General features: G+C 40.1%; 4 protein-coding genes, 1 long non-coding RNA gene and 1 other non-coding gene across 11 annotated transcripts in view; 4 read left to right on the top strand and 2 right to left on the bottom strand.

The window, feature by feature from the left end:
* Positions 1-434: 434 nt before the first annotated feature.
* ccnt1 (cyclin T1) lies at positions 435-7,844 on the bottom strand. Its single transcript, XM_058409489.1, has 9 exons — positions 7,675-7,844; positions 6,727-6,808; positions 6,510-6,638; positions 5,257-5,317; positions 4,459-4,521; positions 4,280-4,325; positions 3,908-4,071; positions 3,634-3,704; positions 435-3,477 (listed from the first exon to the last, which is right to left on the bottom strand). Exons 1-9 carry the CDS (start codon positions 7,842-7,844, stop codon positions 2,326-2,328), a joined length of 1,938 nt encoding a protein of 645 aa, XP_058265472.1. The 3' UTR covers positions 435-2,325.
* Positions 7,845-7,993: 149 nt separating this feature from the next.
* Positions 7,994-16,401, top strand: mlh3 (mutL homolog 3 (E. coli)). Of its 3 annotated transcripts, XM_058409487.1 has the most exons (13): positions 7,994-8,133; positions 8,757-11,104; positions 11,196-11,294; positions 11,378-11,442; positions 12,176-12,280; positions 12,386-12,470; positions 13,103-13,171; positions 13,307-13,415; positions 14,069-14,228; positions 14,320-14,343; positions 15,699-15,777; positions 15,868-16,016; positions 16,274-16,401. In XM_058409487.1, exons 2-13 carry the CDS (start codon positions 8,758-8,760, stop codon positions 16,343-16,345), a joined length of 3,363 nt encoding a protein of 1,120 aa, XP_058265470.1. In that variant the 5' UTR covers positions 7,994-8,133; position 8,757; the 3' UTR covers positions 16,346-16,401. The 3 variants fall into 3 exon arrangements, 2 of the variants coding, with proteins under 2 accessions (XP_058265470.1, XP_058265471.1); XM_058409488.1 differs by lacking the exon at positions 11,196-11,294; XR_009206736.1 differs by lacking the exons at positions 14,320-14,343; positions 15,699-15,777; positions 15,868-16,016; positions 16,274-16,401 and having other exon boundaries at positions 13,077-13,171; positions 14,069-14,097.
* Positions 16,402-17,123: 722 nt separating this feature from the next.
* On the top strand, positions 17,124-23,852 carry kansl2 (KAT8 regulatory NSL complex subunit 2). Of its 2 annotated transcripts, XM_058410293.1 has the most exons (10): positions 17,124-17,245; positions 17,712-17,974; positions 18,259-18,434; positions 18,977-19,091; positions 19,205-19,368; positions 20,607-20,773; positions 21,006-21,102; positions 21,384-21,637; positions 22,377-22,556; positions 23,501-23,852. In XM_058410293.1, exons 2-10 carry the CDS (start codon positions 17,724-17,726, stop codon positions 23,594-23,596), a joined length of 1,500 nt encoding a protein of 499 aa, XP_058266276.1. In that variant the 5' UTR covers positions 17,124-17,245; positions 17,712-17,723; the 3' UTR covers positions 23,597-23,852. The 2 variants fall into 2 exon arrangements, with proteins under 2 accessions (XP_058266276.1, XP_058266277.1); XM_058410294.1 differs by lacking the exon at positions 23,501-23,852 and having other exon boundaries at positions 21,384-21,701; positions 22,377-22,516.
* On the top strand, positions 21,174-21,307 carry LOC131366477 (small nucleolar RNA SNORA2/SNORA34 family). Its single transcript, XR_009206821.1, has one exon. It is a non-coding gene; the product is annotated as a small nucleolar RNA SNORA2/SNORA34 family (small nucleolar RNA).
* Positions 23,853-25,569: 1,717 nt separating the features above from the next.
* nckap5l (NCK-associated protein 5-like) lies at positions 25,570-49,284 on the top strand. 2 transcript variants are annotated; one of them, XM_058410292.1, is made up of 13 exons: positions 25,570-25,759; positions 37,990-38,138; positions 40,672-40,804; positions 40,913-40,981; positions 41,191-41,229; positions 41,342-41,461; positions 42,188-42,274; positions 42,518-45,600; positions 45,776-45,911; positions 46,020-46,098; positions 46,551-46,844; positions 47,397-47,545; positions 48,606-49,284. In XM_058410292.1, the coding sequence occupies exons 3-13, from the start codon at positions 40,679-40,681 to the stop codon at positions 48,855-48,857; spliced, it is 4,434 nt and encodes a 1,477-aa protein (XP_058266275.1). In that variant the 5' UTR covers positions 25,570-25,759; positions 37,990-38,138; positions 40,672-40,678; the 3' UTR covers positions 48,858-49,284. The 2 variants fall into 2 exon arrangements, with proteins under 2 accessions (XP_058266275.1, XP_058266274.1); XM_058410291.1 differs by lacking the exon at positions 37,990-38,138 and having other exon boundaries at positions 25,571-25,759.
* A 3,588-nt stretch (positions 49,285-52,872) lies between these two features.
* Positions 52,873-60,948, bottom strand: part of LOC131366111 (uncharacterized) — an 11,552-nt gene continuing 3,476 nt past the window's right edge. Inside the window, exons 3-5 of one of the 2 annotated variants that reach the window (XR_009206768.1) lie at positions 57,568-57,630; positions 54,950-55,034; positions 52,873-53,806 (exon numbers count right to left, since the gene is read on the bottom strand). This is a non-coding gene — a long non-coding RNA (uncharacterized LOC131366111). Of the gene's footprint in view, positions 53,807-54,949; positions 55,038-57,567; positions 57,631-60,948 lie in introns of both variants that reach the window. The other variant, XR_009206767.1, reaches the window with a different exon arrangement.

Genomic DNA, 60,948 nt, shown 5'->3' with positions numbered 1-60,948 from the left:
CCTTGCAGAACCCTGGGATGTGCGTTAACACCAACATAGGATTTGCCGTTATACAAAACAATTTGGTTCTGTCAAGAAGTTTGCTTTGGTAAAACAGCCAACAATGAAAATTTGAAAGGATTTAAGATAAAGTGCTAATTAGGAATCTGTAATACTGTAATCCTGATTTGAATAGCAGTCAGCATTAGTGTGCCAATTAAACAATAAGCCATATAGTAAGTGTTAGAGGAAAATGCCAGGAATTAAAAGTCAGGATCAGAATGGAGCACTCGTGACTCTTACTTGCCAAGATTTTGGGATTTACTACTTCCACAAAACTAACATGAAGAATGTAGACTTTTAATATTTGCGTTTCTATGTTCGAATTAAATACAAACACTGACGATCCAAACACCTGTTTAACCGAAAGCTACACAAGACCACCAGAAGGCATGTTCTCATAAAACATTTATTTACATGAGATATCAATCACATTTAGAAAAAGGAACAGAGTTCACAAAGTTTCTTCTGCCAAGAAATGTTCCAAGAATTCAAATCTGAAACCTGAGAGTTCATGTGGTACCACTGAACATAGTGTGGTGTATACATTTAATAAAACAAAAACGACAACAAACAAACAAACAAACAAAAGAAATCTTTTCTTTGCAGGCGTGAAAAGATGAAGTGGTGATTGCACGAGACTTGAGATTCGACCTTTCCACATCCTCATGATACCAGGAATCTGCTACGATGATAACAGAAAAACAAAAACAAAGAAAACATCTTGTGTGACCCCTTTATCTCCAGCACCATCTAAATATTCAGTAGGGAGAGTTAAGGAGTGTGTGCTTCATGCTTTTGGTAAGGAGTCATGGCAGAAAAGAGCCTCGGAGGAACAAGTGGTAATAATACTCTCAAACTAAACAGTTAGCATGCAGAGCTTTTTGTGAACGCTTGTGTAATGCAAGGACGGATACAATCGGCAATCTGTCCAATTCGATATTGTAATCGGAGTCAGGCACAACAGCAACGTTAATGCGATGGAATAAATCGTTTCATGTCTCAGAATTGAGCTGAGCATAAATTTTTAAAGTAAAAAAAAAAATATTTTTTTCCTACTGTAAAACAAAACGAAAGGGGGAAGGGAAAAAAACAACAACAAAAAAAACCCCACGCATGGTTAAGGATGGGTTTCTCTATATGTTCTACATCCTTTTTGCTGCATACAACTTTGGTAGACATATTCAAGCAGATTATTTGAATATGGGTTATGAGTTTATAAAAGTCTATAAATGCTTCACAATGGCTTGTGGTCTCTTCTGCCAATACACGGTATTTATATTCTGCAAAAGAAAAAATAAAAAATAAAAAAATAAGCATGCACAGACTGACGTTTTTATGTTGCCTCATTGTGTGATGCAAAAAACAAAACAAAATAAAAACCAAAACCAAAAAAAACACACAACTACATTAGATACTGCCTGGGGTGGTATCAAATTGAAAAACTAAATATATACTCAGTTGAATTTGAGCACAATTTACAAGCATTTAAAACAATGACTGCTTCCCCAAAGGGCCCATAAATTCTTAACAAATGCAAACTTTTTTTTTCTCTTCAACGGGAAAAATATTGCATGTCCACTTCATATCATGAACACTTGGCTGAACAAAAACACTAACTAACCAGATTTGCATGGATTAGGTTTTTTTTTTTGTCTTCAACTTCGACTAACACGATGCAAACAGGGCTAAACCAATATAAAAATAAATCCAAATGACTTCCATAGCAAAAAAAACAAACAAAACCAGACAAACCTCTAGTTACATTTTAAAAGACTATCAATAAATATTGTGTTTTGTTTTGTTTCTTAAAAAAAAGAGAGACACTAATTAGTTAAATTGTTAAAAACCCATTTGTAAAAACAAATCTTTCGTTTTTCATGTCAACATTTACTCAAAGAGGATGACCACCAAAACACAAACGGTCCCCCTTGCTCAGTTACACAATTCCTATTATTCACCATTTAGACATAATGCATATATAAAACTGAGTGACAAAAATAGTATGTACATTTTTTAAATAAATAACATTTTGCTTTTACATTTTTTTTGCTAGGTTTTAATAGTTTATATTTTATAGTTATAGCCATTATTGCCACACGTTTGGGTGCCATGGAACCACCCATGCACAAAGACACCGAGGATGATTGGGGGTGGATTGAACAGGCTGTAGGAGTATGTGCATATTGGTTCATTTTCCATATATCTAAATGCACGTGATGGAAATATAAATGAAGGAAGGATGAAATCTGGGAAGCCTGGGACGGTGTTTGGGGGTGAGGGGGTTCATTCGGGCAGTGGTGGAAGCCTTGGAGGGGGTTCCGCAGGAAGCGGCGGAGGTTGTGGGTTCCCGCCTCTTGAACTTGCACTGTATCTGTATTCGCCGAATTGGGAGTGATAGTTAAACATTTGGGGCTGTGCAGGCTGCACTCCCTGGGCGCTCAGCAAAGAATTCAGCATGTCAAATGTGTCCTGATACTCGTTCGACTGACCCCCTGAGCCGGCGCCATGCCCGTTGGTGTCAGCCTTGTCCAATTTGGGGTGCGAGTAACTTCCCTGATTGTGTGCAAGCGCAAGCGAGGGCAGGATGTCAGTAGGCAGTGGGGGCAGCTGGTACGAATTCCTGGACGACTTGCTGACTTTAGGAGGATGACCACTAGACGAGGGCTCGGATGAGTGAGTTCGCTTTCGAGAGGACGAGGAAGATGAGCTTGTTCTTGTCGGGTCTGATTTCTTGCTACTTGCGGAAGTGCTCGAAGAGCTGGAGTGTTTGTGCGCTGATGATGAGGAGGAGGAGCTACTCCCTGAAGAGTGGTGATGGTGATGATTGTGATGGTGGTGGTGGTGATGGTTAGACCGCTCTCTGTGCTTCTCTTTGTTCTTTCCGTCATCCCCTGGACCTGATCGTTTCTCTGGGATGCGGAGCTTTAACTTCAGGTCCTGCTCGGCTCCTCTGCTGCTGTTCGGCAGGCGCATTTTGATAGAGCCGCGATCCTGCTTCTCATCTAGCGGAATCTTTAAGACGATAGGCTCTGAGGAGCTCGAGCCAGCTTGCTGCTGGTGGTGGTTATGATGATGCTTCTCCTTTCTTTGCTGGTTCATGAGGGCCTGGGCAGCTGTGGCATACTCACGCTTTACAGAGGCCTCCATGTTTTCCAGCTTCTTTTTCTGTGCGGCGAGCTCGTCAGCGTGCTTGGCACGGTACTCACTCAGAGATACTCTCGTGGGAGCAGGTGGTTCTGGTGGGTTAGGCACTTTGAAGACAGGCTGCTTATCCTCCGCAGACAACGTGGGACTATCGGACTCTGAGGTTGAAGGAGGAACCGAGAGGCTCATCAGGCCGGCCAGTGTGCTTTCAGAGGATGCCATGGAGATCATGTTCATCATGGCCTCCGTCTTGTCGCCCTCCTTCGGCTTCTTCGTTGTTTGACCTGATGCCTAAAATTGAAAGAGAGAACAGTGAAAGGTATAAATATACAAGTATAATAAATGTATCGTTACAAGTATTTTTAACAAGTAAATTGTTTAACTGACTTTTTAGGGGTTCTTTAAACAAATAGGCCTAGAAAAACATATACCACAAAAAGGACTTACTTTCCAGTTTCGAATGCGTTTTAAACGGCTCGGTGTCTTCTCCAGGATTTGTAAAAACTCGTGTGTGAGCTCTGTAAAACAGTGTTAAATATAAATTGACTTCAAATCTACTGAGCTGAACCGAACAACAATGAAATCAGGGCAAACAGCACAGTTTTTTTTTGTTAAATTCATTGTTGCCTAGCACACAAGTAGGTTCAACCACCAAGAAAAGAAAATACATCCTAACCCATAGTGCACTTCAGAGATGTGCAACCATGTGCACTTTACATACCATCCAGCAGCTCAAGAGTGACTTTTCGGTCAACATACTCCCACCAGTGCTTGCTGTCATTAGAGACTGGTATTTCCCAGTTAGACCACTTGCAGGCCAAATGAATGCACACACACGCAACTACGGGCGGACTGTACTGTAGGCAGAACGTGGTCAGGTGCAGGCTGGATTGACGTTTTGGTTTGGCAAACATAAGTGATAGAAGGGGAAAAAAGGACAATGGGAGAATATGATAAAACACTGAGTGACCAAGTGTATTATAATATACCCAAACAAGATGTAATCAGCTACAGAAACCAAAGTAATAAGCTCATTAGAAGAAAAAAATACAAGCAGTTTAGTAGAGTTGTTTTTGGCAAAGAATTAACACACCTGTTGGTTGCCATAAAATATGAAGTCTGGGCCAGGTCCTTACTCGCTGGAATAAATAAAACAAAAAAACATGCAAGAACATCCCAAATGAAATACTGCCACTCAAGCCTGCCAACATTCCACATTCATCTGGGAGGATAAAATACCAAGTATGCAATAAATGTCCAAACAGTACTTACCTCGTACGAGCTGTGTACACTTGACAACGTGCGTGTGAGGATGGTCAATAGTGATGTCAAAGGCTAAAGCAACAAAGGCAGAGGAGAAACAAAGAGGGAACAGTGAGAGCCAAGTTCATATACATATGCACTTTCATCAAACCTGCTAAAAAGCTTGCAAACATATAAATACAGCAGGTAAATAAAGTTCACTGGGTCTGGGTTGGATGATAAACTCACTGAGCACCATGGTGCATGAAAAAAAACAGTAATTATAATAAAACAGCCCTGAGAGGACTGTGTCGAAGCCGTGCTTTCTACTGATTGTAATGCTGTGCTTTAACTCTTCAGATGACAGATCCTAGATTGGACAAATATGAATGAGTGAGTTAAGGACAGAGGATTTTCCCTGCAAATTCGCAGTGATATTTTTGAGCCGCTCTCTCGCTGACAATTCCACTCATAACCTTTAATAGCAAAGAATGCAATAAATAAATAAATAAAGTGTGAAAAAGCAATGCGAACTTCACAACGGTACAAAACTGAATGGCTCAAAAAAAAAAAAAAAATCCTCTGATGATACAAAACGGAAACGAACAGAAAAGGGTTGCATTGCAGAGTTGACATGAAAATAAAGAGAGGAAGAACTGAAAAAAGGTGAGAGTTACAACAATGGATGTTTATAAGGAGCTTGAGAAATGCTCCATCTGACTCCTGGGACTTGGCTGTGAATGGGAGCAAAGGGGATTATTCACTCTTCACTCTAACATGGTGGTGGTGGTGACTCATAGACCCACTTTTTGCCAGTTCCAAACTTACCGAGGGTCTGGAGTATAATGCTCTCAAGCATGACCAGGTCTTGGGATTGTTGCAGGTAAGTCTGAGATCGAGAGGACAGGCAGGTTACTCACAGGGTCTTATGCACTCATATCACTCTCTCTCACAAGTACCCTGTTAGCAGCCAATCAATACTTACACAATAACAACTACCAATTCTGTCAATACAGATAGATATATATTTACATATACATATATTCACTCTCGCACACACATACACGCAAACAGCGATATGTTTATAAAAAAAAAAAAATAAAAAAAAAAGCTTTGTTGCAGGACTTGCTAGCCAATTGCTGTAAAGAATGTGAAAAATTCCTGTTTAAAAAAAAAGAAAATATTAACAGTAAAACAGCAAGTGTGTTATGCTACTTTGCAATATTTTTTAAAAGAAGTTTACACTCAATAAGCCTCATTTAGCAAACGTTTAGTACAGCCGTCTGTAAATTGCTGCCAGATGTAAAATGTTTGTATGATGCTGATATTCTTCACACTTGTATGCACATGTAAATGAATGCAAATCACCCAAAGATTACCAAGCATGTCTGTGCTGCACAGCTGTTTTTTTTTTTGTTTTGTTTTTTAAAGTAATGCAGCTCAGCCACTGCAGTGCATCAGTCAGGCACATACCAATTCACCTTCCTTTTATTGGGTGCCATTTCTTTTCTCCCAAATGGACAGATAGTCTTAATAAATCATTAATGATTTGTTTTGGTTTCATTTCATTGAAAAGAAAAAAAAATGCATTCCGTTTGTGCTTGTGTGATTGAAATGATTTTTGTGTCAATGATCTTTATAGGTGAACTGGTTCATAGTCAGCTTGATAAATGAGGCCTATTATTAGTCATGTAGGGAAAAATAAGGTCAATGGCTTTAGATATCAAAAGCGTAGATGCATCAAGATTAAGGCTGTCTATGGACCTTTTTTCTGCGAGGGTATTGCATCCTTGCGCTACCCTGCAAGTGTCCTAATGGCAGGCTCTAAAACAATGCATACACATTATCTGTGTATATGACCTACACCACAACAAAAGATATCCGAGTGGACAGAACTGGAAAATGTGTCAAATCACTTAACACTGACCCTCGGTTTCAGATGTGTACATCCCTAATCAACATATAACTGTTGGTGGTGCCTGTAAAGGTAACCTCCTAAGACATTCCCACACCTACATCAATCACAGCCCAAACGTGCCACATGCCATCTCCTTTATCATATTCTCCAAGTCAATACTTACATCACTCCTGGAGTCTAGAGGAGGCTCCTGGGGATTGAGACAGGCATGGGCCACCTTAATCACATGCTCCAGCTTGCGTGGTTGCTCTTCAACCTTCGCTGCCAAGAAAAGCGCAGCAGGGGCGATCACCTGGATTCGGAAAGAAAACAACATTGCGCAACAAATGAAGCTTTCGCACAACATGACTCGAAGCCTAAGAGGATGGAGTGAGACTTACATTTCGGTGGAAGCGAGTGAAAGACTGGATCATGTAGAAGCGATGCATGTACACGATGGCAGTGTTGATCGTGAGCTGCGATCTGTTCATGTTGGAGTTAAAGGGTTATAAACTGTGGACATGACAAACAAGACATGGGCATGCAAGCACGTCAAGGCAATGCGTCATCGTTGTTGTTGTTCAGAAAGTGAAGGAATTTGAGCGAAAAGGAAATAGAAAGCAGCAGTAGATGTCAAGTGAAATAAACAGCACCAATATACAAGGGACAGGAGGGAAAACAAAGCACTGTTGCCCAATACCGAAAGTGAAATTGAGGCTCATGCTAATCATGTTAGCCAAACAGCTTTGCAAGGGCACGCGCAACACAAAAATTAGTTAAAATACGTTTAGGTCGATAAATAAATTTGCAAACCTTATGTGGTACATCTTATGAAAAATATATACGTTTAGTGATGAAACAGCTCAGCCTTCGAGGACAGTTTCTGGTATGTACGAAATGCTATCTAGCTAGGTTCACGAGCAAACCGCTTAAACAAAACGACACAACATGCTAAGCAGAAGGGCAGTTATGTAACCAAACAGCGTTTGCTAATAGGTAATCGTGGTAAAGTGGTGATTTATACAATACAAAAGCAATAAACACAATCACGTGCTGTTTTTGTTAAAGTAAAACCTGCACTGTTTGCCGCGGTGAGGCCTACACATCCCACAAGCCTCAGCCCGGCTAGCGTTAGCTAACAACACCGGGCTCCCAAGTAGCTTGCTGCAGTACACCTCGAGTTATTTCTGCTTTCATTTCCAGATAACATTCTTATAATTTCTGCACCATTCCCTCACTGTTTACACACACAGCTAAGTCCAAAAACAGCCGGACCGGCGTCCAGCGCTTTTTTGTACCTAGCATGCTAAGCTAGCAAGCTCGTTCTCGACGGGGGAAAAAAAGGATACACATTGAGCCGTTGTCCCATGTCCTGCAGAAGATTAGCAGCCTGTTGTCTGTACGATAATTCTTTATCAGGGTCAAGTCCCGCTCGACGAGAAGGACTGTTTTCGATCTGTTCGCGGGTAAAGTACCATTTATTCTTTATTCCCGAGCGAGAGATTTGCGGAGCCGCCATTACTAAGAAGGAGACTATTTTAAAAATCTTACTGCGTCACAGGAAACACGTTAGCGGCACTCCGTCAACGAGACGGCACGACTTCCGGTACAGTTCAAAACAAGTTGTTTCGATGAAAGAGAGCAGCACAGTGGGACAAGAAAAAAAAAGATGTCCTTGTTATTCTTTTTCCCCCCACAGTGTGTCTAGTTTGTTTTTAGAAGTGTCACACGAAAATGGCTGTTCATCAGAGCAAACCTTCTTAAACACGCCATGGCAATGAGAGCTGTTACTGTTACTGAGACCCGAGGTAAAGACAAAACGTGTCTTCAGTTGTTTTTGTTTGTTTATTTATTTATTCATTTCTGTTATTTGTTGTCTTTTTAGAGTAAACGTTTGGCTTTAAAAGTTGTCATATGTCCAGTGTAGTACACAACAGCACAGTTTTAGTGTTCAAAAGGCAAAGATTTCGCTATCATTTTTCTTCAGTATAATTAACTATATTAATATTAACCCCATAATTAACTTAAATATACGTGCCCATCCTGTGTGTAATAAAATCCTCCAGAATCCTTTCTGCTTCTTCTTGTGTCTTCTACAGCATTGTGGAAAATAATATACCTTAAGATAATCTTGGTGTTCACTGTAATGAACATTTCTGCATAAATGAGCTTTTATTTTAACTCTCAAACAATTAAACTGCCCTTAGACCTCACTACTTAATTCCTGACATTAGTATAAAATTTTGGGTTTTTTTTACATTGTAGCTTCGCCTTGTTCACGTCATAACTTTACCTTGAATTACGTCATAATTTTCCATGTAATATCCTCACCTTGTTTACATTGTTGCTACACCATTGTTCAACATCATATCGTTCCCTTGCTTGATGTCACCTCACCTAGTTGAAAGAGGTCTATTTTTATGTGTTTCAGAATGATCAAAAGTCTCTCAAAAGAAGTTCAATCACAGTTGCGCTCTGGAGTTGCCATTTACTCATTGCAGCAATGTGTAGAGGAGCTTCTACTGAACAGCATCGATGCTGGAGCCACATGTGTGGCTGTGCAGATCGACATAGAGGCCTGCAAAATTCAGGTCCTAGACAACGGCTCAGGCATAGACCGAGACAACATGGAGAAGGTCGGGATCAGATACTGCACGAGCAAATGCAGCTCCATTGAGGATTTGGGTAATCTTTGCTTTTATGGGTTCAGAGGAGAAGCGATCGCCAGCATGGCCACCATGGCAACCATGGTGGAAATCACCTCTCGGACCAAGACGTCGGTGAAAACGTTTGTTAAAAGGTTTCACAAAGGTAAAGCGTCTGATGTTTTCGAGTCTCAGACTACGCGCCCATCAGCCGGGACAACGGTGCTGATTTGTAACTTCTTTCACAACATGCCAGTCAGGAGAAAAAGGATGGACTCTGTGCTGGAGGTTGAGCGTGTTCGTCAGAGAGTGGAGGCCGTATCGCTGATGCATCCGTCGGTGTCATTTACTGTAAAAAGAGATTGTTCTGGTACACTTCTGGTACAGCTTCCAAAAGCTAGGAACACTTACTACAGATTTGTTCAGATCCATGGACTGAATAGAGCCCAGAAGCTTAGAGAGCTGAATTACACGTTTGGACAGTTTGAAATGATTGGGCATGTTGGCCGAGAGGGACACTACAACAACAGCCTGCAGTTCCTCTTCGTCAACGAACGACTTCTTCTGAAAACACGTCTTCACAAACTGCTCAACTGCCTTCTCAGGAGACTGAGTAATGTCCAAAGCAACAATCCAAATGTTCCCACTGTTGTCTCAAGCCCTAAACAAAAAAGCAATGCTGATTCACATGGAGTGTATATCATTAATATCAAGTGTCCCTATTCGGAGTATGATGTATGCCTGGAGCCTGCAAAGACTCTTATAGAATTCAGAGACTGGGATAGCGTGCTCATGGGCGTCGAGGAGGGCATAAAAGCGTTTCTTACAAAGGAGAACTTGGTATCAGAGTGTTCTATGAGTGACCTCCAAAACTTTAGGAACAAGGAAGGCAGTCCTGGATGGAGCATAAATACTGAAGATGCAGGAAGGTTACCAGTTGATGAAAAAACAGACGTTGGGCAGTATGAAGAGATGCCTGAACCTGAACCAGATTCTAAAACAGATTCAGATTCAGACCATGATGTGAACAATGATCCAAACACACAATGCACTGCTAGGAATGACAATATCTCACCACTCTGTGTAAGCAGCAAAAATTCCAAGATTGCTATCATTGACCAGAAAGTGGCACATGACAGTTTGAAGCATTTCTCTGAGCCAAGTCTGAGTCATGCACCGAAGAGAAAGCTGACATTACTCCATGCTCAGAGTCAAATTCTCAGCTGTGAGCCAAAGATCTCCAGGGTCACTCCACGTCGCAAATTAACACTGTCTTTTGAAACTGGATCTCTTGACAAATTCAAGAGGATGTTTGGAAAGGAGGTTGAACTGAAATCCCAAACAACGAACGCACAAATCCCTAAAGTTGTATATCCGACAGACTCTTTGGACTGTTGTGCTTTGATCGCAAGCAGCGATTTAGTCAGTTCTGGAAGTATACATGTAGAAGATGTTGGAGTAGATCGCTTTTTGTCCAAGGACAATTCTGCATTTAAGAAGTCGCAGTGTTCCTCATCAGTCAAGAGGAATAGAATATCGTTAGCGACCAAGCTCTTTCGAAAAGTAGAAGGTGAAGATAAAAAAAATACGCTGCAAATCGATGACCCTGGAACACAAGATCCTGACACTAGTCCCGATTCTCTGTCAGTTCTATCAAATAATGACGTTTTTTCAAATCCCAGCGTTATAGCTGAGAACTGCGTAATGACTGTTCCTGATGAGGATGACCGTTCGGATGAACCCACATTCACTGCTCCCAAAGGACAAGAAATGTCAACAAGCACCACCGCCTCCACCACCTCTGAAGACTCTGAGCTCACCAGAAATACGACTTCCCCTAAACCCGAGAACCCCCAAGGTCAAATAGTTGACCCTGCATCACAACATGACCTACTGCCCTCCAAAACAGGAAATGAGGAACAGGCTGCAAATGAAAGCCGGGGTCAGGAGAGTGAGGAGACGACGCCTGGATCAAGCGACTGGCTGACACATTACGATGATTCATTAGGAAAGTTGGTGTGCATCAATCAAGTGACAGGACTCAGTAAATATAGGGATCCATCAGTGAAGGAGACTCGAGTCCCTTGCTCTGCAAACCTCACCAACATGGCGGTCAGTGTTGTTTCAAAGACAGGTAGGAAGCACCACTACATGTGTATACTGCCATCTACCATCAAACCCTTTAGTCCAAGTCATGTTTTTCAGCCGTGTTTTTCTGTTTATAGGATTTGAATACAGATGCTACCCTTTTCAAACAGACCTTGTATTGCCCTTTCTCCCCAAACCTAGAGCAGAGAGAGTCTGTAGCACAATAGAAAATGGAGGTAATGCATGTCAGAGTAGGCGTAAAAACAAACACTGTGCTTTCCACTGATTCCTTTTTTTTTCCTCACAAATCATGTTGAAGGTCCCAGTTCCCTGTCCACTCTGTACTCTGAGTGGAATAACCCCGTGTTTGTTCGACCACCTCAGGTAAGAAAGTCCTGAACTATTCAACACTGGATATTTCCCCTTCAGTTCGTAGCTTTACGCAGCAATAAATTCTTGATTTAGTGAGCAAGTGAAAACACCTCGACTGATCTAGGATTTCCCATCATAAGGTTACAAGATGATCAAACCCATTTCTGCTCATTGCAAGTGTTATTATCTTATCTTATCTTATCTTGCTAGAATCTATGTAAAATAAATTAAGATATTTTCACTTGCTAAGAAGATTATTTTCCCCATTTCTTACTTATGATTATGATTAGTTTCCTGTTTGACATGCACACATAGTAAATGCTTTTATTTTATTTAATCACATATGAAATGTTTCTAGAGGCATTTGGAAGATGCAGAAGTGACCAAATCTGCCATTAGAAGCTAGTATAAAGCCTAGCAGGCAACATGTATATTTTCACACTGATTAATTGATTCATCTTGTGGTTTATTAGGTCACAGTGGCATAGTGATTAGCAGGTATATCTAGTTACTACTAAGCTATATATAGTTACTACTATTTTCGATTTGAGCTTAAAATAAATATGCAAACCAACACATCCTCCAAGCGCTACACATCAACAAGTGACCTGTCGCCTGCTGTAAAAAAACATTTCTGTCTATCCAGCTGAACAGATGGTTGTGTGACGCTGTACTCCAATTCCAACGACAATATTGTATTTTATTATATTCTCAGATGTTATGTCAGTGTTTTGTACTTTTAAAGGTTGCCGTGGACGTGACAAGCGGCCAAGCCGAAGGCTTTGCCGTTAAAATCCACAACATTCTCTTCCCCTATCGCTTCACTAAAGAAATGATCCACTCAATGAAGGCAAGCTTCTGTGACCCTATTAAAGCAACATGGAGGTGAAGCAGACTGCTTTGCAGGCAGAATTGACTCCTCATGTAAATAACTTGTTTGTTTTTTTTGCCTTAGGTTATTCATCAAGTAGACAAGAAATTTCTCGCCTGTGTTATTAATACTGAAGACCAAAATGCAACAGAGTCTAGTAAAGATGAAGGTATGTTATATACAGCTCTGGAAATAAATAAGAGACCACTGCAAAATAATCAGTTTCTTATGTTTTTTTTTCTTACAGGTTCATGTATTGGTAAGATGAACAGTTTTGTTTCATTTTTTGTGAACTGCTGACAATATTTCTCTTAAATTCATAATATAACTATTGTTATTTAGAGTGTATATTTAAAGGAAATGACATCAAAATAACCCAAGATCATGCAGTATTTGCAGAGCTTTATAACTCAAATAAAACAAAATGCAAATAATCTGTAAACAAATTGTGTTAATGCTTTGGCTAAATAACATTAAGAAACCAGTATTTGGTGGAATAACCCTGATCTGCATGCGTTTTGGCTCCATGCTCTCCACCAGTTTTTCACATTGCTGTTGGGGAACTTTATACCACTCTTTTTGCAAAAAAGCAAACAGCTCAGCTTTGCTTGATGGTTTGTGATCATCCGTCTTCCTCTTGATGACATTCCAGAGGTTTTCAGTAGGGTACAAATCTGGAGATTGGGCAGTGGTCTCTTATTTTTTTTTTCCAGAGCTATATATTTGTTTTTTTTTTATGTTGTTTGAGTTATGAATTTTACAACCTTGACCTCAGTTGTTTTTTTTATTTTGCTTTTTCAGGAAACCTTCTTGTACTGGTCGATCAACACGCAGCTCATGAAAGAGTTCGCTTGGAGGGGCTTGTAACAGGTAAAACCAACAGACAAAAAAAACCCCCGCATCAGTCTGCTTTCAGTCACAAATGAAAAGGGGGAAAAAATGCTTTCAGGTGCCTGTATGATTCCTGCAATGCGGATTTGAAAAATGTGTGTGTGTGTAATGCAGAGTCTCATGAGGACAACCCAGACACACCAGGTAAAAAGAGACTGTGTGGATCGAGTGTAAGTCCTCCGCTGAAGATCCACATGACTGAGGATGAGATACGACTGCTGAGGTCAGTTGTAGAAAAAGAGAATCGAATCAGAAACATTTGTGATGTGTTTTAGTTATTCTGCTTCTAATACAGTATGTCAGTCGATGTTGTGTTTTTGTTAATTCTGTGGTTAGTCTCGTGTCTGCCACTCTGAGGCCACAAGAGGATGACATCATTGCTAGTGTGGTTACAATTGCGTTTAATAAGGGGAAAATGTTTCAAAAGTGATAACAGTCAGGTTTTGCTTCTTAAAAAAAAGTCTGAGAACTACTTCACCATTTCTCATGTCAATAAGAAATCCAGCATCAAAATAGTGTCACTGATGCAAGAGCTGTAGTCAGTGTCCCAGCATGCAATGCCACTATATTTTACACTGTATACCACTGTACCATTGTATGAGCGTTGTATAAGCATGAAATGATGTGAGGGAGTTGGACAGACTAAAAGACAACAGTGCTGCATCACTCTATTTAGATTGAGATGAACTGAGGGATCAATCCAGCTCTCACCCCTGTACACAAACAGTGGGATGTAGTGAAGGAAACGGTTGATCAAAGTGAAAATAGACCAACATGTCACTTAACTGTAACACTGAATACAATTAAAATTAAAGGATTATGGCAAAAAATAATTTCCCAGAATTCAAATAAAGTGTGTACATTTTCATTCTGCAGGCTCTATCAGAATTCCCTAAGAGACCTAGCTCTAGAAATCAGCTTCCCTCAGACGGAGCAGCCGTGTGTCCTCGTGGAGCGACTCCCCACATGTTTCATAGAGAAAGAGAACTCAGAAAAGCGACGTGGGAGACGTAGCGTCATCTTGTCCATTGCAGAGGTCGAATTCATGCTTCTAGAAAACTTTGTTCTCTTTATAGATGATTTAAAAAGCTTAACTACGAGTTTTTTTTTCTGCTGTGTTTGTTTAGGAATACCTACGAGAGCTCATTGAGGTAAGTTTGAGGTTTGCCCAGGAGGCTACCCGCCTACTTAATCAACTTAAGAAATAATGGCACTCTTCATGAAATTGAGCACTAATGAGTAACGTGATATTTCATGTGTAAACATTATAGGTTGTTTTGTAAATTTAACACTGCATTTTCATCATGACCCAGTGTTTCCTTATAGTTTTAACAGCTTACGTAGTTTTTCTCCCTGCTGCTCGACTTCCATAGGGATGGAGGATAAAGAGATTTTACATACACTATATTGGCAAACGTTTTGGACGTCTGCTTGTGCATGCACATGGAGTTGGCCATTTGTAGCTTCAACTCTTCTTGGAAAGCTTTCCACAAGGTTTAGGAGTGTGTTTCTGGGAATTTTTGACCATTCTTCTAGAAGCACATTTGTGAGGTCAGGCACTGATGTTGGATGAGAAGGCCTGGCTCGCAGTCTCCGCTCTAATTCATCCCAAAGGTGTTCTATCGGGTGCAGTCCAGTCAAGTTCCTCCACACCAAACTCGCTCATCCATGTCTTTATGGACCTTGCTTTGTCTACTGGTGCACAGTCAAGTTGGAACAGGAAAGGGTCATCCCTAAACTGTTCCCACAAAGTACTGAGCATGAAATTGTCCAAAATGTCTTGGTGTGCTGAAGCATTAAGTGTTCCTTTCTCTGGAACTAAGGGGCCAAGCCCAACCCCTGAAAACCAACACCTGAATTCAATGATTTGGAGGGGTGTCCCAAAACTTTTGCCAATACAGTGTATGTGTAGACTGGAGAATGTTTAAAAATAGATCTATTAAAGATATCTATTTGCAATCAACTTAAATATTCTTTAGATTCTCAACCATAATCACTGAAGGCAGTTATGTGGATCCCTGACCATCACACCCAAATGTGGTTCTTCCTAAATGTTGCAACAATGTTGGAAGATCACAGTTGTAGAGAAGTGTCCCTGATCTCACTAATACTCTTTTGAATAAACACAAATCCCCACAGACACGCTCCAACATTCAGTAAGCTTTCACAGAAGAATGGAGATTATTGTGACAGCAAAGGAGGATTAAATCTGGAATGGGATGTTTAAAAGCACATGGGTACGATGATCAGGTGTCCACATACTTTTGGCAATATAATGTATTTCAAAGATAAAAATCTATCTCTTTAAAGGACTGATCAGTAGCTGATACAATACTTTGTGTAAAAAATTAATCATTATTTGAAATGCGGTTTATTACACTTTTATTATCTCATTTTCCACAAGGATGCCCACAATTTCTAAAGTTTGTCACACCTTCTATTGCTTTATAAATGAAGTAAGAAGAAAGTACAAATTTCTGTTAAATTTGATTCTCCATTTTTTCAGGCACTGAGATCAACAGGAAGAGTAAAAAGCACTTTGCCTTTAACAGTCCACAATGTCCTTGCTTCGCAGGCTTGTCATGGTCAGTAACTTGAATGCAAATCACACTTTTCACAGTGATGCCTATAAATAGCAGATGAGGGATGTGTGCCTTTGTGTCTTATCACAACAGGAGCAATTAAGTTCAATGATGTTCTGAGTAAAGAGGAGTGCTGCAGTCTGGTGGCGTCGCTCTCATCCTGTCAGCTGCCCTTCCAGTGTGCTCATGGACGACCCTCCATTGTTCCTCTAGCTGATCTTCTCCACTTAGAGGATGGACAGGTGTTTCTCATGCCTTAGATATATCACGTTTCTTAATGCTGGTCTTTATTATAGTTATTATTATTGTTATTACTATTATTGTTCTTGTTATTGCTGTTATTATGGATGCTAGTTCATCAGTGTGTTATGATCCAATAAAAATTAATATTTCATACTGTAGAGGATATGTTGAATGCAACACATGCTTTATGTTTTATAAAGGTGAATTATTACTCGTTCCTGTGCCACTCATCATTGTGTTGTCCATCCATCCACAGGACCGGCCCAAACCAAACCTCAGGAAATTGCGAAGAATGTACAAGGCATGGCAACTTTATGGAAAGAATTAATTTAAAAAAAAAAAAAAAAAAAAGACATGAAATGTAATAGAGAATACCACATTCGTTTTAGAATTTTAAATTAAATTATTAATTTTAATATGAATTTGAGTCTGTTTCATTGTTTTTTTTGTGTGATGCACAAATTTACATACCTAATGAATCTGACATTATAATTAAAATATTTATTTTAGTGTAAAGACCCTCTAGAACTGAGGGCAAGAAGCCTTTATTATCACCACACATGCATTACAGCACACGTTCTTTTCTTCTCATATCCCAGCTGGGGAAGTTGGGGTCAGAGCACAGGGGCAGCTATGATACAGCGCCCCTGGAGCAGGGAGGGTTAAGGGCCTTACTCAGTTGCCCAACAGTGGAGTTTGGTGGTGCTGGGGCTTGAACCCCGATCCTCCACCGATGAACAACCCAGTGCCTTAACCATTTGAGCCACCACTGCCCGTAAAATTAAATTAATTAAAATACAGTAATTTAAATGTACATCCCTATGAATCTGACGTTATAATTAAAATATATTAAAATATTTAAAAAATATTTGTAAAATAATTTACCGCAGAGTGTTACATTTAAAAAAAAAAAAAGAAGAAGAAGCACATTTTCTGTATAAAATCTAACCCAAGGCTTTAAGGAATTTCAATGATTATAGATTTTGTAAGATTGATCGACGCATCAGCCAATCCAGAAAGAACATGCTATGTCTTTTGTCCAATTACACGTCCAAGGGAGAGGTGGTGATCCAATCCTGGTTAAGTGTGGGCGGGTTTAATGTGGAGACTGGGCGGGGTTTGGTGGGAGATAGTAGTGAGCTTAGCTTAGCAAGCAGACGTTCAATTGGTGGTTTTGCCGTTGTCGGTAACGGAGGTTTCAAGTCAGCGACTGTAGTGTTAAATATTGGTGAGTTTTTAGTGGGGTTTTTTTTTTGGTGTATGACTATAAAAACGTTTTTATTTAGATATAATAACAGTAGTAGCTTATTTTATGAATACTACGTCGTATTTTGAGCCTTTTGCGAAGCGTTAGCTCCCTTGCTAACCTCAGTAGCCTTTCAAAGATGGCCGACGTGTATGTGACGTTCTGCGGAAATCGGCGCGAGTCAGATGACCTCCAGAAATGCCCAACAAGCTCTTTTGTAACGCTTAAGTGTCTAAAATAAAATATGTATATATAATATTTAAAATATTTTGCATTATTATTATTAGGGCTGAAGTATGTAGGAAGTCACTGTGGTTTTTGTTAGTGTTGATATTCTATGTTGTAGGCGTGTTAGTTCCCGTATGTTGAGTAGAGTAATTCAGCTGCACGTGGATCTAAAATGGAGCAGCATCTTTACGGCTCTGTTTTGTTGTTGTTTCTCCTACAGTAGTAGCCCGGGATGAACCGGATTCGGATCCACGTGCTGCCGTCTAGCAGGGGCAGAGCGTCGCAGGCCGCGCGCGCCCACGAACCTCAGACGTGCGCGTTCACCCAGAGAGCGTGCACCCAGCCTCGCATAGAAGGGTGGGACTTTTGCATCAAGCACATCCTGGAGGACAAAAATGCTCCATACAGACAGTGCAGCTATGTGTCCAGTAAGAATGGCAAGCGCTGTCCCAATGCTGCACCAAAACCTGATAAGAAGGACGGGTAAATGTTTGTTCAACAACTCAACGTTATCATCAGATTTATATTATAAAGGCTGGTGTATACATGAGCGCTGATGCATATGAATATGAATGCGTTGAGACAGAAAAAGTCTTATGATATAATTACTACACTACTAAATACTGATTGAGCCGCATGGACAAGTGATCTCAGTACAGATCGGAGTGCTGAAACGATGTACCCTTTACATTGTTAATGATTTGGTAGTTTGTGAATATTTTTGTCATGGTCTTGTTACGTATTGTTGTTTTCCCCCCTTCTTTTAGAGTTGCTTTTTGTGCTGAGCATGCACACAGGAATGCTTTGGCTCTGCAGGCACAGATGCGCAAGGCCTCCTCTGGACCGTCCCCTGAGATCCTGCTGTCTCAGCTCAGTGGCTACAACAGGACAGAGATTGGAGCTCTTGGCCAGGATAGCCGCAGTGAAGCAAGCCGCATTCTAGGCAGGCAGTTTTCCATTTACCACTTTTCAGCCAAAATTTTAACCATTTTGGCAGTGTTTATAAACATTCATGCAATTTAAACATATTTTTAATCAGCACATTTTGTTGGGTTTAATTGCACATGGATACCACAGAGTGTTCATGAAAGTCTATGTAACCATAATAAATTTTTTTCCAGTGCTCTGCTAATACTTCCTCGTAAATCTATCTTATACTAAATCCTTTTTGTTGTTTTAGGGAAATGATTGACGTTTTGCATTTGTGTTACTGCCCATATGTTTTAAAAATGCAACAGCCCTTAAGCATTTAATGTAAATAAGTCTACAGCTAAGAGATGTTCTATTAGATTGTAGAAGTTTTTCTCTAGTGTACTCATTCATACGTGAGAATGCGGTGGATTGCGATCAGGTTAGATTATTCTGGAGTATCCGTGTCCAGTTAGAGTGTGAATGGAACTACAATAATAAAGTTATAAACATTTGAGTTTCAGGATTTAAATCTGAGAATATCAAGAACCTGAACTTCTTTGTATCTTTGTACAGATGAAGATAGCTGGAGTGAAGATGAGCAGGATCCAGTGGTACTTGATCAGACGTGGAGAGGAGATCCTGACAGTGAAGCTGACAGTGTAGACAGCGACCACGAAGACCCTCTGAAGTGAGAAGATTTGCCATTCTCTAGTATTGGGTTAAATGTATTATGAGTGTGTACAAAATTGTCTACAGACTAATGCTCACTCCAATTTGTTGTGTGTATGTGTGATTATGCAGGCATGCTGGGGTGTACACTGCTGAAGAAGTTGCTCTGATCACACGTGAAAAGCTCATCAGACTCCAGTCACTCTACATAGACCAGTTTAAGCGTCTGCAGCACTTGCTAAAGGAAAAAAAGAGACGCTATTTACATAGCCGAAAGATTGAGCACGAAACAATAGGTAACTGGAGAAAGACTTTATGTCCGTTTTCTTGAGCGGGGTAAATCGTTGGCTGTCCAAATGTATAATAGTATTGATGGATGTTCTAGCAGTGTGTACTGTTATATCTTCCTACCCACAAATAGAATATACATTAAAACACTGCACTTCAACTTGCATAGGTCCCCACATAGAGCCTCTCTTCTTACAGCTGGATTTGGTTTTGGATATGAATTTGTTTATGACCATTGACAAGACTATGCACCATGTAGAATATCTATTCATTTACATAAAGTTGTGCTACAGTGATATTGCAAGTAGACATGTGGCATTATATTTGATACCAGTGTAGCCTGGGTGCTGTGGACAAACAAGATTTGTATGTGCTGCTCTTTATATGCCCCCCCCCCCCCCCCCAATGTTGCCCAGAAGACAGGTTCAGAAACTTCCTGTAACTCTCCTGCTAGTACAATACTCTCTAGGTTTGCTTAATATACTGTGTAGCCTACAGTATGTGGACCATCACTCACACACACATGGGCCTTCCCTAACATGTTGCCATAATGTCTGAAGCACACCGTTGTATGCTGTCCTACGGTATTCAAAGACATTAAGTTTTCCTCTTTACTGGAGCTTTGTGCACAAAGCAAGCTCCTTAAGAACATGATGTGCCATGGTTGGAGAGGAAATGACCTGCTCAGAGCCCTGACCTCAACCCAACTGAACACTTTTGGGATGAACTGGAACACTGACTGAACATCAGGCCTTCCCACTGCACATAAGTGCCCAAACCTCAGTAATGTAAACTTGTGGCTATATGAACACAAATCCCCTTGGTCATGCTCCAACAAAAGCACATATGGGTGTGATAGTCAGCTGTCCACAAACCTTTAGTATGGTATATATGGAATGGGTAAAGAGAACAACAGAAGTCATAATCGAACTTGTGTACTTGTTTTTACTGTGTACATGAACGCTTTACTTTGTGAGAAGATGCTAATGATGTGGCTACGGAGTATTAGAATCCGCTTCCTTTCCTTTAGCCTACGTTAATACATGTAATGATCTAACTAGTATTCCCTACATAATTACATTGTTCTCTGCCACTTGTTAGCTATTAATTAGGTTTCCAGGCAACCAAAGCATGAGACTCGGCAGCACATTGAAGCTTTTACTTGCCTGGTGGGCTAGCTAATAAATTTATGATTTGTCCACTTATTAGTTCATGTCTAATGAATGTAACTGGCTGTCTGAGAAAGGCAGCAGTCTTTTAACAGGACCTGAAGGTCTGTCCATAAAAGAGAGGGAAAATCTGAGGAAGCTGAAGGCATTACGTCGCTACCGGCGGCGCTATGGAGTAGAGGCTCTGCTACACAGGCAACTCAGGGAGCGCAGACAGGCTGTTACTGAGGGAGGAACACCACAGGTATGTCTCCTCTAGTTTTAATATGAACACTTTATTTGAAGTATGTTTGAGTCCATGTTTTCTGTCCATTCTAACACAATATTACTATTGTACTGTACAACCATACATTTTTGAATATTTTTTAAGGCAGTACTGTTTTGCTGGCTGTGTTACACCTATATATTGTGATTATGTAATAAGGACATAATACAATAACTTTATTTACAAATGTATGCTTTATCTGTATCCACAGGCTCATTCAGTACGCCCAAGCCAGAGGTGCATTTCCTTTGTGGAGGGGACGCGGTGTTCAAACCCCTGTCTACCAATGACCCGACACTGTGTGTCTCGTATCTTTTTCAAAATCAAACATGTACACTAGTTATACGTTTGCGGCTACAACCCCTTCTCCTAGAAGCCTTTGCGCCCTGAATCAAGGCCAACAACTTGTGGTAGCTGTTGGTTTCAAACAGCGGCCAAAATTGAATTCTTCAGATGGTCTGTTGATTTTCCCAGACAAAATGGGAAAAATCAGTTCAGTTAGAAGACACATTTCAATTATTAAGTGCTCCCCACATTGCTATATTTATATCAACTGTTTTCTTTTAGTTTTCTTTAACTATCCCAACAGATATTTACCAAGACAGTAGCCAGGTGCTGTTCAAGATGTGCCCAGGCCTAAAGGACGTGCCTTGTGACAGGCCGGTGCACATGGGCCAGTCAGAGGAGCCACGATGCCCGCTGCATCTCTCCCTGCCACCCCCCATGTACCAGCCCGAGCAGGAGCCACTGGCGCCGGAGCAGATATCATTAGCCCCAACAGACATGTACCTTAGCGCCGCAGAGCTTCAGCCCACAGAGAGTCTGCCACTCGAGTTCAGCGATGTACGATTAACTTCATTTGGAGTCGTTGGTCATCTAGGATGTCTGTTTAAATGACAGGAATACAGTTAAGAACATTTGAAATAGTACTCTTAAAAAGTATGCTGTATTATGATTCTTATATTGTATACATTGTAATCTATAATTAGATTTTTATATACATAAAGAACAGCCAAGAAGACTTTGCACAGTAATGTTAGTGAAGCAGAACTGGAAAACATTTTGTCTACAGCAAGTTCCTCTAGCTTGCAAAATTTGTTAATGTGTTATATTTTAAAACTGTTAATCACCAATATATTTTTGCATAGTAAACATTATGTAGAGGTTACTGCACCAGTGTAAGAAGGGCCTCTGGTTTGTTGGAATCGTTTTATCTTAAAATCAGTTTTTGTGATTTTAAATTTGTTGAGATTACCTTTCTTTACCTTTCTTTATAATCTTGAGCTAACAAATCATATTGACATCAGAAAACGCAGCCAGAGCTGCACTGAGAATCTCATAAGATTTTTATCAGTATTACAAAACATGACCTGATTTCAGCAAAACTGCATTAAAATTCTATGAAATGTGATCTTGAGATAACTGGACAGAAAAATATTATGCCTGACCAGATTGGATCTTTTGTAGAACCTTTCGTTCTACCACTTTTGTTTTTTTTTTTCATTCTTTTCTTTATGCTCAGCCTTACCGCTCTAGTTAATGTGAGCTGAGAGATGATGGTTAGCTCTGCTCTGTTCCGCAGGATCTGGATGTGGTAGGTGACGAGGAGATGCAGTGCCCTCCATCACCGCTGCTCTTTGATACTGCCCTGGCTCTGGAAGACCAGACCATCCGTGCCATTGCTGAAGCTCCTATGGACATCCTGACCTCGGGACAAGACCCAGAGCTCTCTGAGACGGACGACATGTCTGCAGCAGACCAGGTAAAAGTTGATTTACAATAAATGTACGTAGTTCATAATTCAATCTGTTTTTTTTTCCTCTCAGTTGTAGCATTTTTTTGGTGCATCACAGTAAATGCTTGCATCTTTATATTGGCTGTAGCAGCTCCTAATCCTGTTTGGTTAAAGAAATAGCAAGAACATCTAATTTATAACTTAAGGCTATGATTTTTTTAGCTTTCTGTGCTCTCTTAATGCAATAAGAAAGGAATAACTTTTCCTGATATGCTGTTAAAGGAAGATTACTATCATCATCACAAAGCTGAATGTTTTCCAATAACATTGTTGTTTTATTACTCTTGTTCTCTAGCTTTTTGCCACTGATAAATTTTTATTAACAAATGAACCCTCATACATTTTATTTGTTCATCCATGACACACGTTTGTTCCTGTTGTTTTTCACTTGCATTATAGTAGCTATAAGTATTTCTCTCACCATTTTTCTTTCTTGAAGTTAATGACAGTGTTTTAGCTTTACCTGATACAAAGTGCTAATGCTAGAGATTAAATAAAAATGTCATTTAGAATGAGGACATTAACAATAACTTATTATTTTGCTTATGCAGTCTAAATAGGTTCAGATCTGGTGTTATAGAAAGTTCATTAAAACCTTCCAGAGAGTCAGATTCAAGAATTCAGAGAGAGAGGATTGTCTACTTTTCACTTGTGATTTCTGTCAAAACGTAGGATTTCTAATGGTCTGCTCATTTGAATTCAGTGGGATTAATATGATGCCAGTCACGGTCTCATTCTATTCATTCTCATTCTTCATATAATGCATGCACAACAAATATAAACTTTTTTTCGTCATTCACTTGAAATTTTATAGCTTGGAAATGTACATGCTTTCAACAATGCTACACTAGCTCTGACCTTGGACATCCAGGATCCATTAAAGACACTCTCTTCTTTTTTTTAACCCCCAGGCTGTGTCGGAAGTATCTGAAACAGCAGGAGATGAGGATGCCACACACAATTCATCAAAGGACCCTTACACATTAACAACAGTTGCCACATCCTGAGCAGTGATTTTCTCAGCTGTCTATAGTTTTTTTTACGGAACGTTCTGCACTAGTATCCCATCAAAAGCCATATTTAACAAAGCTGACTTTTTGTGGAGGAAGCCTTGCACCCCATATATATATTGAAAATGTTCTGAAGTATATTCCAAAATCTTATCTATTGGGGAACAAGTGCTAATACATTACTTGAAGGTGAATCACACAAATGTATTGCATTCTTTGGAAATAAAACAAACTGTGTCACCCTGGTCTGGAATCTTGAGTATGTGCGTGTTATTGCGTGTGAATGTTCAAGAGCATGCCTCTGTACTTGCATTTTTTTTTTTTTTGAATGAGATTCTGTGTCTAAAGCCGAGTTACACATGACTTGATCACTTCAGACATAATTGTAAAGCAAATACTTTCCTGCCAGCACTGGAAGTGACCACTAGAGGAGCAGAAACTCCTCAGCTTGGATGTAAAAGCATTAAAATGTGGACTGCTATTTAATATGGCATGTATAATTGAAATCAGGCCTGGAATGTACAAATTACAACCTGGTCAGTAAAAAAGGTATGCATAGTCGACCTATTGAAAAATAAAAGTATTAATACATTTTGCCCATAATACACAGCTAAAATAATTCTTTATTCTGTCTGACTTTTTTTTTTAAAGGAGAATCTTCTCTGACTTGTATGCATTTCCTTTTACATGTACCTTCGGGATGTTAATTCTGTCCTGTAAGAACTTTCAGAATCTCTCGTCTACCTTAATTTTTTTTTTCCCCCTGAATATTTCCTGGGTTCTGAATGCATTTTCCTACCCAGTATACAGTATAAGTTCCTCCAAGACAATAATGGGGTCTTTCTTCTATTGTGTCCATTCCTTTTTTTGTGTGTGAAACCCATTCCTGTTCTTTATTGGCTTTCTTCCTGCTATATCCTGTATCGTGTTTGTTTGGAATATTGAAGACCTTTTGTATCATTAATGCACTGGCTGTCCTTCCTTATCTAGAAAGGGCTTGTGTTGGTGCAGGTTTTCATATTCCAGCTAAGCAGAAGCCACACCTGATGGTCTGTTGAAAGTCAAGATCGACTGATTAAACAGGTGGAATCAGGTGTGGCTTGTACTTTGGAATTTACATTTAGAGGAATTCGGTATCCATTTATCTCATTTGCACATCTGAGCAGTTGAGGGACCAAAAGTGGCAGCTTGGTGGTCTTAGGATTTGAACCTACAACCTTCCAATCAGTAGTCTGACATCGTAACCACTACTGACGCACAGGTTACTACTGACGTACAGACATGGAACAAAAACCTGCTCCCACCCCGGCCCTTTGCAGATAAGATTAGGACACCCCTGCTCTGTGTTCATTTGGGACCTCTCTCTCTCTCTCTCTCTCTCTCTCTCTCATATCCAGACATATATATTAATATGCTTTATTTGCATTTTCCTTTCTCATGTATGTAATAATCCAAGCCCTTTAATCTGTCCTATTTCAAAAACACAACTCTTTTGAGACCTCTCCTGTCTAATATATATTTATTAAGAACTTTTCTATAACATATATGCTGTATATTGTTCTGGGCTGTTTATTTTATCCTGTAAGAGATTCAGGACGTTTCCAAGGTTCCTCCTAAACCTTTCTTTTCTTATGTACTTTAATTAGCACCTTTCATCTGCTCTGCTTGCCATCCCCTATGACCTATATCCATTTATTGAAGATCTTTCGTATCCCCTATAATGTGTTGATTTGGGACATATGCTTTTTTCTTATATGTATTTATTCAAGACGCTTCATTTGCTTTCTTATGCCTTCTACGTAACTGTAACGCTTGAAAAGCTGTAAATGCATTCTTATACGCACTCGGCGTGTGTGTGTGTGTGTGTGTGTGTGTTGTGATTCAGAAAGCTTGTAGTGATGGCAGGCCTACGTGGAGCACATGAACAAACGGGGCGGGCAGCGCGAGCACGAGCGCGAGCCATGACATCACTTTTCCTGCCTCGCGCTGCCTGCGAGCCCTAAACACGGCGAGACACGACGACCAAACATCCGAGTAACACTCGCCTGAGAAACATGTCTCCGCTCTGCGAGCTCCACCGTGCACTCCGTGGCGTCTCTTAGCGCGTTCGTCCGGGATATCTAACCCACCCGCCTATCTCCGGAGTCGTTACACCTCAAGGTAAAATCTACTTTAACACTCTTTAATGTGTTTTTTTTTCCCCCTAGCGACCTCTCCTGCTCCACTGAAATTGCGCTGAGTGAGCTAAACGTAGCCGAGCAGCTAAGCGGAAATGATGCGATTTAAAAAGCCAAAATACAGGCTCTGTCCTAAATCACACACCGCCGTACTACAGCCGTGTGTTCGAATAGAACGCTTCCGCAGTACTATAACATACTAATGAGTGTGTGCGTGTGCGCGGTTTAGAACGGAACCGTGTTTCTCTAAAAGCTAACTGCTAACTGGGACGCCGGGTTTGAGGATGCTGGCTGTGATATCCTGCCTGCGCTCGGACAGGATGCGGTGTGCGCGAGCGCATGTGTGTGTATTTAAATACCGTTTTAAATAGCGGAGGCCATATTTGCGGCACTGTATTCAGTATAACCCTTTAATAATAATAATAATAATAACAACAACAATATAAAAAAAGAGCAGTTTTGTCTAGGTTTACCTCAGCACCATTGTACTGACCTCAGTAGTTGATTTTAAAGGTACACCCCCCCCTTCCTCCTGTGTTTAGCAGAAAACTGTTGGCACTTTTACAGTCTCCAGCATTTTTGTGTTTGCTTCTGTGCTGAGAGGCTGCACTGTAAAAAATTGCTCATTTTGGCAGCACCCATGTTGTATTACCCCCTAAAACAGCAACTAATTCAAGTGTAATTGAGGGTAAAAGCATGCCCTCCTCCTTCTCCACCTCCTCCTCCTCCTCCTCCAGCCCGTCCCCTTTAATATTTTACAGATGTTTTTCACATTTGCAAAGACCCCATGGCCAAAACCTATATTAAGGCTGGCTTACAACCTAGGCTGCGATGGTCAAAATTCCAAGGCGGTGCAGTAAAGTTAATGATATTCACTCCTGCTGAGAGGTTTGAGAGTCCGAGCTGGACACGGCATGACACGAGTCAGATGGAGGATGCTACACACATACACACAAAGATCATCCCAAACACAGGAAAAATCTGAAAGCCATGGACCAGTAAGATAAACTAAAAAAGGCCAGACCTTTTGCCCTGACCGCAAAGGACTGGCTCCTTGATTTTGGAGATAGTCATGGTTGCGTGGCTGCTGTGCGAGCTACTCCCATGATCAAAACGATTATCTCTCCTTCGTCCTGGCCTTTGATCAGTTTTCTCATGCCCAGAGGACATGCGTCGTCCCTAATGGAAGGCAGATGACCTCTCGGTTTTGTGATTGCAAACCCCTCCTTAAGGTATTTCGAAAAGGTCACATTCGAACCCCCCACGCTGCGTATTGTCTCGGTGTGTGAAATGGATGTTTTATTTTCGATTGGCGAGTTATCACCAGGGCCAAGCGCCGTTCCTTTATTTGATTGTTTATAGAAAGGATTGTAAACATACCAGTGAGGGTGTATCCAGCCACACACACACACATGCATGTATGTACATTTTTCATGTTTCTTACTGTCCTTGTGAAGATCTTCCACTGGTATGATTATTAAATGTAGTTGATTAATTTTAGGTATACATCTAAATCTAATCCTAACCTTTTGGCTCTTTTAAAAACTGCTGTTTTTGTTTCTTAAAAATCATGTGGTTAACAGCCAAATGTTCCCACAAGGTCAGAACTGTCAGATATTCCTCTTTTCATGGGGAGATTTGGTCTCCACTAAGATATAAAAACATGACCCCCACCAAACACACACACATGCACACACACACGTCTGTACATTGCTCCAGGCGCTGGGTGAGACGCCGATTTTCTCGTTGGACCTCTTCTCTCAGTTGTGCAATAATTGTTTCAGTTCTCCAGAAAATGCTTAAGCTCTAAAAAAATTAGGCACGGTTTGTCAACTGGGTGTCATTTAAAACCTTTTGAAGTTACAGAAGGTTTTTTATCTGTTTGCCCTTTTTGTCCTTGCACTGTGCAATTTCTTAAGCCTATTTTTAAATATACATATATATATATCATTTTTTTGAGATTATTCCTTTAGTCACACTGTATGAGATGATCTCAATAAAATTTGACTGCATTTTATGCTAAATCAAATTCATACGAGTACATGTTCATCTTAGATTATACGGTGATGACACTAACGATAGACCTGCGATGAAAGGAAATTTACATCATCAGTCAGTACGATTAAGGCTCCTGGCCTAAATGTGAATATTCTTCAGAATAAGCCAGAGGTAGTAAGGATGTTTATTACTGTCCTTTTGTTTGTTTTTGCCATCTTCATCATTGTTTTTTTAGTCACAATTTTCTATGGCCATTGTTTCTGATTTTCAGTGAGTGAGCTGGCATGAATTCCAAGACCTCCGATCTTATGCCCAAAAAATTCCTTTACGACATGCAAGTTTTGCCTCCGACAGCAAAATCAGGGCAAAAAATCATACACTGTAAAGCTGACCTTAGACTTCAGGCTTCAGTAAGACACTCTCTTCTTATACGCACTCTATTATTTTGTAACCATGTTATTTTTAGAAAGCATGATTTACAGCAGCTCCGATTTGGAAAAAAAAAAAACACAAGGCCTCCAGAAGACCTTTGTGAAGCATTTGAGCTGTTGACACTAACACCGGCCCTTTCACACCGTGTAAGCTTCAAATTATTTAAAGCTCAAAACTGTGCAATAGAACTTTGTCCTCATGTAGCACTCTGGGATGATACTGTCCAGCATGGTACATTGTTATGCTACACCTCCCACATGGCTGCTATGTAGCTAGAGAACAGTGTCTGTTTTTCCTTCTCGAGGCTCATGATGTTATTTCATGGCCCGGAGCCCAGAAAGGTCCGGCGAGATTACGTCCAGCCACCTGATCATGCCACTGAGCCAGGAGGCTGATCAGCTGCTAAAACAAAAGAAAAGAGCACATGAGAGGCACAAAAAGCAAACCAAATGGGAAGTGCTCTGATGTAGTGGTGCTGTTTTGATACTCATTGTCTAATGAAGTGTTCTGCATGTACGGTGCATTTATGCGGTACGGAGAAGGGGTTAAGGCTTTGGGCTACTTATCTGAAGGTTATATGGTCAAATCCCATCATCACTACAATGTTATGGTCAAGCCCTTGAGACATTTAATTGCAAGTCACTTTGGATAAAAGCGTCAGCCAAATGAGGTAATTATAAAAGCATCCGAGTCCAAGTGGAAAGAATGTGAACGCACGTTATAGTTGACATGGCCGAAACAATGTGCTCGGTACTGTACCATTTTCTTTTCCTCCTGCTGCATTCAGGCACACTGAACGCCACTCTCTGGACAGTTGTTGTGAAATTGGACCTTTGCTTGGGCCCCTGCAGCTCAGGCTCGTTCTCCAAGAGCTTCCATGCGCCTGTTTTGCCCAGCTTGAGAGAATGGAAGTGGTCATTACATTCTTGCCTCGTCTGGTAAAAATGGTCACTTTTGCCCACAAAGGGGAAAACTCACTCTCTCTCTCTCTCTCTCTCTCTCTCTCTGCCTTGTTAGGGCTGCCCTATTATCTGTTTTTCCCCACCAGCGAGTTTCCTCCTGCTCTCCATCTTGCCAGAGCCCTGCTTATGGATTGGTGGGGCACATTAGCATGTGGAGAACTCATCAATTACTCAGGGAAGCCGGAGATCTCAGCAGGGGAGCACGGTGCCGAGTCGGCAAGACCTCGCCTCCGTTTCCACGCGCTGCAGATATTTGGAGGAAAGCAATTACATTGGCTGCACTTCCCCCCTGCTGCCTTTGTTTCATTTCTGGGGGTCGTCCACCTTTGTCAGAGCTGCGGGAGCTCATGTGAAGGAGGCAATTTTCATTTTTATTTACACCTCTTACCTAAGACTAGGAATTATCAGTTGAAACACGTCAAGTCTAATGATATATATTAAAAAATATATAATATTATAATAACAGTACGTCGTCTTTGGAGATGATGGGGTTTTGGAGTATCAAGCGCAAGTCGATTGTCAATATTTAGTGGAAGGTGTGTGCGATCGCATAACATGGGTTCAGCTTTGCTTTGCCTCCCATCCAGCCCGCAGAAGAAGCTGAGGTTGTGCAAACATTTCAACTGGTTCTCCACTCCACAGAGCACCAGTCTTTACCAGCAACAAACATTCAATTCATGCTGGCGGTGAGCGGAAATATGCGTCGGAATGCAGCCCTAATCAATTCAAGCAAACCAGGTCAGTGGCACATCCTGTTTGGGCAATTGAGGGATAAATGTCCACGATGTGGTTGGACAGCGACAAGAGTTAAACAAATGGCATCAGAAATGGCCTAGTGTGGTCCATTTCATATGGCAGGGGCTCTTCCTGACATTCCCAGCAAAAATGGCTACATTCATAGAGCTCTTTGAAAAGCTTTACCACCAGCCTGTTAAAAGAAAGCCTCAGCGGTTTGGGGTCCTGTGACCTCGCGTCCCGCTAATTACAGCCAAACCCTTTCCTCAAAAACTAACCCTGATCTATGCTGTATTTGTGTCAAATATGCAAAACGAGCCATCATTTTTAAAGCAGCCTTCTGAATTCACCCAGAAACATCCGGTACTCTGTTTTGGCAGCAGAATTCTCATAGGACTTCAAACACAGGCGCAGAAGTGAAGGTGATTAATGAGCACATGGAATGTGGCCCCTTGTGTCATCCACATACGTTCTGTGCTCATTAATAAAGACGAATATTTGGATTACGGTGCCACGAGCGGACAGTGGGCGCACAGAACAGAATAAATCCTAAAGGTGCAGTCCAGATGCCGTCCAGATGTTTTGTCATTCTGTCCCTGAAGCCTACTGAACTCAAGGCTTCATTGCTTTTTACTGCACCCTCAGCCAGGGGACAGCGGCTCCGGTCAACACCGCGCGCATACCAGGCTTTAAACAAAGCATATGCTCCCCTCATACCAAGTTCCTCATTTTCAGACTGGTGAACATTTCTCTTCCTTGTTTCATTTCACCTGCAATCTTTATTTGTCCGTCAATAGAGGAACTGGCTCGGATTTCTTCCTCTTTTGGTCAGCCTGACATTTAGCCTAGGTGGTGACTGTAGTTACATGCCTCAGGCTAATCCTTGTACAAGGTTTTCTCTTTGCAAATTTGTATTGCAGCCGCCAGGTTATATTTGGATACGAGTGTATTTACTGTTCACACAAACCATTGAATTGATGCGCTTGCTCTTGAAAGGGGTGTGGGTGTGGCCGCATCGAGTCTTTTGTAACCACATGCTCCTCACCCTGCGATCTCTCTTTTTTTTCCCACGTAGACTCGAACAAAAAACAATGAAAAGATCACTCTCACTAAAGATGATTGAGGTGGTTAGGGAAGGCGCAGGTTCTGTGCAATTTGTATCATTGTGGCCTTCAGTCACGAAGAAAAACAGGGCTTGGTTCAGTGCTAGTTGCATACAGACCCCTCCTCTTCTCCTTTCTCCCCCCTCCATTTCGTCCAGACTAGTGTCACATTTCCAAAAGGTGGATCAGCCCCTCCACCTCACATGGAGTTCAGCACATTACAGCCCATTAAGCTGTCTCGCTCTCAATGGGGGCTTTTTTGCCGGCACTCTGATTTATTCCCTTAATCCGAACTCGCCGCAAATGCACACACTCGGCACAACATTTTGTTTTACTGTTTATCTTTAAATCTGTTGTCTATCCACTGTAAAAGAACCGGGATTTATCTCAGGTTTACAAGATGATCTAACACTTTGGCCTGACTATGTACAATATCTTTTCCCTACATGAAACTTTCCACATTTTGTCTTGTTACAACTTAGAATTGCAGTGGACTTTTATTGGAATTTTTTACCGTCCAGTTTAAACACTTGGGTGTACAATTTCTTAAAATGACTCAAAGATTAAACAGACATTTCTTGGCTGCATAAGTATTCCCCCCTAGTTTTAGTACCAGTACCCCTTAGTACTCTAGTACTTTGCTGCGGGTCTTCAGGGACTCGTCCCTATCAGCTTTGCACATCTGCGTCCTGATTTTTGTTCCTGTTCTTTTTGGCCAAATTGCTCCTTTAAATTGGATGGTTCAGTTTAAAGCTAAGGTTTGATCAGCAAAATCTTCTCCACTGTATGAGCTTGTCCTTTTTTTCTTTTTTTTTTTAAAACAGATGTTCCACTTATGTTAAATGTCCAGCTGTTTTCCAAGAGACATGGCTTGGCAAAGTACTTATGTTCATGTTAATACAAATGGCATCCAGCACCTGGGGCCTTCTGACTTACCCAAGTGTTCGCCAGTTGTCCTGCCGTTGCTGAGAGTAGTAGATTGGTAAGACACTTGAAATAGCAGTAAACCTACAGATTATGGTCAAGATATATGTTCTTTATCACCACATTACCACCCACTTTGTTGCGTATTACCTCCTTATTGATCCTTGTGCATGATATTTACGAGGTTTGAGCAGAGGAGCGCCCCGAATACACAAAACATTCACAGTCCTTTCATGAGCAAAAGTGGTGTTTGCCGGATCACAATGGCTCTTTGTTGCAGATTCTCTCCCCACTCGAATGTTGGCTCCAGGACAACATGTGACCTCTCTTCCATTTGGGTCATATCACCCAATTTGGTTTTTTAACACACAGCCACTGTTTTGCTCCAGGAGGAATTCCGGCGACAGGGGTGGCTGACAGGGGCGTGATCCAGGGTGCAGGCATGGTTTTGATGAGCTTCTTCATTGGCCCCTTAACCACAAGGTTGATGCGGTATTTTAAGAATGTCTTCTGAAAAATCATTCACAACGATGCCTTTGTTGTGCTGGAAAACAGCCAGTTATCCTTAAGGGAACGCTCGTGCTGGAATGACAGGCTTGACTGGATTTTATTATAGTGTCTTAGTACCTATAATTTAAAAGGCGGCTTAGAAATGTGGCATGATTCTGAAATCGTATGGGTTTGTGTATTGAATTGCATGAATTCATCAAATTGGTGTCAGTTGATTAATCTTAATTCACACTCAGGTGCTAATTAACCCTTGTGGGAATGAATAATTCACCTAAAAAAAGAAACAGCCTTCTTTGCCAATTAAATGTCTGTGGTGACATTTAAGGTTATTTATGATCTGTATTTATGCTGTTGATGAAAATATTCCTATCGCAGACATGTAAAATTCAGTTCATTTTTTAACAGTTGAATAATTAATTTGTCTATATATTAATCATCATACTGTTTTTCTTCATGTGCATTTATTGGTTGATTTTTAACGTGACCTCGTTCTTATTTTGAACTAGTCTTGTTGTTGGAAGGATGTATTTGAATCAGAGTGGAATTAAAAAGGTCTTTTCTCTGTAGTTTGGTCTGCCTGTGCCGGACGTTGGATTATTTTAGTTATATAAAAAACAGATCATTTATTTTTGGATGTTTGTTTGTTTGTCTGTTTTGTGTTCACCGACACTGACTATTATTAACTATGGTCACAATCCAATCAGCACTACTCTGCAACCTTTACTCAATCCTCTTAGGACAAGGCCCGCGTTGCCTGGGTAACTTCACAACTCCCCGTGACTGGTAGGATATCCTCCCTTCGCTATCTTTGTCTTTTGTGCATGGCAGAGCCTTGTCCCTTTTGAAATATAACCCCCCCCCCCTCCTCGCTCTCTCTCTTTTTATGGCTGCTCCAGCAGTCGCAGGGTTAATGTTTGGGCAGCAGCAGTTGGAGGAGGGAGAGAACGAGAGAAGAGAAGAGAGGTGGAGGTGGGAGGTGGTGGGGGTGGTGGGGGTGGTGGGGGGTAGCCCACAGCTGTCGTAGTGCACTCGGGTTTGTACGGATAGGACGACTGCTTCGCTCTCCCCGGAACAATGAGAGAACACGGGAAGCACCGCAGTCTGCAGCCTGGAGACACTCGCTCAGGTTCCAGAAGGAGGGATAGACACATGTAGGAAGGTCTACAGAGGGTCATGTCTAATATGACGTTGCAAGGGCATATGCGACACCTATTCTGTTCCTCTGTCTCATTTGACCTACCTGGCTTGTCCTCAGGTGCCTAGGATGATCTGACTAGATGTGCAGGTATAGTAAACTTTAGCAAAGGGCTTGAAGATTTTTTCCCTTTAACTTATAAAGGCATTTTTGTATTTTAGAGAGGTCAACATTTCAGCAAAATGTTTTCCTTGTTCTAAAACTAGCTAAAGTAACACAAGGTAATAGCAGGATAATTATAAATCTACAGTTTCAAGGTTAATGAGAAGTATTGCTAATGTCTTTTGATTGAATGAAGCTAAAATTGTGCACTGGGCTTTTTCAATGTTAAAGTATTGGAGTCTTTTCCACCTGATCAGCTGACGATTTAATTCTTTGAATTGCTCTGTTTGCACCACACAAGTAACAGAGTTCATCAGTCTGCAGACCATTCAATGCGCTCGGCGAGACAGATAACCTGACTCATCCAAATCGGCGCCATTCACAGTCAGACGGCAGCAAATTAACAGCTTAATTCACACCTCACCTTCTGCTGCTTTCATAGTTTCTTTCCACATGTTTACAGCTGCCCTTGAACGAGCGAGGCGTCCTGGTTATTTGTCTTCCCTGCTGTGTGTTTTGGTAATTTCGAGGTCTTTGAAGCAGACACAAATGGGAGATTTAAAAGATGTACTGTTGAGAAGCGAGGTGTGCTGTACTGTGAAGGACAGTGTGCGTTTATGTAGCTGCGGACTGACTCGCCATTATCTTGCTTTAGCACTGGGGATGTGAGCGGAACGGTGGGTCAGCGAGTGCATTTGTTTTAGGCCTGTCACAGATGCATTAGCCCACCGTTAAGTGGATAATGCAAGCTTGAAAATGGAAATTTTGATTGAACTGCATTGTTGAAGGTGTTCTATATTTGAATGCAAAGATCCAGAGTCTCTCACTACAGAGATCGGGTCTATCCTCAGAATAGAGTGTATCAGAAGGAAAAAATAATGTCCCCCAGGGGGACTGATGCCAGGTTTTAATGTTTGTTTTTCTCCTTAGATGGAAATGAGCAGCTGACACCTCTCGGCTAATTCTTTTCATTCTATGCATAAGAGGACCATCAAGACCCTGTTCTGAGCCAATTGATCATTTTATTGGATCATAAATCACCCAAAAAGTAGGATCAATAATTTGATGGTGCTTGGTGTTTCAGGGCTTTGTGCAGGGTGTGAATAATCGGAGACTGCCTCTGCGGATGGGGATGGGTTTGGTTCTTAATAACCCCTGGAGTGTGGGGGATGGAGGCAAGGTTTGGGGATCCCAGAGCCCCAGTTCTGTTTGATTGCCTTCTTAGTGGCTTTATTTCACCCTTCCCAGTATTAGCAATCTTCTTTCTTTCTTTCTTTCTTTCTTTCTTTTTCTTTCTTTCTTTCTTTCTTTCTCTCTCTCTCTCTCTCTCTCTCTCTCTCTCTTTCTTTCTCTCTCTTTCTTTCTTTCTCTCTCTCTTTCTCTTTCTCTCTTTCTCTCTCTCTCCCCTTGACACAGAATATTTACATTAATTACATCTGTACTGTCTGCCCTTAACAAATAACAAGAAATTTAGATCTATGCATATAAATCTAAGTATCCTGATACACTATATATGCAGGAAATGTTTCAAAATTACATAGCATTCAAAATAAATCCCACATTTTGCTGAAATATTGACAAAATCAGTCTAATTTATTTTGCATTTCATCAAATGTAATCACTAAGCATTCATTTTTACAGGACATGTTTTGTTCTTTGTGCTTCCCTTGAGACCAATATATTGGCTGTATTTGTATTTATTTATTTTAGAATGTAGTCTTGATTGAATCTGTGTCATGAATGTGTTGCATTTGTTTTTAAATGTTCCCCAGTGTCCAGATGGACCTTGAAAATTTGCTGCCCGTGGTCTTTTTTTTATTGGGGAGGGGGGGTTAAAAAAAAATCAGTATTCTCTGCCACATTAATCCTAAAACTCCACCATCCTCCATCTTGGATACTCTTTTATAAACCAACACCAGCCCCCCACTAAATCATATCAGCAAGTATGCCAACATTCAGACATGTTGCATCCTCCACATTGTCAGATGAAAGCTTGGGTTTCTATTTGATGTCTCCAAAAACAGAGACTCGCCTGCAGTGTCTGACTGCCACGCATTACAAAGTCTGGTGTGTCGAGAGAAGCTCTGGGTTGAAGCGTTAGTCATGTTCAAGAGACAGTCCTCTGGCCATCATGCCAACACGGTGACTCAGAAACAAGTGGATATTGGGAAAAACGAAGGTCCGACTGTTTCTCTTTGCGTTCCAAATACTAACATCAACAATTTAGTCGACGTTTATTATTAGCAAAATGATGGACATTAAAACAAAGCTGCTTTACAGAAATCCGGATGTTGATTCCAATTCCTAATGAGGAAGCAAGAGACACTAGCCACGTGGGGAAAACTTCTGAGACGACATGAGGAAGAAGCTTTAAGAGGAACCAGACTAAACAATGCTGGGTGAAAAAGGATAGAGCGCTTATGAATCATTAGAGAGTACAGGTGTAGAGGAGTGAAGAGAAACCGTACTCCGTATGTCAGCATGATGTTCTTTATGAGGAGTCCTGGGATGAGCACCAGACAGTTTTTATAACTACAGCAGCAGCTTTTCGGAACAAGGTGAGATTATACGCTAAAAGTAGGTCTTGGGGATAAACGTCTTTGGCAGTGCAGATCTTGCACAAGGTCTCCGTTTTGGACTAGCAGGAGGAGGTGATTTCAGAAGTGCAGAACAGTAGTCTCTAGGCAGTGAAGCTTCAATAAACGTACTGCTTTACAGATTAGTGACCATGGGGGCCCTGTTAAGGCCACAGCACAATGTTTTATTGCTAGGTTTATTACTCAGTATATAGTAGGATTATGTGCTAGGAGCTTGCTAGCGCTGCCAAGAATCTTGTTAGCATGGAGCCTATAGTCTTCTCTTTGTTTGTACTACGGATCTCCTCTCCTTCTTGTCGCCAGAGGTGCACTTGGTATAGCTAGTTCTACTTGAGTGTGTTTAACTGCCGACTGTGAACTTTGACACTGATCCAGGCGTGTGTGCAGAAGGATCTATAGACCTGCTTGGTGCACTAAGGTGTGCTTCAGAGCCAGAAGCAAACTGATGCTAAGCTCATTTAGTCAGAAGATTGACCTGCTTTCCCTGTCGGCTGCAAGTGACCTTTGTAAGCGATTGTAAGTGAACACATTCACCATCGAGACAATTTTGAAGACAGAGTTTTTGGAAATATGGTAATACTCTCAAATATGGTCTCTTCCATATAACCCAGGGAGGGTTAAGGCTAACAAGTTTCACCAGAGACTAGTGAAACCAGCCTACCATATCTTTTTCAAACTGAGTAACACACTCAGAGGAAAGCGCTATCCACCCTCTTCCCTATACACGTGCTGACAGATGCCCACGACTGGCTCATGATGCTGAAGGGAGAGACGGTCTGCCACTCTGTCCCCTAGAGAGCACGCGCTATTTTGTTATCTTGGATTTCTGGCCATGAAATAGCTGTCGGAATGACGATCCTGACTCACGATCCCAGGAGCCTTAAACTGTTTGTGTTGATGGGGAAAACACGTTTGACGTCACAGCATGAACCTGCACATACACATTGTGGTTTCGCTTGTGTTAGGAATATACTAGGAAGTTCATCATGCTTGCTGACCAGGTTGTTCTTTTGTTATCTGTCAACTAGATTCTTTTTTTTTTGTCGTTTATTTTCCTTTCTAATGTTTGACTAACCACAACCTTAACTAAGATAAACCATTTAAAGATGATTAAATAATTGTGTTTTATTTCCCTTTTCCACCTCTCAATCATTATTTTTAAACCATTTGATGGAACAAATTTTTGACAGAACTTGAAAAAATACCCCACATGGACGGGAATTTTTTTGAAAAACTTTTCTGAAAAATATCCATGTATGTTTGGAGAAGTGTCTGAGACATTGTTGTCTTGTTCACTGTCTAATCAAAGGGTGAGGTTTTTTACACACAGTGATCTAATGTGCACTTGTTTTTCTGGTATATTTTAGTGGTTAGTGACATTTATGCATCAACTGTTAAACTAAACATTAGTATTTGTGTTCCTATCCCAGATCTTCTTGAGGAGCCTCTTGTGAAATTTGTAAAGTGTTGATTTTGTAATGTTCAGATCATGACATTAGAAGTATATCTGGTAGAAATTCTGTAATTAAAAATAATCCCCGCTAATTGCTGTATGTAGAATCATCTCTCAACCGAAACTTTAACGAAATTAGACTATTTAGCATTGCCTCAGTGGGTTTGACTTACTCATGCCTTCATTTTTCATTCCTCGACAGTGATTCATAGATGAAAAGAAAAGATGAGCAAGCCATGACTGCCTCGCATGTGGCATCTCGGAGGACAGGCTTGATTTCCTGTGCTGTCTGACCCCCAGGAGATCACCAGGGATGCAGAAAAACAAAACAAAAGCTATACTGCATGAATCGTGAGATTTGTTGGGGTTCAAGCAGTTGTTTTTTTTTGCTGAAATTATGTGAAATTGTAAATGTATTTGCACACCCACTGAACAATGAGCTTTCCCAGTCCAGTGTACAGGTCCAGGGTTGTCAAGCAGCTGATTTAATTTACCTTAGAAGTATTATCAGCTAATTACGTGCATTCATATTGGATTATAGAAAATAAGTGAATGCTTAGGAGGGGTAACCATGTATGTAACCATGGCATTTATCAGCTTTAAATAATGTGTGCGCCCTTGACAAAAATGCAGAAAGTCCCTGGCTATCAGGTGTGGCGTTCTTGCCGTATGTAAAAACAGTATTCAGATCTACAGAAATATGAGGCGTTTATATTATATTGACTTATCTTAAACCTTCCACTGAGTAGTGAAATAAATAACAAAAAGCTCTAGTATTTATTCTGCTTGTCCCAAGATAACGATTTGTACCATAGTTTGAAATCACAACTAAAGATTAGGTATGATCGTCCAGTGCAGAGCCAGACTCTTTTGTGTTGAGGTTTATTGGTGTCAGGAGGTGTTGGAAAAATCCCCAGCTGTATGCTTGCATCACACATGCTTAGGTTTAGAGGTTTTTAAAGCAAGTCGTTTCTGTTTGGTAAAAGCGATGACAATAATGCGATCTTTACCTCCTATAATAACATCCTCACACAATGGCTTCTATATAACCCTGGAGTTTAATCTATATAAAGAAGATTATGTTCTGTGGAACTCCAGACTTAGTGCCTTATACCCAGCAAGCTATATTTGTGGATTTAATACCTGGTGTATCTCAGTGCCTTAACAGTTTTGTGTAGCAAAGGCATTTGGCTCTTAGTCAAAAGCAGATACAAAACAGCCACAACCTTTCAGTCTGCCAGTGCAGGTTTGGGTGTTTTTTCAGCTTGGTGCTATATATAGTTCTTGGTCATGTGTAATGTTTGCACAGCTTTTTAAATGGATGGCTACTGAAAAGTGCCATAGTGTTATTCCAGCTGGTCTGATAAACCCAAATCTATTCGTTCTTAAGAGGAAAGAAAAGACATGTGCTTGCCGAAATCGCACTGTACACATCACCCGGATCATGGTGCATCTAAAAACGTTTAAACATCACTCACGTAGGTCCAATATCTGCCAAACTAGTCATGCAGCTTCTGATTTGGCAAAGCATTTTCACTTTGCTTGATTGTTATTTTATTAATTATTTCTTCCTTGTCATAAATTGCATTTTATACTAGGGACACACACGTGCATGCATTCACACAGTCCTTCACACACACCTAAGGGCAATATAGAGCCTCAGATCTACCTACCGGCATGTTTTTGGGAGCTGGAAGGGATCCAGGGAACTGAAAGGAAACACACACAGACATTTGCAGGGAATATGTGAAACTCCACACAGACAGTAACTCAAACTCAGTGATGCTACTGTTAATGCCGAATGTGTTCAGTGCATAAGGAAATAATTTTTCTGCTCAGAGTTCTATGATAGAATTTATTCTCTCTCGCTTAGCTGTTTCTGTTTGAGCTTTAGTCATTCCTACAAGCACATACCTAATGTGCTCCAATCCACTGGACTCTGCTCCATGGCCCCAATGGACTTTGCATTTATTGGTTTTTATAAGAGGCGGATCCATTTAAACCAATTCAGTGCAAGTACAACCGGGCTGCCTCTACCGAGGCCGAATGTGTCACTTTCAAATGTTAAAAGCATCAATTATGAATGGAATGAACGTGCCAATCGATTTTTCAGATTGAGTTTTGCAACAGGATAGCCGGTGTACTGGTATGATCCCAAGTGGCCAGTGAAGGTCAAGGTTCTAGTAATGCAATAACAGGAATGGGTGGACTTTGACTTCTGCATTTATGTAGGGCATGAGAAGGTCGAATAGTCTGAATGGATCCGATTCTTTGTTAAAAGTGGCGACAGCAGACTAATGCTTTACACAATGCTTCCACTAGCTAGTGACCCAGTCTGTTTGGTCAGAAAATGAGAGGCTGTCAAGCGAGGTCCTTGTTTCTGGAGTGTAAGTAGGCCATGAGAAACAGGCTTCTGTGTCATGGTCACTAATGCAAGTTAAGCTGGAGTCAGGGGGTGGTGACATGACCCCGATCCAGTGGTGTGATTAGAGCGCTTAGGTCTGTTTAATCTCCTTTATTATTATAAAGCTGTAGCCGAAGCCTGGTCCATTAGTCCCAATGATATCCCAGCTGCCCCAAAGCCCTCACTTACACACCAGTTTTACACCAATCCTACACCTTTTTTTTCACTATTGCATTCCATTCCTTTAGGAGGGCAAAGTTGTAAGGAGATATCTGGAATGCTGTAAAAAACTTTATTTAAGGCAGTTAATAGTTTTTCACTCTTATAGTATACGCACTAACTAAAGAACCCATGTGGCTTTCATTTAGTGACCAAGCCAGACTGCCAAGGCTTTCTTATACACTCACAACGAGATTACTATTTTGACAACCACCCTTAGAGCCAGTCCTGTATTAAACACTTCACATTTTTTGGTTGCAGATAAAAGATGATGTCCGAGGAGACCCAACACCGAGCGCTTGAGGAGGACCTGGAGTCAGAAGAGGGTGATCTGGAATCATATTTGGAGGAGGAGAGCAGCAGTGAGCTCCTGGAGCGTGTCAGAGAGCTTCAAGTGAGTCACTCCTATACACTACAAAGACACCGTGGGAACATTTCTACATTTTTCATATCTGTTCAGTATCAGTACGTTGAATAACGAGCGCCTTTTGTTTTCATCCAGGCTGAGAACTCGGCTCTTTCTCTCGCCAACGAGAGCCAGAGAGAGGCTTATGAAAGATGCCTGGATGAAGTGAGTTCTGACAACCTGACTCAGTACAGATAGGGAATTGTTTTATGTATTTTATTCCACAGTGTTCCCCTGTTTAGATACTCCCAAGGTTCTGTACGGTACCAAAAAAAGACTTTGTCCTTGAGCCTGATAGCATACCGGAGTATTTCTTCATTGCAAAACAATGTTATAGAAATATGGCTGAAGCAATTTTTTTTTTTTATTCATAGGTAGCCAACCATGTTGTCCAAGCCTTACTCAACCAAAAGGTAAACCTCATCACTCTTATTAAAAAAAGTTGCTCATATCTACAGGTGTCTGTTTAAAATTCTTGCCATCCGTCACGTTTGGTAAGCGCCTGTGTTCTCGTGCTCGTTTCAGGATCTTCGGGAAGAGTGCATAAAGTTGAAAATGCGAGTGTTTGATTTGGAGAGGCAGAACAGAACACTGTGTGAACTCCTCCAAGAGAAACTGCACAATCAGTCATGTGTACATCAGCAGGTAAATTTTGAATAAAAACAATGCCATACAACTTTCTCTCTTTAGACAAAGCTGTGGTTTTTGTACTACCTTAGGAAGTTTCTATTTAGATGCCCTATTATGTTTGTGTTTATTTTGTACGCCAAATTGAGGAAAATGTGCACTTTCCTGTTTACTTCAGTGTCAGGACGGGATTTATCTGAGGGAGTAAACAGAAAAGCTATGTAAATGTAGATTTCCAGATATAATGTAATACATTCTGCATACATCAGTAGTGTATTTTATATTTAAGCAATATTGCACAAGCAAGAATTTGGCTGTAAGTAATTACAACTGTGCTGATATTCAGAACAACAGCATTCATATGGCTTTTATGAAATAATTCTATACACAAGAAAGGAATACTGAGTAACTGATATGGCCAAAGGTTATGTATTATTATAAATCTTTGGCTCTGTACAGGAAGGAATTTCCAAAGAAACCCCAATAATGCACTGTGTGTGGTTATGCTATGCAGAGACTAACTGAAAACCTTATAGTAAGAGTTTTTCAGTGTAACAAACTATTGCAAGAATTCAAATTCTATGTAGCGATAGGCAGAATTATACAGAAAAGTGAAATTTATCATTGCTGTTGTACTCACTTTGACAACTCTTGGAACATCGGTTGTCCGATCAAATGACTGTTGTTTAAAATAGTAGATAATCCAGTACAGAAGTAACACTTCTCATTGACTTTTGAATTCAGACTGGGTCCTGCTTGGAACACATTTCTGACCTCCAGCACACTGATTCAAACAAACAGATTGAAACTCAGAGGAATGCACAATCTAAGGTAAAAAAAAAAAAAATTGATGAATTTCTATAAAACTGCAATAGTCGACATAATACACAAAGCATACTAAAACACGACACACCTGATAAGTTCATTTTTTTGGCCAATGTTTAAATGTAGAGGTTCCAGTATTTTTGTTAATGTGTTTTTTGTAGTGTTAATGTTTTTAACTGTATTTATCTATATTTAGTGTAAAGTATTTCTGAAATGTAACTTTCTTCAAATGTTTGTCTTGCTCTACAGGGAAATGGAGAGTGTGCCCAAACTTGCTTTCCTGAAACCCAAAGCTCCACCACCTCCATGGACGCCTTATCTCCTTTTCTGAAAAAGAAAGCACACATTTTGGAGGTCCTGAGGAAGCTCGAGGAGACGGATCCTCTACGCTACCATCGTTCCCCTGGCATCTCTTCACTCTGTGAATATAGCCAAGCTCTGGTCTCTAAGGATGCCATGTTGGCTTGCAGAGACAACTCGCCCCGGTGCAACGTGACTAAAACGCATTGTCCCCATTCATGTTCAGATGTTTGTATTGGTATCAATGGAGCAGAACACAACAGTGTAAAGTGTGGAAGCTGTAACACATGCCTGATTCTATCCAATAAGGACTCAATCAGTCTAGCCAACAGTAGCCACAACTGCTGCACTTCAAATACAATTACTATAGACAACCTTAACCTGGCTCCACCTGAATTTCACAAGAACCAAGACTTGCAGAGCCATGTGAAGCCTACTACGGGTACTAGTGAACTCCTATCAATCAGGAAGTCTGCCGATTTGTCTGTTCTTCCGACCGAAAAAGGTCTTGATCCATCCAGTGAACTTTTATCAACAGAAGCCACTGACTCTTACTCCAACATGGCAGTACCTGAAAGAGACCATAATAGAGTGCCTGATCATGCACCAGCGAATTCCCTTGCACTGTCAGAGAAAGAGACTCGAGATAAGAATAGAATATCAGATGTTTTATTGAATTCCCAGTTATCACAAAGTGGCAACACTGCCAGTGAACAGATTAGTCATGAAAGTACAAATGATACAAGTACTCTGGAAACAGACTTTAAGCACTTAAAAACTGTATCATCACAGAAGCTTGAAAAAGTCACAGATGCTGAAGAATTTCTGCAGAAAGGGGATACTGATGTCCAGCCAATCACCTCCAAGTTACCTAGTCTTGGTCTGAATGACAGCCTGCAAGACACATTAAGTGAGGTAGAAAGTAGCGAACCTGTGCATAAAGGGCTACTGTTTTCTCCCAATGAGAATCATACAGCATCAAGAGTACTAGATGAGATATGTGTCCCTGTGAAGGACAGCACAGCACAAGACCTTCAGGCTGATGGCTCTAAACTTGTAAACCCCAACCAGGTATGTATAAAAGAAGTCAAGTCCTCCCCTTCAAAGCTGCTCAAGTTTCTCAAGATTCCAACCCTTGGGGAACGTGCCCCAGTAGCCAATCCACCCCGTCTCAGCCCTCAGCTAACACGCAGCTCAAAGATCCCTTGTCGCAGTAACAACTATGAGGTACACCATTCACCAGTTGCTACCCGCAAAGCAACCACAGCAGAAAGGCAAAAACAGCCACCTTGTCCCAAATCAGAGCCTTATCCAGCTACACATTCTGCTCCAACCTCTCCACCCATGTCTGATGAACCACCCCCAGTGGTGCCAAAAGAGCTGAACTGTGGCATACCCAAAAGCAGTCGAGGAGGCAAACCTACACAAACTGCTCCCTTGCAAAAGACACCCCAGAAAATACCACACTATGAAAATATTCCTGATCTCTCCAGTGCCAGTGGCTCAGATATATCCCAGGTTCTTGGAGAGGTGAGCTCTGCTCTCCGTTATGCCAGCTCTAACACAGAAAAAAATAAAGGAAAGATAGGAAGCCTTGGTCTAGAGAGGCCCACGAGTTTCAAATCTCAAAACACTTCACTAGGCTCTGACTTCTCGGACCAAGAGGAGAGCCCAGACAGCCCTGTATGGCATAAGCAGGCCAACCATCGCAGTTTGCCTAGTCAGTCATCTTCACAGAAGTCACAAATGAGTGGCATGAGGTCCAGGAGCCAAGAGAAAAATGAGTTGGTGAAAGAACACATACCAAGTGCAGGATCACCCAACAAAAAGAATGATCCACCACCCATTCCCAAGAAGACGGGCGTAGGCAGACACTCGGGTGAATCCAGCCATTCCTTTAAAGAAAGACTAGCTGCACTTGGCAAGCTAAGGAACCCAGAAGAATCAGCTTGCTCCCAGGCGCCCGAGAAAAAAGAATTGCCTCCACGAACCGGCGACAAAAGTAAAGCAGCCGACTTCAAACCTGAAGAACATAAACATTTAAAAAGTACAGATTCCGTTGAAGAAAAGCCATACGTTGCAGGTCATATGGACGGTGCTGTCTCAAAGCTTTCTGATCAAGGCATCAAATCAATACCTGCAAGCTCTACAATCTCTAAGCTGGAAAGTGAATCATCTAGAATGTCCCTTGCAAAACCAGAAAGCCCTAAATCTAAAATGCCAGCACTGTCTAGCAATTTAGAAGCTGCACAAGCTTTGCGTATCTATGCTAAAAATGCAACACCACATAGTCTTTCGTACAGTGGCAAAAACCTTTCGAGTCCCCACACCAGCAGCCCTAACAGGATTCCTCTAAAATCTCCAACTAAAACCGTACCACCATCTTTGAGTCGAGATGGAAAACCAACCCAGGAGCTTCCAAGGTACTTGTCCAAATCTGAAGACAGAAACCAATCTCGAGCCAATAAGAAGAAAAACTCATTTGGAGAGAGCCTTCCTCCTCCACCTCCGAGACCTGCAGAGTCGGTTGAAGAAAAGAGACACTCTGCACCAAGCCCTCAGTCCTCCATTGAGCAAAAGGTCATGAAGGGCATTGAGGAAAATATGCTGAAGCTTCAAGAACAGGACAAGAGTCAAACACCTGAAATTAAACAGAAGGCTTCTAGTGGAATTGCCAACTGGTTTGGCTTGCGGAAAAGTAAGCTGCCAGCTCTTAATCGGAAACCCGAACCTTCAAAAGGCAAAGATGATAAGAGAGAATGGAAACTCAATATATCCTCAGGGGGAAAGGATTCTAAAGTGGCTACTAAAAAGCCAGAGAGCGAGAGCTTGAACATATCCATGTTAATGGAAAAAGCAGAGGGGCTACACAAAGCCCTGGAAGAGGAACGTGCCTATGTGAAGGGTGTTGCTATGGACCGACAAGGAAAGGGACATTCCTGTGAGGTGGTGATGGACCAAGCTCAGGGGCAGCTGTCTGTAATGTACAGGGGTGTGCCATCAGACAACTTCATGCAGCAGCTGCTTAACCGGTATGTATGATGTGGCAAGTTCATACCCTGTCTACTTATGTATTCCTTTATGCATCCGGTGTTCTCACTTAGTCATGCATTCCTGCATTTCACCCCTTGTGTAAGAGTGTGTAATAGAAATAATATTTCAAACACTGTTGAATAATTAATGTTTTTTTTTTTTCTTTTATAAAAGGGTGGATGGAAAGGATGTCGGAGGCATCGGCGTGGCTCATCGACGCTTGTCATTTGATTATAAAACCAGGCCTGTCTTCAGCCATCATGGCACAAGTGGTATTTGTCAGACAAGGAGTAGTGAGGACATGGAAAAGGTAAAATCATAAATGCTTGTACGTCACTAGTAGCAACCGAAATGCATGCCTTTCGATTCTAGCCCTAAACATTCCATCAATCATGCTGACTTCTGTGATTTGTCTCAGGCTGCATCTTTAATGACTAAAGTGGATGGTGTGTCCGATGAGAACCTGGCTGATTCAATTCACCACGAGCACTTTGCAGGTAGGGCTGCTGACTGATGCCATAATCATGTACCACACCAAGATGATGTATTTGATGAATGGGTTAGCGCATGACCTCATAAACAGGCCTGGACCTGATCGTCCAGTACCAGGTTACCTGACATGTTTCTTCCTGTGGCTTTTATGATGAGTCACGCCTACAGAGCAGTAACATCCCAAACACATGATTTCACTGTGATAAGACTTTTTTTTGTTTTTTACCTCTTTACCTCTTAAGCAGAACATGTTAACGGAGGATTTTTTTTTTATTGTTGACAAGATTTAAATTACAGGTGTCTTATTTCAGATACAAGAAGTCTTTACCATGGACATCAGATTTACATATTTGATTCAAGTGAATTAACCATTCCCCTTTAGCAGTTGCCACATCGGTATTATACAAATTGTTTAGCAGTTAGTTGAATTGTTTCAATATCAGACTGCTTTTTACAGGCTCTGGAATTTCCACACACACCCTGGACAGTGGTATTGGCACATTTCCTCTTCCTGACTACAGTGTGAATGCTGGATGTAAAAGTGTCCCCAAAGGAAAGGCCCAAGGGGAGAATGATCCTTCTTTTCCTCAGGGAAGACATGGCTCAGGGATTAAAATTCCTCACAAGGCCTGGACTTTGGAAAGAGAGCTGTCATCTTTAGAGGAAGATTACATAATGGGACAGGAAATGGATAGAACCCCACTGGAGGGCATGCTTGCACCCAACCAAGTTGCTGACATGGGTCAAGAAGGTACTGATGTTTGTTGGTGCTTTGTCTTTTTTTTCTTTTTTTTCAAGCTATTTTGCCTTTGGAGATGGTCTAATAAGTTCACCATACTCTGGACCCAGTACCAGCTCAGAACTGATGATGATGATGATGATGATGGTGCTTATTGTATTTTCCCCACATGTCCCATGTTATGTATGATTAACAGTGCCCTTTATCTGTCTTACAATTAAATGGTTTTATTACAGTGCTGTTGAATTCTTGATTTTTTTTGTCAGAGGTTCAGAGGTTACATCAGCTCTGACAGTAATACCAACTACAAGGCAAATTATAGGTTTATATTTTTGCCAGGAGTCTCCAGAGTTATGACTCTGTTAAGTCAGATTTTTTTGTCTTCTTATCTTCAAGAGAAAATCAGAGATGGCAGCCATCGATTTTCTTTAACCAGCACCATCATGTTTTATTCCTTACATATTTACATGAAATATTCAGTACAAGTTTTTAATCCCCAAACTTTGTTATATTTATGCCTTTCAACTGTTTTTGATGAATTATGGAACATCTTTATATTTTAAGGAGCTGATGTCTGTGGCGGACCCGTAAGATCTGGCTCCATGAAGAACTGGACATTCCCCAACCTCAAAGGATCAACAGAGCCGTCTGATGTTTATCTTGGAGTAGAAGAGGCCTTAGATTCAGTGAACCAGAAGAGCTCATTTAGGAGGGTGAGTCTGTTATTTGAGCTCTAGGGCTGGAAAATATTTCAGTAATCATACTTTGTCACTATAATGGTGCTATACTATATAATACTATACTATTCACATATTATTTTGGTGTATTTATGCTTTACTTGTGTACTACTGGCATTGAATGCTTCTTAATTAAGACCTTCATATACTCCAAGGTCTCTTCTCTCCTCCATCCAATAACTCTTCGCTATACACAGAAGTTCCTCAGTGTATAAAAAATATCTAATTAATCATCTGGATGATCTTCTCATGACACACAACACAGTTAGGGCTATAGCTGTCGGTGTTCCTGAATATGTATAAGCCACTAGACTTATGCATATTCATAAGACTACCGTGTGGGATTGAGGGTGAGCGTCCCTGGCAAACCACTGTGAAATGTTTCAACATGCAGGGGTTATGCAAAGACATGAATAAAATGAGGCGCCTCCTTTGCCTGTCTAGAAGGCATGAATTCCATCTAATTTTAAAAAGTATTTTGTGGTCAGTTTCACTGATTTGCCTTAACTGGCATTGATGTTAACTGGCCATATTTAAAAAATAATAATGTTAAAGTCTAGTATCGATTCCAGTAGATAATAATTGGCTAAAGTAAAATTCTAGCTATATGGTAAATATTGATTATTTACATACTATATTTTTAAATGAGCGGAGATTGAATTTAGGTGTAAAGCATAGATCCATTGAACAGACAGTGTTAGATATATAGTAATCTTTTATTTATTTATTTATTTATTTATTTATTTAATCAATCCTTTTCATTTTAATACACTGAAAGTGGCAAATTTCCTACTGCATTGGAGCCCTTTCTCGTCTGGATACTTAAGGTTTTGGCACATGATCTATATTTTTACTTAAGTACATTTCCTCATTATCAGTTCCACCCCTGAATGGCATCATAATGACGCTGTAATCACTGGACATGTCACACCACGTGCATGATTGGCAGCTAGATTGTAGGCATGGAATTTGTTTTTGGCATATCACTAATTACTTTTTAATTAAAATTCTGATTTGATTTATGCCTTGTGTACAGCGCTCAAAGACTAGTGACATCCCATTCAGGCGTGACAGTGACCCCAGAAGCCTCCCGCAGCCAACTCAGGTGCGCAGAGGCAAGGCACGTGCTCCCGTCAACCCAGACCTGGGAAGAGAACCTGGGTTAGAGCTGGTGAGGGAGAGGCCTGATGACACACTTTCCCCTAGCCACCCCCAGGTCCTAGAGACCCCTGAATCCCTCAGTGACTCTCTCTATGATAGCCTGTCCTCCTGCGGTAGCCAGGGCTGAGAGGGAGCACCAGTAGCTGAGTGGAATAGAATCGGCTGACTATCAGGTACCGACTTTTTCTACACCTAAATGCTGGTTATGTCAGGCAGCAGTTTTTTTTTTTGTTTTTTGTTTTAAAAAAAAAAAGGTGGACACTTACAAGACGGCACGCTTTTGGCACCAGAAGACAACCCAGTATGCTTTCCTGCAAGAAATCACATTTTTTATCTGAGAATTTCTACTGGACGAAAGCCAGCGTTGCGTGAACACGTTTGAGGGATTTCTTTGCTTGTCATGTTTTTAAACAAGTCTTTACACCACATTCATTCTGATTCAGGTTGTAGCAGAGTAGAGACATGTCACCTTTGTGTCATTAAATTGTTTGTAATGATTGGACACTCATAACCATTACAAGTCTTCCATTAAAAAAAAAAAAAAAAAAAAAAAATCCTAAAAAAAATCTCTGAATGTTCTCAAAATCGTCTCTACATGTACATCAGCGCACATCTTTCGTTAACATAGTTGTGTAAAGTTATTGCAAAGTGAAACGTGTATATGTATGTGATTATTATTATTTTTTGTTCTTTATTTAATATGCATATTTTATGTAAAAAGAAAAAAAAAACATTCATCTGTGTACAATTTGCATTGAACACTGACTTCCATTGAGTCCATTATATGTTAGGTGTCAAAAACTCGTAGCAATAATAAAAGTACTATCCGTCTGCGATAGCGCTACAGTGTTTTATAGTGAATTTTACTTTGCAAGTATTTATTTAATTTTTTCTTTTACAGTGTGGTAAGACAAGACCACATTTTGCTGGTTACTTTATAGCATTTTGTCGCTTGATTTTCTGTGCCAGGCTGTGTACGTTTCTGTTCGTCACTATGAAGTCCTCGACAGGGCATTTCACTTAAATATATATATATATATCTTAGATCAAATACTTAACTTGATCAGGTTACATAACAGGTCGTGATCGTTCTTATCGGATGGTCTTGGTCTTACGCGCCTGAAATATTCCGTAACACCCTTTAAGTTGAATATTTGTTTCTACACATTCAGTGTTCTGTTCAAGTGAGTTTACTCTGTGATGTCGTCTTAGCAGATGACCTCCTCCTGTTCAGTATGTGTTCGCCATTTAACACACCACCATAAACAGAGCTTTTCCAACACCGTGCATGGACGTGTCACAAATTAGAACAACCCTGTGACATCCCTGACAGGCTGTGTAAACATCGCCATGACCTTCTTATTGAATGCTGACATTTCCAGTCAAATGATTTCCTTTCTGTTCCCATTGACTCTCATTTGAATGAGTGAATTCTACTGTCATTTCAATCTTAAAGATGTATAGGATTCTTAAACGACTTGACATTGAGACTTTGGTCCATTATTTTTCACCAGGCCTTTTCAATTCGATTGGGTTTGGTTAAAAACAAACAAACAAACAAACCAAAAAAACCCACTTGTCCTCGAACACGTCATGTCGTCATCATGACACCAAGCGTTCTCCTTTCGTCAAGATCCCTCCGATTGAAATTTCTCTTCTTGTGTAATAGATTCCTATGTTTCCTGTAGAAGTTATTCCATTTATTTTGACAGTTGATTTTGTTGTAATTTTCAGGACTATTTTATATTAGTTTGCTATGTTTACAAAAGAATTTATGATGAAGCTGTTAATATATCTGTAAACTTTTTATATTAAGGTGCTATCGGATGTTTTTCCACTCATCTCTACAAAAGCCATAAATCTGTTTTTCATAATCATCTTTTTAAGCAATTGCCATCACTCATGCGATTAAATAAAAATGTTTTTATGCAGTTTGCCTGTGGTAATTGCTTATTTTTTTAGATGGTATACTACTAAAAACAAACTGGAACCGGTGAACCTTTTATAGAAAGATAAACACCAAAGATCATCTGTGTGTAGTTTGTGCAGTGAGCCTTTGGAATTGACCATAAATATAAAGGTCATTTAATGGACTTTTACCTAATAAGGTCAAGTAAACAATGTCTAATCAGGGCGTTACAAAATCTTTTGATTCAACGCTGAGAAGCAGGTGAGAGACACGGCTGTGCTGTCAGGATTTTCACTAAAGCAGCTAGGCTTTAACCTGCTCTTTGGCAGGATCTAGAACAGGAGTTTGTTTCTGGCAGGCTTTTCTTCCAAGATTTCCCTGTACTTGGCTCCATCAAACTTGCCTTGAACTCTGACCAGATTGCTTGTCCCTGCTGTTAAAGTGTCCTCACCACCAGGTGGTCCCACCACCATGCTTCACTGGGGGAAGATAACGTTCTCAGTCTGATGCACAGTGCAGGGATTCTTCCAAAAGGTTGTGCTTCAATTTTATATGTATAGTGATTTAAACTACAGACATTAGCTTTACAGGAATTCTGGGGAAAAAAATTTATATTTATCTCAGTGAACAAACCAGAGGCAATGGTAACAAGGAAAACCTTTCTGAGATGTTATCAGGAAGAAACCTAGAGAGGAACCAGGAACCCATGCTCATCCTTGGGACACCAAATAGTACAATGAAAAATTTTGATCTTATACAAGTCACTGGCTTTATGCAGCTGACCTCAGAGCCTCCACATCATCAAACTCACTTCCTGCTACTCCCTGCTTGACTTTTCGCTCACTTGGTTCTGGAAATGGATCTAATTGCTTGCATGTAAAAGGCCTTGTTGATGAACCCACACCAGTTCTTAGAATCTGAACCAACAACTAGAAAAAAAAATCCTAAACACTAAGCTTCCACCATTCCAGAACAACCGACCACAACACGTGTTTGTTTATTTATTTATTTATTTATTGTACTATGTTAGAATTGTCAAATCTGTTTTTGGTCTCCAATATCAGAACTTTGTAACAGTCAGTACATTGTTCTTTACTGAATCTTCAGCACAGAAAAGTTTGTGCTCTGGGTTTTTTTTTTTGGGGGGGGGGGATGACGAGTGTCAGGAAGTGCTGTTGCATAATAATCTAAAGATTATTTAAAGTTATTAAATTGAAGTTGATTTCCTGTTTTAAATCCCTAAAGTCTGGAATTTCAGAGCAACAAAGGATACCTTTTTTGTTGTTGATTTTAAATAAGAACACTACATTTGGTAGCAATACTATTTAAAGGCCTGCATTGTTAAGGTGCCAAACTGGCATGTAATCTGGTCTAACTTTAATAGAGATGTAAGCCCCTAAGGTTCAACATCCCATTGTTAATTAATTCAACACTCCTAGGAAATATTTGGCACGTTTACTGCAAATCATTCCCAACACCAGTAAACACACCAGCAGGCTGCAGTGGAGGGAACAATAAAACAGAATAATTCACAAAAAGCTTCTGCTTCTAAATATTATTTGCAGGGTATTTACATAAGCAGTAATTTTTAACTCAGCTACAGTCAAGTACAGGCAAGTCTGTCTAAGGCTGAAAGGTATTAGCGCATGATACAGTTATGCTTGTTATTTCTTGCTGTTGTGTAGTTGGTATGTACACAACATTTGTTTAGGCGAGTGAAATGCAAGCCCTTTTTGAGAATTGCTAGGCATGATGGGTCAATTGGCCAACCGTAAAAAATAACACAACTGTAAAAACATACTGACCGGCCACCCATACTCCTCCGAACAACTCATACCCCTGAACATTCCTACAAATATCCAATCAGCCAATCATGTGGCAGCAGCAGTCCAATGCATAAGCAGATACAGGTCAAGGCTGGTTGAAGCTGGCAGGAAGGCTACATTAACCACCTTTTTTTTTTTTTTTTTTTTTACAACCATGCTGAGCAGAAAGGCATCTCACAATAAACAAACCTTGAGGTGGATGGTCTACAACAGCTGAAGACCACACCAGGTCCCACTCCTGCCAACCAAGAACAGGAGTTTACACTTGGCACAGACTCACTGACCAGACAGACTAGACTGACAAGACTAAAGCCCCCCCCCATGTTTTACATTTACATAATTGGTTTCATTTATTTTTCATTTTAAAACGGCCATGTATACAAGTGTCATATATATATATATATATATATAAGGAGAATTAGGATTTTTATTATACAATAAAATCCTCCTAGTAAGTCATAATAAGGCTAACTGTAATTTAATTAACATGTAGCTTCTCAACTTAACACAATAAAAACACAAACATACTCTTTAAAGATATAGAAATATACAAGAGTATTGATGCACTGTTACTGTAGCACCTGATTACAAATCCTATCACTGCAGTGGAGTCAAACTTTATAAAAGAAATAACACAGAAACTGGCACTTTAATAGACATACAGTACTTACAGCATATGATATGCCTGGAGACATTAACAGTACATTCATTAATGTTCATTAAAAAGAAACCTGATATTATGTGGCCTGTAATATTTCAGTTTTAGAGCTTTAGTTGGACATTGTGGTGTATTTCATCCAACAGTTACAGGCTAGTATATTTGTAATTTATCACCATTTTTTTAATTGAAGATAAAAAATAAATAAATATCTAAAAAAAAATACAACAATAAAAAATTATATTACAAATATTATTATTAATATTTATGGTTTTAATATTATTTTATATATAATTAAATATTTAGTTATTTTAATGTATATAATGAAATATTAAAACCAACATTATATATATATATGTATGTATGTATATTTATATATATGTATGTATGTATATTTATATATATGTATGTTTATATACTTATACTTTATATATATATATATATATATATATATATATATATATATAAAATGTATTTATAATATATATGTTATATATATAATGAAAACATCAACTGTGTTTTATTTTTTTTATATATGTTTTTTTTTCTAATTGATGCAATGAATGCAGTTGCTGGTTCTGGGTTTTTTTAATCAAGCAAATGCAGCTCCTTAGACAAAAGCGATGACGGAGTGAAAGCATCTCAGCATCGTCCACACGCTAACGTCCACACAGCACCGTAACCTGCACAGAGACCAACAATTTATTTGATTCAGACGTCTCAGTTATTTTTAGTTATTCGTGGTTGTTTATACAATTCTTAAGTAAAGGCTGTCTTTGGTCTTGAAAGCATTTCATTCTTTAACACACACACACACACACACTGCAAATTGTTTTGTATCATTTATTCATTCCTGATGAATTTTATTCAGATCTGGAATATATGTAAATATATATATTTTTTAGAAAAGCATACATCCTAAACATCATTAATAAGAAGCTGAAGGCATGTTTGTATGGGTATGTTAATATTTTGGAAATCTTCTGAGCAAGAATGTGCAGTGGTTTGAGTTCATATGGTGTGGTATTGTGCATACTGCCAAATAAAATGGCTAAACATTTCTCCTCTGTTTGCCACTGGAACAAATATTACATTGCTGTTTACACAGATGGCCTATTTTTTATTTTCTTTTATTATTATTATTATTATTTTTTTTACATTCGATTTCTAATTTTCGGGCTTCTTTTCCTGAAGCAGCAGCATGAACACGAACCTCAGAGAAAACTCACAGAGCTGTTAGGTTATTATCTACATCAGCTTTGAGAAATCCTGAACAGAATTGACAGATGTCCTATAAAGATGCATGACTACATTATTACTGGTGTTTTTATTATTATTATTATTTCTAAGTTCTTTTAAAGTAATGCTTCAGAAATAGGGATCCAAGGCTGAGCATTGCTCTCATTGCTTTATCAATCATAGTAATACTATTGTGAGCTCATGTATGCAGAAGAGGGCAGATTACACCTCCAACGGGTGTTACACAGCAGTTTCATGTGTCTCAGGGGCTTCACCCTTCCATTTTCAATGCAGTATTCTGATAGAAAAATTGTATATTAGATAGGAACACGTAATATTGACAGCAGGGACGATAAACAACACTTTTTAAGTGGAGACCACAACCCAAAGGTTCACTTCTTTAGCCCCTTCCGTGAATCAGCTTTACTGATGACCAGATCGCTCCAGCTGATTTGTTGATGTTGAAACCTCTGTGATAACATGCAACCATTTATAGACTGGTTTGAGCTGTGCCTTATAAAGCACAAGTCACAAATTCCTCACAGTGTCACATATGGAGAACAGCTCACATCATAAACCTCCCTGACCTGTGAGACGAGGTACGACGAGGATCCTCATGGAGTTTTCAGAAAGGTCAGGATCCTGAGCAGGGGTCTTGAGGACATCTTGGCCCTGCTAAGACACAGAGTTTTCGTGGGAATAACAAAACGAGCCAGACGGCACAGGCTACGGAGTTGTGAATAAGGAATACAGATCAGGAATACTTCACAACAATAAACCTCTGATTTCATTTGTATGAGAAGCTGGTAGACAACAGATGGCGTGACGGAGAAATTGCAAATGACATCCTTGCTTCAGGGTTTTGCTCTCTTTACATTTCACTTCTGCTTTCATCTAGTTCAGGAGAGATCTACGGTCTTCTAAAACGCTAGGCGATCAAGCACGCCTCTTATCCCGTTATGAAGCATGACAGCATGCACGGAAGAGCTTCACGTTCTGCTGCTAGCAGCTTCCTCATGACACAAGTAATCAAGAATAGGCCGTACTAGTGAGAACCAACCTATCCTGGATTACTTGAACCAGGCAGAAGCCAAACCCCATGCTTACGAGGATACGGTGGACAAAAAACAAACAAACAAAAAAAAAAACAATTGTGGAAATCATAAGTATAGTTTCTTATTTGCTGAAAATCAAGAGGAAAAAAATATTTCAACATCATTCACAGAGAAACATTATCTATACATTCTGTTTATGTCTATACATTTACAGCTATAGTTCTTATTATTTCATTTCATTCTTTTAAAAAAAATTCTTAAAATGAGTTTATTTAAACAGTCTTGGAGAAGTGACCAGGTTTTCATTTCACTGCTAGTTAGGTACCGTATACAGCTGTATATGTGACAAATAAAAATCTTAAATCTACTGTGTGCTTGCAGTGTCACATCACTACATCTAGCATGACTGCTCTTAGAAATAAGGAAATGTTGAAATATTTGAAACTTTACATAGGTTAGCATATAAAACCTACTTGTCTGAAAAAAATACATAAAAATAAGGCTCAATTTCAGGTATACACATGGCTTTATATTCAAATGGACTGTTTTCTTTCTTCTTTTTTTTCCCCCTTCATTTTTGTGGCTCGAAGAGCAACAGCACCACCAATGGTCAGAAATAAAAAAATACACCTAACAGAATGAAGAAATGAGACAGGGGCTGATTTCTTTCTGGCCCAAACGGCAGAGAAACACATTGTTACACCGCCTGTAGATGGCAGCAGTGTCTTGGTGAATTGCCTCGTATAGATTGTGTGTATTTGGGCTAATGTATTAAAAATGACTTTGTCCATTACACCCTATATAAATAAGATAGACTAAAATGACAAAAACAAACTGAAGTGAATTACTTTCTCAATCACTGATTTTCCAAAATGTCTGTTTTCCCCTATTAAGCGGTAAAGCTTACACTCCTTTAACATATATTTTTAATCTGGCATTTCATTAAAGGCGCTTGCTCTATTTTTGTTTTGTGCTTTATCTTTTATTTTATTCTTCTGAGTGTTCAAATAAAGTACTTTATTATTGTTATTATTATTATTATTATTATTATTATATGCAGCAAAATTTCTTAGGCTTCCCATTCAATGTCAGCTGTCTCTAAAAATATTGAAATATTAATTAAAAATACACGAATTTAAGCGATTTTCTTTACTTAATTAAAATGACTCCTTTAGCACCCAAGTTATTCATCTTAAAGCGCATTATTCACTGCTGTAAATATCAGAAAAAAACAGGAAGGAGAAAACATTTGGTGGTTTGATCACTAGGGGGCGCACAATGTCCATTTTTCATACAGGGGAAAAAAACCCCAGCTCCCTTTCCATTAGCGACTGTGCTAATAAAAAATATATTAACACAAACAAGCAAACATAAGAAAAGAAATTGCGATCTTTCAGTTCTCACAGAAAACCCACCATTTTCTTAAGAAATCCTTAAACCGCCTGTCCCCAGAAAGAGAGAAATCAGCACTGATGTACGAGCTGAAGAAAAAGATGATTCATTAATAACTGAAGAGGGAATCTAAGCTCCATGTTAGCGCTGATACTTGTGCAGATCTGAAGCTACAAAATAAAAGTATTTCCTTGTCAAACGTGTCTTATTTAAAATCAGAGTTATCAATGTAGAAGAGGATGATGATATAGAAGACCATTTATAACATCATGTTATGGTAAAAGATCCAACGAACACGGTTTAATACATACAGTGCTAGTTTTGGTTTTATGTTATTGACGAATGTCCACTAAATAAGTTGATTGTTATCTGGTTTATATACTAAACTGTAAGCTGATAAAGCGGTTCTGGGTTCACGATTGCTTGTCCAGATTCAAGAAATGAAAACCTCACTGAGGTAAACAGGAGTTTCCAGTTCACTTTGTCAAAGGCTTTCTCTGAATCGGGTGTTGAGTCCACACGTTCCTCTGATATATAGTGTATCACGTTGAGAAGTCTGCACATGTTGGAGGCTGACTGTCTGCCTTTAATGAAGCCTGTTTGATCTGAGTGGATTAGTGAAGGAATAAGTTTTAATTCTCGCAGCTAGAGTCCTGTGTCTGGTTCGTTGAGTGATAATGGGCAATAACTGGAGGGCAACTCTTCAGAATGAATGCAAACGTGTAGTATTAACACCGTTTTGAGTGACATGTCAATACCTTGAGCAAACCCCGGCGCTTGCGTCTCATCCAGGTTCATGACCGGTTTCATTTAACGGGGATCTATGAAGAAGATGAAAGATTCAGGGTCAGTATTACCAATATCATCTGCTAATCAGAATTGTCTTAATCAGATATTAAAAATAATTTTGATTCAGATATATAAAAGTCCAGGATGTTTGTGATGAGCTTCGTGATGTCTTGTTCGGCTTAAGAAAAGCGCAAGAAGCTCGCATGTGGCAAAACATATAGGGGGGCATCTGACATGCTGGTTGAGTCATAATACACTGCAGTCTATGTAAACGGGACTATAAATAGACCGGTTTGTTATACAACTCATTAGTTTGTTCTAGTTTCGCACGACTTACTTGCAGCATGTAGACATAGCTAGGATGGTGTCAAATGATTTATGTGCATAAGCAAGGAGCGCTCTGCTTCGTGCTCCCATGTCCAATTAATCTGCTAGATTCATTTCAGTAAGCAAAGGGGAATGCTGCAGATTAGAAAGGATCTGCTCATCAGGCAAAAAAAAAAGAAAAAAAAAAGGAGTCATAAGATCTCATCATGCAAATTAGTAACCAGAAGGAGCTCTATTTTCTGTGTTCAACTTTATTTACAAAATCAGTAGGCCACACGGTACAGACATTAGCCAGTGCATGCACCCACAAAAAGCCTGTTGTTCTTAATTACGCAATGGTGTGAGTATTTGAGATCAAGGTACAAATTTGCTTTGCTGCTCATGATGAAATCCATAGCCAGATGATGTTTCCGACCGGAACGTTCCAAGCCTTTGGATTTATTATAAAAGTTAATAGGAAAAGCATTAAATGGTAATTAGTAGCAAACATGCAATTAGCTGTATTCTTTTCCTTTTTTTAGCTGTGCTTAATGATACGTGAGAGTAAGAGATCGGGCAATTATGGCAAGCTTTTTGCAACAGCTCACTGTCTTTCTGATGGACCTGAAGACTGGGAGACGATCCTAAAGGCGTGTGAACAGAGCAGGGATGAAATGGTGCTACTTTGCCAGCGGGATCGCTATCCTTAGGAGGGGCATTGTGGGTAGACAGCATTTTGCCACCGGGCATCCTGAGCTTGAAGGCTGTTTTGTTTTCACGAATGTGAATTCGAGCAATTGTTCACCTGACTCACAAAAAACCAGAGAAGGAAGCAAAATATTTAGAAACTATTTACACCTTCTCAGTTCTGAATCAGGTTTCAGTTCACAGGTCTAATTATCTCCACATAAACAGATCAAAAACATGTAACCGCCGATGTGGCTGAAGTTTTCTTAAACTTTAAGAAAGATGGGAAAAAAGGCTGGTGAGCGAACAACTGTTTATAGCTGCTGTAATGGAAGTGATAATAGGAGCTCACTTGTTTCGTGGTCATTCCACAATGTTAAACAGAACTATAAATGTTTATAGAAATAGGAAAATGCTTTTGTGTAATTAGAATTAAATACAAAATGTAAATGGTATCTCTGGAATAAAATATTTCGGGACAAGTGGAAAATGATCTTCAACTTCACCATGGTGAAAAGGAATAACTCTGCTTTAGGTCATGTCACACCACGTCGTCATGGACATTGTTTTCTTCTAACAAGCACACGCTGTCGTGTTTTATTCCTTACATATGAGCTTGTATGTTGCATGTGAGTGAGCTACAGTCATTTCACCACTAATTAAGTTACGAAAAAATGACATTAGACATAAATGAATAATGAGATTTACTGGGATCGCTTTTAAACCCCCACCAGCAATCCGTGGCTAGATGATGAAACGTGTGCGAGAGTGCAAGCCTGGGCGTCTAAACTTATTACTACAGTATAGCCAGAGCCTTCAAAGACAACATTTCAGTGGGGATTTCAAAACACTTGGCTATTGCAAAAAGCAATGAAATGTCTTCAATCAAGTAAAAATTTCCACTTCAACCTGGTGTTTCTTTATCCTCTTAAATATTTCACTTTTTCTTTTTTTTTTTCAAATAATCAGCGGTAAAGAAATGTAAGGATTGACCGTCTGTTCGGATCCAGAACTGGAACAGGACGTAAGCTTCATGCTTTTTAATCAGTGTAAATCGTCCCCCCCGTGCCCGGCGTCCCCTCTCCTGCGCAGAAACTCGAAAAAAAATCTGTTTTAAATGAGGTCGCTGGCTATGGTTAGTATATGTTATATAATCACAGAGGGTGGGAAAGCCCACACATGTCAGATGCAGCTTCAGTGCAAAACACACACACTCACACACACACACACACAGCAGGCAAACGTGTGCGCGCGAGCGCTCACACAAACACTCCCGCCATTTCATCACAGGAGAGTCTGGCAGGAACGAGCCCGTGCAGTGCATATGCCACAAAGCCAGAGCTCGCAGGCGCAGCAATAAAGAGTCATGTTTCATACAGTAACATCGCCAGCGAACTTTCAGATGCATTATGGATGGCTTATGTGAATTTAAGGCATGTCTCTGGCATATCGGTGTTTGCAAATATTTTAATCACGGCACATGCTTTTTGGATTACATGGGAGGGATGCAGAAAGAAGAAGAAGGAAAAAAAAAAAGATTCTGCAAAGTGCCATGAATATCAAACAGTTCCATCTCTAGGGAAATCTGTTTGCACAGCAATCTGCTGCTCACATTTTTCTTTAAAATTTATAATTCAAGATAATGAGTTAGGGGGGAAAAAAACAATAAAACAAGGAGCCTTGTTTGTCCCTCTCTCCCTGCCGTTCTCGTTGAGGTGTTTTTACAGCCATAGGAATCATCTTATGTAACACATGAGCAGTGTGTGTAGGCTACTGTGTAGCGGGATGAAGGGAAAATGGCCCCCTGCGTCACTGCTCACTGCTCATTTGTCCATCTTTACGCTCATTGATAAAGCACCAAAGACTCAGGAAATGGAGGACGGTTCAGAATCGCCTCGATCTGCTTGATCTGATATATGCACATGGGTTAATATTGCACAATCATTAGGAGCAATGTGGGGGAAAGAGGAGAGGCATTAGCCCTTTTAAGGTTCCACTAGATTTGAGAAGTCTACTGTAAAATCTCTAGTAAAAGAAACCGAATCACTGAAAACTCGTTATACCAAGAGTATGAAATTACGGTGAATTTCGAATTTTAAAAAATTTAATGCTGTAATTAGCAGTATGCATAGCTGTAATTGCCAGTATGCATATGTTTAATAGAAATTATGGCTATTCTATACTCCTAAAGCCCCCAAAACAACAAATCTAACAAAACATCTCTGCACGAATTTAGACCCACAGAAAATTAAATAATAAGATGAAATAGTGTATGCAATTATCAAACCCTAATACTGTAACCCAAGCCGTCAAGGCTTCTCGTGTAACTTATTACTTTCATAAATTTCCTTAGTGAG

The sequence above is a fragment of the Hemibagrus wyckioides genome, linkage group LG15 (genome assembly GCF_019097595.1).
Source record: "Hemibagrus wyckioides isolate EC202008001 linkage group LG15, SWU_Hwy_1.0, whole genome shotgun sequence".
NCBI lineage: Eukaryota > Metazoa > Chordata > Actinopteri > Siluriformes > Bagridae > Hemibagrus > Hemibagrus wyckioides.
This window is presented reverse-complemented; position numbering and strand designations above follow the sequence as displayed.

What these genes read in the sequence shown, in the direction of transcription:
- ccnt1 (XM_058409489.1), bottom strand. Translation starts at nt 7,844, where the DNA reads ATGGCGGCTCCGCAAATCTCTCGCTCGGGAATAAAGAATAAATGGTAC. An exon ending in TCACTCGCTTCCACCGAAAT is followed by an intron (nt 6,639 to 6,726) that starts GTAAGTCTCACT and finishes TTCCGAATCCAG; the next exon opens with GTGATCGCCCCTGCTGCGCT. An exon ending in TATTTTATGGCAACCAACAG is followed by an intron (nt 4,072 to 4,279) that starts GTGTGTTAATTC and finishes ACGTCAATCCAG; the next exon opens with CCTGCACCTGACCACGTTCT.
- mlh3 (XM_058409487.1), top strand. Translation starts at nt 8,758, where the DNA reads ATGATCAAAAGTCTCTCAAAAGAAGTTCAATCACAGTTGCGCTCTGGA. An exon ending in TAGCACAATAGAAAATGGAG is followed by an intron (nt 11,295 to 11,377) that starts GTAATGCATGTC and finishes ATCATGTTGAAG; the next exon opens with GTCCCAGTTCCCTGTCCACT. An exon ending in TGCTTCGCAGGCTTGTCATG is followed by an intron (nt 15,778 to 15,867) that starts GTCAGTAACTTG and finishes TTATCACAACAG; the next exon opens with GAGCAATTAAGTTCAATGAT.
- kansl2 (XM_058410293.1), top strand. Translation starts at nt 17,724, where the DNA reads ATGAACCGGATTCGGATCCACGTGCTGCCGTCTAGCAGGGGCAGAGCG. An exon ending in GATTGAGCACGAAACAATAG is followed by an intron (nt 19,369 to 20,606) that starts GTAACTGGAGAA and finishes TGTCTGAGAAAG; the next exon opens with GCAGCAGTCTTTTAACAGGA. An exon ending in GACCCGACACTGTGTGTCTC is followed by an intron (nt 21,103 to 21,383) that starts GTATCTTTTTCA and finishes CTATCCCAACAG; the next exon opens with ATATTTACCAAGACAGTAGC.
- nckap5l (XM_058410292.1), top strand. Translation starts at nt 40,679, where the DNA reads ATGATGTCCGAGGAGACCCAACACCGAGCGCTTGAGGAGGACCTGGAG. An exon ending in ATGAAAGATGCCTGGATGAA is followed by an intron (nt 40,982 to 41,190) that starts GTGAGTTCTGAC and finishes TTTTATTCATAG; the next exon opens with GTAGCCAACCATGTTGTCCA. An exon ending in AGTCATGTGTACATCAGCAG is followed by an intron (nt 41,462 to 42,187) that starts GTAAATTTTGAA and finishes TTTTGAATTCAG; the next exon opens with ACTGGGTCCTGCTTGGAACA.